Below are 71,687 nucleotides of genomic sequence, written 5' to 3' on the forward strand. Positions count from 1 at the left end.
GATTTCGGCCTACATTTTAAACATGTTGATTGAAATGGGTTGGGCTTTATGCTTTAGGTGATCTACAAAATCGAAACAAGTTGAAAAATATTAGAATCATTTTTACCTCAAAAAGCTTTCAATCTGCAGCAGCACATGGCGTTAGGTATTATATTGTTACTCTCATGACGAAATTCATCAAAAACTTGACCTCTTCCATTGCTTGACTGCGTCTTCCTTCACGTTTAAACCACCCCCTTTGCCTCAATTCATATATATATATATATGATCTTTAAGTTGCAGTTTGTAAGTAGTAAGAGCAGAAAGATGGCCAATTGTTTGGTTTTATTATGTTTATGTTTGGTAATGGTTTCCTTTAATGTTGCAAACACCATGAACGAAACATGCGTGGACGACATTAGTATAGTGTTGCAGATCGACTTATATAAAAATAGCTGCTCGGAGGCAGAGTCCATCATCTACTCTTGGGTTGAAAATGCAGTATCACAGGACTCTAGAATGGCAGCTTCGTTGCTTCGGCTTCATTTCCACGATTGCTTTGTTAATGCAAGTCACTCTTTTAATTTATGCTACTAATATTTATGTATTCGTGTACAAATAATTGATGTTGGATGTGAGTTTTCTTTTTGGCAGGGTTGTGATGGCTCAGTGTTGTTGGATGATACTGAGGATTTCACCGGTGAGAAAACCGCACTGCCGAACTTGAATTCTTTGAGAGGATTTGAAGTAATCGACGCTATTAAATCGGAGCTCGAATCTGTTTGCCCTCAAACTGTTTCTTGTGCTGATATTCTTGCAACAGCTGCTAGAGACTCTGTCGTTATAGTGAGTTATATATACATCCGTATCTAATACTTATATCCGAGTCTGAGTAATGAAAATATAAAATTTGGGAATGCAGTCAGGGGGTCCGAGTTGGGAAGTGGAGATGGGGAGAAAAGACAGCTTGGGTGCTAGCAAAGAAGCAGCAACAAACAATATTCCAGGTCCAAATTCAACGGCGCCATTACTTGTTGCCAAGTTCCAAAACGTTGGACTCTCATTCAATGACATGATTGCACTTTCTGGTGATGATTTTTTAAGACAATGCACCTTGTATTTTTAAATGTCTCAATTATATAACCATGAAACCAAGCATTGGCATTGTTTTTGCAGGTGCACACACGTTGGGAATGGCTCGATGTTCGACATTTAGTTCTCGGCTTCAAGGCTCAAATGGTCCAGATATTAACCTTGATTTCCTTCAAAACCTGCAGCAGCTGTGCTCACAAACGGATGGGAACTCAAGGCTTGCGCAACTTGATCTGGTCAGCCCTGCGACGTTTGACAACCAGTATTACATTAACCTTCTTTCCGGAGAGGGATTGCTGCCATCTGACCAGGCGCTTGTCACCGATGATTTTCAAACTAGACAGCTTGTACTATCCTATGCTGAGGACCCTTTGGCCTTCTTTGAGGACTTCAAGAATTCGATGCTGAAAATGGGAAGCTTAGGGGTGCTAACAGGGACCGATGGCCAGATTCGGGGGAATTGCCGGGTTGTTAATTAATCAACTTCATTGTTGCCATTGCATTTGCTTTGCTCGAGTTTGCATGGTTGTAACATTAAGAAGTTATTATGTAGTTATGGTTTAAGTGCATGTTTAGGAGTAACCTTATTTGGAATCTTAGTAGAATGAAATCTAATTATAATTGTCATTACAGAATGTCGATTTAGAGCAAAAACAAGGATCTATTTCGAACTCTTTTATTATTATACCAATTACGTTACACGTTTTTATGACCGAACTCCAAGAAAAACAATTCTCTTCTACATGAACTCCAAGAAAAAGAAAACGATTCGAAAACAGTAATATCTTTGGGGGCACATGAAGCAGAGATTTCACAAAATAAGATATGAATCAAGTAGTTGCTAAATGTCAAAGATCTCAAAAAGTAAAAGGATTCCACATTCAGTGAATAAGCATATCCCCACAAAAAATGTCTAAGGATTGCAATGGATCAAATTACAGAGGAGAGAGTACTATCATAGAAAAAAGCGAAGTTATACAAAAGACCACCACAAGTAGTATACATTAAGTTGAAAAAACACTTGTTAAAATATAGATATGGGTGATATACAAATTCTATCCATGAATTTAAAACAAGCAAAACTTGTAAGCATTTAATTAGGTAAAGCAAGAGCACCGTTGAAGAAGCTGTTTGAAAATGCTATAGCTACCCTATAACCTCTTATAGATACAAGTTTTTGAGAAACACAATTATGCATACACTCGGACTTGGGTAGGAGCATAGGGTATGGGATTGTTAAATATTTCAATGTATTGGAAAGGTCCGGATACTCGTGGCTAGATATACATTAGACACAAATACTTCAAAAAAATTAAGAGTCAAAGCAATATAATAAACAACTTTTTAGGCCCAAATCAAAAGAAGGTTGAACCACCAACGCCTGGCCCTAGAGACAGGTTGCCAGTCGGGTGATGACAGATCGGTGTAGTAACTCAAAACCATTTACCTGCCACACAACAACCATCCTCGGCAGCCTAGCGAAGGCCAAGCCTCCGACTAATCATAGACCTATAAGGTTGTGTTAGCTGACCCTCCTGAGGACAATTAACCTCCCCATGTCAAGATCCCCTAGTCCTCTCAAGACACATCAAGGAATACACGAGAAGACAACGAACCCTCACGCATGTCAAGGAATCCTCCCATGACAAGTATAGCTAATGCCCACCTATTGGCACGCTCGTAGCAAGGATCTTACAAAGAAGGGTATACATAAGTCACTCTTACCACCTTCATACTCAAGACTTACTCCACTGTTACCCCTACCAAACCAAAGTCTCAACCTCGCCCACCTCCAATCACCATGCCAACCTCGAATCACTCCTTAAGGCTCTTAGCCACCATGCAAACCTCCACCCCCCCTCAAAGGCCTCAACACAACTAATAAGGTCTATCATAATCAAAGAACTATTGACATATTATGTAAACAAGGATCTCTTACTATAGGATGCATGATATCACATTTCAAAGTCATTTATGGCACACAAGTTCAATCTACAAGTTAATAATTAGCATGAAAGATTTAAACCAAGCTGGTTCAAGGTCAAATCTAAGTTTTGTCAGTATCGTAGATGGAAATGTAGTTCAAGGAGGACATCTACTTAATGTTAATCTAACTCCTTGTTTCTTTCTAAACAAGATATCAATTTGGTGTCGGCTGAAACTTAAAAACCATGATAAAAAGCAACACCTAGCATCATACTAAGTTATAATTCAACAAGCAAGATTAATATTAACGTCAGAAAGAAGTATTGGTCTCCATGATTATAGTTTACTTGCATCACACAGAGGTGAACTTCTCTAGGATGAATGAAACAGAGACATTCTTAAAATGATCATCAGTCACAAACAACAAGAACTTAACAGAAATGCAAAACTATCAAATACAAAAGAAATAATATCATTTACCAGAAAATTTTCAAACTTCAATGGATCAACATAGTATGAAATCCATATCCATAAAGCAAAAGAAAGCGTGTTAAAGTTTTATAATCCAGACAAAAAGGAACCCTTCACTAGCCATTGAAGCAAGTACACTTAAAACCCTTAATTTTTCCAGTCTTCCAGCCTACCAATTCCAAACTTGCAATACCCTCCCCAATTCAAAACTAACATAAGCATCAACACAAGCATACTGGACTTGCTCTAAAGAAAGCCGATAATCATTCCAATTACTGACCCCAATACTTTGAGGCTTCTTAACATCAGGAGCACCCAAAAGTATCTCAGCCAACTTCTCCATAGACAACTGTGAACTCAACCCATTTCTCTCAGCAGCAACATGACGAGCATCAACCACCCTTGAAACCGAAAGCCTATGCTCAGACCTCAACAGCATAGCTATGTCACTATGGTTCCAAACTCCGACGAAAGTATTACGAGGATCATTCAAGAAGCGACGAAGAGATAAGGGCACGGTATCTGCATGTAGGAGTTGGAAGATGAGGCATTGATGTCCGATGCAAAGTTGAAGAGTGGCTGCTGGAGGGTGGGGGAGGGAAGAGTAAGGGCTCCATTGAACCCCAAGGCCGACGACGAGCCTGTTGCGACGGATACTGTGGAGACGAAGGACTCTGAAGAGCCAGTTGCGGACAACAGATGGGGTGGCGGTGACTGTGGTGATGATGGGAGTTGAGAAGAAAGTTACGGTGTAAGTTCGGAATCTGTATGGGTCTTGGTTGAAATGGGGTGAGATGGTAATGTAGTCATCATTCATGGCGGATTTGGGGACAATTTTTTAAGGCTATCTAAAATGGGATTTAGGTCAAACCTGTGGAAATGGATTGGTTAAAACAAGGCAGCGGTTAATAAGGACGGAAATTTGAGACGAAAGTTGCTATATTTCCTCCTTTTATTTTGTGAATTTGAGGAGAAAATATGAAAATAATGTAATCGCAAACTGCTGAATATCTGACTTCCTCTGCAAGTAACCTTTGCCTCAGGGATATTTAAGGGTAAATTTTTGTCCATGACCTTTAGTTTTTGTGTTTATTCCATTTCAATTCATAACTTTTGAATCATTTCATTCCAATCTTTTATTTATTAAAACGATCCCATTTCCCAATTATGTCACGATTTTAAGTTAATTGGCCTAAGATTGAATACCTGCAAATTCATTCTCCCTTCCCTATCTATAATCTAATTGCTTGCTTTAAGAATTGAGAAACATAACAGCGAAAAACACTCTTTGGACCCAAGTGAATTAAAAATATATATATAAAGATTAATGAGTTTGAATTTTATAACTTGAATGTTCTAAAATCTAAATAAAAAATTTATGTGGGTTGTGTTATGAAATAAAGATAAAAGAGTTTGGGAGAGCAAAAGGACTATAGATTTTATTGATAAATAGAGATGTTTACAATCTGTATTTATAGACATAAGAAGTATAAATAAAATAAAACTCTACTTCTAATGACTAATAGAGTCCTAAAGTACATCAAACTTATATTGATCTTGATGGACATCCACTTAATAATAAAATATTCATGACATGTCGTCTCATTAAAAGCCTTGCTAAGAAAATCCAGTGGAATGAAACCCCGGTTAAAGGAAAAAGAGTACAACTGTATCACCATTCTTTGCTACTCATTTATACCATCATGCTTTTCAAAGTCATGAGTGAAGAAAAATGTTGGGGAAATATATTTTAATCTCTTCAAGAGTTTCAACAATAAATATAATATACTTTGATCATGATCATTCTATAAAAATATAAATTTTGGATCATTTTATAATATTTTTTCAACTACTATTCACTGAGTAGAATTTACCACATATGTCCATATCATTTCAATTCATATAAATGTTTACGCAAACATATTGAACATGTAATACTTGTAACAATCTGATTTTCAATAGTACCGAAAATGATGGTTTCAAAACCCTGTTCTCCAATGACCGAGTTCTTAAATATTATTAACTAATATTTACGAGTTAATTATAGTATTATTTTAAATTTTGATTTGACAAATTTGTTAATTGGATGTTAGTTTAACGTACAAGTGTAGCGACCCTAAAGTTAGTGGTGTTGGAAAATGAGGTAATAAGACCAAGTTTCCATAAACCGAGCTCGTAAATATCTAAGAAGTTACTGTATAGGTGAATTGAATTTTGGATAGATAATTTTGTAGAATTAGTGATTACTTAAGGCATAAAGACTAAATCGTAAAAGGAGTAAAAGTTAATTGTTATGGAATTTTAATTAATTGAAGGTTCAATTAGGCAATTGGACTATTATATTGTGTCCAAACGGTGTTGATGGCCAACCAACATCCACCAAATGTGTTAATTTATGCTTAAGATTAGTTAATTAAAATTAAATAAGTTAATTGTAATTAATTAAAAGTTAACTAACATATAAAACACAAATTAAAAGAAAAATAAGTAACTTTTATATTCAACCATCTTCTTCACCTAAATCATAGAAGAAAAAAATAAGATTTTGACATTCCAAGCATTAATCCTTCATTTCGTAAGCCATTTTAAGCCATTTTTTTTGTAATTTTTATGTTTTTGATATCTCAAGAGCTTGATTTAGCTAACCCTTGTATCAATTTGTGAAACTGTTAAAGTTTCTAAAAGTTTCCATTATTGAATGCTTGATGGAATTGGTGCTAATTTGTTAGATTTTAAGTTTGGATATGAAAAATTACTAGTTTGTTGTTATAGATCGTGAATTGAATCAACCGGAGAATAATCGAGGAAAAAACAAATTTGTGGATTAGTCCCTGGCACCTTATCAGTTGTTGTTTTTGCTAGGTAAGTACATATGATACTTATTTAATTCATGATATGTTTGTATTATAGTGTTTATTTTTTAGTTTAAATTGTTATGTAATTTTGGTGAAATTGTCATCTAAAGGACTAAATAGTAAAGAATGAATAATATGATTACCACAAATAGATATGATGTATTGAATGGAATTGAAATGTATATATAGATAGATGATATGAATATGATGGCATTATAGGGTTAAGAATGTATATGGATTGTTATTCGAAATGTGAAAAGTGAGTTTACGGTTTCAAGGTTTGAATTTATATAGAAATGGTAATAATCCCCATGTAAACTTAGTAAAACGATTAGAATACGAAAGCCATGCAATTAAAGTTTAAAAAGAAATCGGGTGTTGGTCAAGGAGTTTTGTGGATTCTCAATAGCTTGAGTGAGCAACATCAAATAAAGTTGCAAAAGTAAACTTGACCTACAACTTGAGTGAGCAGCCCAAATATCACAGCTCGTGTGAGAAAATCAAATTACTCTTTATTGATGGCTGAGGTCCAACACCTTTTCCAAATTCTCAACAGCTTGAATGAGCAGCATCTATAGTTTGTGGAAGTAAGTCAGTTTTGTATATTTAAGTTCAATTTACTTGAGTTCTTCGAGCAAGCGACAAAAATGAAAGAGGTACTAAATAGAAATGGAATGTTCAGAATGAATATATATATGTTACCAGTTGGATTTGATTTAATGGTATATATTTTGTGATGGAATGCTATATCATTGTATGAATGTATTACAAGCTTATGCCATGTGCTTGAACTAACTTATTCGATATATTTGTTGAATGGACATATAAAGTGTAAGATTTCAAAGGATTTCTATGTCCGTACCAATATTTTCCATTGTTAAATTATTGTCATGTCAAGTTAAGTTAAGTAAATTTCATATGAACTTGCTAAGCATTTAAAATGCTTACCTGTGGTCTCATTTTTCCTTGTAGATCATTGATTTTACGAAGCGTGTTGGTTGGATCACCTCAAAGCTCACATTATCCAATCATCTATCGGTAGACTTTTGATCGTTTTAAATCTAGTTATGTGGCATGTACATAGAAGGTTATATATGAGACATTTTATGAGTGGATGGTTTTGGTTTAAACTTCGGTTAAAGTTGATTTGGAATGTTAATGTTTACTTTGCATAAATGTATGTTTTTGCTATATGAAAAGCCCTATATACCATTTTGAATATGGAAATTATTGTTGTGTATAAGTATGTAAAAATTCTATCATATCAACATACCATTTCCAAATCGAATCCATTAATTCGTCACATTATCATACCGGTCTTCCACTTGAATATAACTAGTTCGCATGATCTTTTACATGCTATCGATATCTATATATCGTAACTCATGTTTATGCACCAACTCACAATATCAATCCAATTCATATACAGTTTATCAATTTTACATTTTATACCTCTATTAACTTGACTCGAACTCAAACGGATACACGGATCCAACCAACACGCCAATTCGACACCCAATGTCTCATCAAAACGTCTAAAATAAGTAAATTGCACCCAAGGTTCATCGGTTTAACCGAAGTAATAACTGTGCCCAACACTTTTTGGAATGTCTACAAAAAAATGTGCCCAGTGCTCATCGACATATAGTCAAAGTAACCCGTATACAATCTATCCTATGGCATGCTATCTATATCCAACTCTGCTCGAACAGTTAATAAGGTAACCAATTATCCAATTCGTTAAATAGCTCAAATTACATTTCATCATTTTCAGTTCATCAATCAATTCATCAATTCATACTTAATATAACATGGTTCAGCCCAATTCAAATCAAATTTCATAACATCAAGTTTCACTATTTTCAATTCTATTCAATTTAATCCTCTATCTCGATAATCAATCGCAATCATACCAATACAATTCATTTAACCATTTTCAACTCACCTCAATATCATGTTGTGCAAAACAGTATAATTATGCAACAATTAAAGTGATTTGACTCATAGAAATACAAACCGAAAATCTGAATTACTTATTGCCAACTCTCTTCTTTTCTTTCCCTCTTGACACCCCCATGTCGTCTTTAGCTATAAATAATAATTTGACAATATAAAATATCAAATTCTTTGACAAATCACATTCAATTATAAAGTCACACTTATTTTGAAAACTATTAAATCTAGTCTCTAAAACCAAGACTAGCATAACTTTCAATTTAAATCCTCGAATTAAATTTGATTTCAAATTACTCATCAGGGATCTCCTATTTCGTATTCCTACTGTCAATTTTACATTTTACTCAATTTGGTCCCTAATATACAAAACTATCAATTAAGCTTTATAGTTTAATTATTTTCTTAAACTAAGCTTAATTTCTATCAATTAAACACCTAAAACTTTCAATTCCCAACAATGGAAACTTTTTAAAACTTTAACAATTTTACAAATTGGTACATGGGCTAGCTAAATCAAGCTTCCATGACCTAAAATCTATAAAATAAAAATACAAGAAAGGACTTAATTGAACTTACCAAAATGATGGGCAAAAACTTACAGTTTTGAAGCTCTTCTTTATGTTTTTCTTTTTAGTAATTTTGTTAGTTTTGGGGAGGAAGATGACAACCTCCACTACTGTTTTATTTATATACTAACACTAATTTTTAATTAAGTTTAATTAACCATAATTTATTCTTTTAATAAACCTAATTTAATTTATAAATTAATCTTAATAATTCACTATCACCCGTGTAACACCCCTTAACCCATATTCATCATCGGAACAGGGTTACGGAGCATTACCAAATATTTTGAATCAAATATGAACATTACATAATTATCTAACAAACATATAATTGCTCATATAATATCTCAATCAATTCAATACTTCATTAAAATTAAATTTAATTTTCATACCAAAACATACTTAATATAGTACATAAAATTATATATATATGTATTCAATAACATTTTCTAACATATTTTGCAACACTTTTCAAAATCAAAAATACAAATGTCCTTCACCACACCAAAAAGATATGTACTTCACCACAATGAGTTCGGGATTGACCTTGGATGCTGATTCAACAATTCAACTTTAATCTAACCTGGACACGGAAACAAATTGTACGCTGAGTATAAAACTCAGTGATATTTCTATAACCCGAATAATTATTAAATAAGAATTTATAATATTTATATATATTTAAACAAACATAACAAAAATCATTCAAACAATTAATCAGTTTCATAAACAATCATTCATAACATTTTCAATTCTCTTCTCTTACCATTTCAATTTCATAATTGCTATTCAATTAACTTTTCTCAATAAAATACATATATCATCTCACTATATCAATATCCATTTCATGAACCCGTTGGTTCATACATTTCAATTTCATAACTCAATTCAATATCCTAATCCATTTCATGTTCAAAATCATTCAATATCATTCATATTGTTAATTCATTTATTTACCCCTATTAATATGACTCGGACTTTAGCAGATACACGGATCCAACCAAAACGCACCAGTATGGCACCTAGTGCCTCATCGGATAATTCGAGGTAATAAGTTGACACCTAGTGCCTCATCGGCCATGCCGAAGTAAGTTGGTACCCAGTACCTTATCGAATTTATTCGAAGTAATAATATGACACCAGTGTCTCATCGACTCGTGGTCAAAGTATCTTTGAACTTTTCCAATTTATGACATGTCAACTATATCCGACTTAGCCCGATACAGTTAATAGGGTATTCAATTCACATTTTCAAATACAATCAATATTCAATATTCAATTATCACATTAATCACAAATTCACATAAATCTCAACTCAATATTTTTTTTTCATTTTAACAACAATCAATATCCAATATCAATTTTTTTTCATATAATCACATAATTACACATACAATCATTTCAATTCAAAAATCAATCCATTCAATATATATTCACTTTTCCAATACAACCAATATTCATTTCAATTCAAATAATCAATATATATATTCAATATATATACCAAGTCAATCAATATAAATTCAATAAATTCATCACATTCTAAATCAATCCATTTCAATTGCAAAACACAATAATTCTCACCTTAACACTTACCATATACATTAAATAAAAAATATAACAATTAATAACTAGTTTCGGATTATAGAAATACAAACTAGAAATTCCGAGCTATTCCACGTCGACTTTATCTTTCCTTTTTTTTTATCGAGGATTCCGGTACGAAGTTAGCTACGAAATTAAAACAATTAAAATTCATCAATACAACACAATTTAATTTCATATTGAAAATTTCAATTTTTACTCAATATTTGCCTAAATTTCAATTTAGTCCCTAAATCAGGACTAATTTTTATTCTTCACATTTAATTCTTTATTTTCATGCAAATTCTACTTTAGACTAAATTCAACTCCCTATTTTCACATAAAATCCTAATTTTTTTAAAATTTTTAATTTTTTTACAATTTAGTTCTTATTACACAAAATTTTCAACGTATTCTACAATTCAATCCTTTTTCATTTCTAACTTGAAAATCTATCAATTTAGTCCCTAATATTCTAATTAATCAACATAGACAACATTTAAAAATTCAATAATTTCTAAAATTTTGACATGAGTTGGGTAGTATTTAATACCGTGATTCTAAAAATATAAAAATTACAAGAAAATGAGACTAAATTAACTAACCAGTTAAGCTTGAAACCCTTGAAAATTCTAGCTTTTTCTCATTTCTTTCTCTTTCTCTTTTCTTTCTTTCCTTCTCTGTTTCGTTTCTGCTTTGACTTTCTTTTTCTATTTCTATTATTCTTTCTTTATTTATAAATGTAATATAATATAATATAATATAATATAATATAATATAATATAATATAATATATATTTATACTTATATGTTAAGTGAAAGATATTTTAATATAATATATATTAAATTCAAAAAAATTCTTTCTTATGCCGCCTCATTTATGAGCAATGGGATAATTTCTTATTTAACCCCTTTAATTTTTCTTCAATTTATAATTCAATTTTTACCCTATATACAATTTAGTCTTTATATTTAATTACTTTTAATTCAAGCAAATTCACTTAACTGAAACTTAATTAACTACACAACTAATTTCGTAACTATTTTTAATAAATATTTACTAATCCCATTTACGAGAACTGAGTCTCGAGAATGCATTTTTTTAATTTTATCCTTTTTAATTAATTAACTATAAAAACGTTAAAATTTCCTAACGAAACTTTAATACTAACTCAATGACACTCCGTAAATATTTATAAAAATATTTATGGCTCGATTTATGAAATCGATGTCTCGATACCTCGGTTTCAAAACTAATTAATTTGATAAATATTTCTAAAGCACAAACCACTAATTCATAAGCCTTCCTAAATTCAATAATAATTTATAAGCTCACTTGTCAGATTTTAGTGGTCTCAAACCACTTTTTCTGACATCATTGAAAATTGGGCTGTTACAACCCGTCCACTAAGTGATTGAAAATATTGGTTCAATAACCATTCTAGTCCTTGAGATAATTGCTATTTAAGTCCTCAAGCCATTTTCTAATAAAAAATCTATATCAATTGAACTTTTACGGTTTAATCCCTAAGCCATAATTAACTATAATTTTGACTAAATTACTTCACTAAATTTCAATTCATTTATATATTAGCTCTGTAAATATCCCCATTTAATTTTTACAGACTTGGTTTACAGAAAAGAAGTTCTGGAATCACATTTTTTGACACCACTTAAACCTAGGTCGTTACACAACATCAGAGTCATCAATCACTACAAGATAAACAATAATTTCATTCATAATATTAAATCCACCAAATCAAGATTCAAGATTCATTAATATCCCTAGACTTAGCATACAAATTATTCACAAGATTATATTCTTGCCATCATCTACACTTTCATGATTATTAAACATTAATATATTACAATATATGTAATTCAATAATAATAATAAATCAACTAAAAACAATATAAATTCTATATGAAAGTTTTAATAGGTTTTTTGTATATCTTAGCACACAAAAATATTCAAATGTGTTGGAGAAGCCTAAATCCACTTTAATCAACAAGTTTTTCCTTTCCCTTGTTGGCACTCTTCTTTCCTTCTTTAATATCTTTCACGAACTATCCTTATAATGACCCAAAATTCACGGGCACTGGAAAAGTGAGTTATAAGGCCTCCGTCTTAGTAAATCGAGTTCGTAAATAATTATTAGGAATATTTGTGAGTCTAGTAGTGTGTTTAATTAGGCTTTAATTAAGTGAAATTAGCTTAATTTAGAGTAATTAGTGAAAAGGGCTAAATTGAATAAGGGGTAAAAGTTAAATTATAGATTAAAAGAAAATATAAAGGATCGAAATAGAAATTATTCCATAAGTAAAAGGTCAGGTGGCAAAGATTAAACAAAAATCTAAGATTTTTTTTGTTGGAATATAATTATGTAAATAAATTATTTTAGTTATAAAATTATATTAATTAATTTAAGATAATTATATCATAAGATTTTTATATGTTGAATAGAGTATGATTATGACAAGTGTAAGGTGATAAAAATATACATATGTAATGATAATATTTATACAATTGTAATATTTTATTTAAATTAGTAGATATTTATTATTTATTATTATTAAAATTAAGAGATATTTATTAATTAAATAATTATAAAATAATATTTTTATGTGATAATTAAATAAAATTATGACAAATGTAGGGTGATGATATTGGACAAATGTAAAACATGTGTTTGTACAATTGTTATATATATATATTTGCTATTAAATAGATATTTATTAATTAAATATAATATAAATTAAATAAAGTAAAAAGAAATAAAGCATAAAATAAATAGAAACAAAACAAAAGAAAAAGGAAAGAAAGTAGAGAAGCATTCGAAAGCTACAGGAAGAAAGAAGAAAAGAAAAATTAAAGGAAAAATTAGGGTTTGAAAGCTTAAAATTTTAATTGGTAAGTCAATTTAGTCATTTTCTCTTAATTTTGATGTTTTAGAAGCTTTAGAACAAAGTTTTGTTGAAATTAAGTTGAAATTAAGTTGAAATTTTGAAATTTAATAGATTTTTGACTAGGGTTTATGTTGAACAAATGATGGAATTTGGGGTTTATTTGATAGAAATTTTGATTGGAATTGAATAAAGGATCGAAGTGTAAACTAAGCTATAATTTTTGAGTTTTAGGGATTAAATTGAAATAAATTCGAAATTATGAAAATATGATAAAAATTAGATGGTTAAATGTGAGTTTGGCAAGAAATTGAGTAGCAAAAAGGTATGAATTAAGAAAGAAAAATATATAGGTTTAGGTAGGATTAAATTGGAATTAAAGTAAAAGTTAGATAAAATTTTCGGCAATTAAATTGTGTTGTGTTAATGATTATGAAATTATTTTAATTGTTTATTGCTAATATCGAGCCTGAAGCATTGGCCTAAAAAGGAAAACAAAAGATCGTAGAGGATTAAATCCGAAGAGAATTCTGGTTTGTATCACTATAATTCAAACTTTATCATTATTATGTGTTTAACTTACTATGTATGTGTGGTAAGTATTTTAAGGTAAGTGTTTAGTAAAATGATAAATTTATGATTGGATACTGAAATTGAGACTGATACTGAACTGAATTATGGAATACTAAATATTGTTTTGAGAACTGAATTGAATTGTGAAGTTACTGAATATTGTTATATGTACTGCATTGAACTGTGAAATTACTGAAGTAATGAATTACTGCAATACTGTGAAATTGATTGAAATAAAGAATTATATTTGATATTGAACAGAGATGGAAATTGTATTGAAAAGTGAATTAAATACCCTATTAACTAGTCGGGCTAATCGGATATAGTTGGCATGCCATAGGATATGGAAGAGTACAGGTTTTTTCCGGCTTACTGACCAGACATTTATGTGCCGACTACTGTTACTGTTACCTATTCGACACTTTGTGTGTTGAATAATGTTACTATTACTGTTACAGATTCAACACTTTGTGTGTTGAATATTGTTACTGTTACTGTTACTGCTACCGTTTCTGATTACTGTTTAGGTACTGTGTACCATTAAGGCGCAATGTGCCGTATTGGTGTGTTGGTTGGAATCCGTGTATCCGTCGAGTCCGAGTCAAGTTAATAGGGAAAAATGAAATAAATTTACTGATAAAACTAAATTTGAATGATATGACATATGTGAAAGGTGAGAATTAAAATAAAGAAATAAGAATGGTATGTATATAATCAAATGATAACATAAAAAGATTGAATTGTTCATTAAGTGATGATAATTGTAATGTAAAAGTATGTGTGTGATTTAATGTATTTAATTATAAATTGAATTATAGTGATACCACTGAGTATATGCATACTCAGCGTACGATTGTTTCTATGCGCAGGTTGTAGAAGTCAAGTACTGAACCAGCATCCAAAGCCAGACCCGACTTCAGCAAACTCTTGGTGATGCATATTTTCTTTTGGTAATGTGGCATGTACATAGGATGTGTATAAATGTTATTATGTTTTGAATATAAATGGTTAAAAATGTTAGTATTACAAGTCTAAGAATTATAATGAAAGAAGTTTATCCATTTCAAATTAATTAGTATATTGATAAATTTAAATTGATATTATATTGATTGAGTTTGATTAGAAGGTATTTAGAATAGAAAACGAGTATGTGAAATGAGTTGGTTGAATTGGTTATGTTTGAAATGAATATGGTTTTAATTGCAGGGGGTTTTATTTAAAAATAAGTAGAAATCCTGTCGAAATTTATATAAAAAAAATTCTGGAGTACTTGAACGAGTCCCATTTCACTTTTAATACATGTTTTAGACTTCGAGAGTTCATTATAGGGACTTAGTTACTAAATTATACTATGAATGTTATTTTTATTTGTGAATTATTTGTAAGTTGTCTGATATGTCCGGTAATGCCTCATAACCCTATTCTGGCAACGGTTTAGGGTTAGGGGATGTTACAATCCTTTAATACATAGTTTATTGAATAGCCATTAATATGGCTCAACAACACCCAAAGCTTAAAATAAACATGGTTTCATGCATGAATAAGATGGAAATTATAAAATCCATACCTTGATAGCTTCCTTTCTTCTTCCTAACATATTTTCTTATATATGTTAAGGTTCAAACCCTAAGCACTTGGATGATGTAATGATGAAAGGAATAGACAAATAGAGGTTTAATGGTAAAATTGTTACAAAAATTTAATGAGAAATAGTGAGAAATTGGAAGAGAAACGGGAAAAAATTGAATACATAGAAAGAAAAATGGAGAAAGCTCTTATCCTTTAGTTGGATGGTTGAGATGAATGAAAAAGATAATATTTTCATCTTTTGTTTCTTATTTTATCAATATAATATTGAATAAGAATGGGAATTTGTTGTAATTTGATATGTCAAGTTAGGCTATTAATGTCACTTAACAAGCTTGTTTTTAAACAATTCAAGAATCTTTTATTAGTTCATCTTAATTTTAGTTCTTTCAATTAAATAAGAGTAGATGCCTCTTTTTACTCATTTTGAGACCCAAATTAGCCAATTGTGCCATTAGAGGCCCTAACAACTGATTAAGTTTTGTAGGTACTTGATGGTGGCCCAAACTTGTGCGAAAACATCACTAAAGAAAGGGGTATTACAATATCAAAACATGGGAATTGCGATACCTCTAACAGGCCCAAGATGAAGACCACCTACACTGGTATCACGATATCCACTTTAGGTATCGTGATATCCACCTTCTAAGGGGCACCTACCCAAGGTATCGCGATATCTATATCATGAAGTGGACAAAAAATGACGCTAGGGGTAATCTTTGTCCAACCGAAGCACCAATAAGATAAAGCTAGTTCAAGGGCATTTTGGTCTCAAAATGGGGCAAGATTTTACTACAAAAATAACCAACTTTGATTGAGGAGAGACATAACTTGTGGGCTTAGTTTTAATTTAGTTTTTCTTGGGTTTTCTTCTTCATTTCTAAGGTTTCTTGTTTTTCATCTTTCTTAGTTGTAGAGTTTATTTTTCTGCAAATTTTCTTTTGGTTCTTGTTGCTTGTTAAGTTAGTTAAGTTAGTTATTACTGTAGCTAAGGTTTATTTGCACTTTTAGTCAATTTCATTTACTTTTTAATGACATTTCAGCCTTTAGCTTAATGTATCTCAATTTCCTTTAGTTTAGTTGTTGAAAACTTTACATTTTATGTCTCTTGTTCTTCATTTTAGTGTTGGATGCTCATCTTTACTTTTCTTTTAAGCTTTCTAGATTAAAAATCCAAACTTTCATATCTTTCTTAAGCTTCATGTTAATGGCTACCATTTCCTTTTCTTTCATGTTTATAAACTTAGTTTTTTGTATGAATAACTAAATTCTAAAGGGGTTGGTTTTTGGAGATGTAGGTAAGCTGATTTTTGGATGAGGAATTAAGTTGAAATGAGTTGGACTAAATTGAATAAACCTAAAAACTTAAGATTGATGCCCTTAAGGGAATATCTAGGCAAGTGAGATCAAGAGGTAATCTTGTTGAGCACCAAATCGTTAGTCTCGAGTAAGCCAGTGAGATTGAGAGATAAACCAGATTAATTTGTCTAATTTGATAAAGTTAAGATCAAAGGTAAAACAGAACCACTTTAGAAGTTTTAGATCCCTAATTCGAATATTAGTGAACCACATTGAAATCAATCAATCATTATTTGTTATTCATTGGTTAATTTAGTAACTTTGCATATTTTTCAATTTAATCCTTGTGTTAATTAGTTGGTAAATTACTATAATTACTCTTAATTTTATGGCCTCTCGTACTATAGTGCTTAGCAATTAGTTAGTTAGACTCTTTATTCTGCATGCTGGTAGCTAGACTTTGCTCAATCTTCGACTCTCTTGAGTTTGATCCTCGGAGTACTCCGTACCCCGTTGTACAATTATATTACAATTGACTTTTCACACTTGCAGACACCACACTTAGCATTTTACTCAATTGATGTCTTTAATTATTGATTTTCTCCCATCATTTGCTACAGCGATGAGAGGGTGGTCAAGTTGTTGGCGCTGGTGCTACATTGAATTATTTTTAATTTTATTGTATGTTCTATAGAGAGATAGTTGAGGAAAACTAAACTTATAGATACAACTTTTCTTTGTGTCCATAGATTGTGGCCATCATAGATTGTTTCTATGATAAACATTTATATTTTTAATTCTTATTTGACCTTTGATACTTATTGTAGGTGCAAAATCATAGTAAAGAGGAAGTCTATATGATGAAGGTAAAATTACAAAAAATTTAAGATATTCAATGTAGCGTAAACTGTATAATGGCAAATACTTTTGCAGTATTTTGAAGAAAAAAAAATTACAAAGAGGAAAACAAATGAAAAATTGTGTAAAATTAATACACGGTACCTAGCATCTCTTTACTATCTCCAACATAATTTTCAATATCATTTTAATGCAACATATGCATTTTATAGCTTCCTAACATCACTAAATAGACTAGAAAACAATTCGAGTCTATTTAATATTTTTTATCAAATGTATTTATCATTTCACATATTAGTTTTGTTGTTTTATTATAATTTTGTATATATATATATATATATTGAATTATCATGTGTCTTTAATCATATGTTAAATTTTTATTGTATAGTTTTACAAGTGTGCGTGTTTATATCAAATTAATTTTCAATATATGCGTGTCATAAATTTTGATTCCCACATGCATAAGTATGTAATAAATATATTAATCTTAATTTATTAATTTTAACTACTCTAATTTTCAATTAATTAATTTAATTTAAATAATATATTTTTACTTATCCACAAAAAATTATAGTTTAAAGTTTAAAATTTAAAAAATAAGATAAGTAATATTAAATGTTAAATTAAATATTATTTAATTTTATCTTAATAATTAAATTTTGTATTAAACTTAAATTTAATATTTTTTATAAAGACAAATACTATTATCATAAAAATAAATGAACATATTGTGTCATGAATTTTAAGATTAATATTAATTTTAAACAATATTTTAATATTAATAAAATCCATAACACAAATTTAATTTTAATATTCTTATTTCAAAATTTTTTCAAAATCTCATATAAAATTTAATTTCAATAATAAATATTTTTTATTTATCCTTAAAAAGTATAGTTTAAAATCATTTCACAAAAATTCATAACACAATTTTATTTTTTTATTTTTATTTTAAACTCTTAATTTAAATTTATTAATTTTAATATTTATTTTAAAATTAAAAATTCCATTGAATATTTAACTTAAACAATATGCTTTTTTATTTATCCTTAAAAATATAATATAAAGTTTAAAATTAAAAATTAAAACATAATATACTATTTATGTAACATTTAATCAAAATAAATAATATTAAAGAATATATTTTATATATTAAAATTAGTTTTAATATTTATCATAAAAATAAATAATAATTTTTTCATATAGATAAATATTATTTATTTTAATATTTTTTAATAATCATATAGATAAATATTATCAACTGTATGTATATATTGATAATAATCTTATTGATTGAGTAGAAGCACAAATTATGTTGACATAAAAAGAAAATGATGATGAAGACGGTTTCAAGTAGCTTGAATCAAATCATGAGCTCTCCATATACCACCCAACGGAAGTTCAATCCAAGTCATTCTGGACATTGTTGCCTTACGGTTAAGTGGAGACTTTCTACGACGAGATATGCCACTGCCGCCATTTCACTTGTTTCTTCCACTGTTGGACGTGCCCCCAATAAACATCACATGCTCATTCAATACAACCCAAGGCATCTCTGAAAAATCAAACTTAAGGATTTCTACTCAACACTCCAACATCCGTACCAGATGCAATGAGCTTAGAACACCTGGAAATCGGTGATCAATTAGAATACTACTCCACTCTTTAAGTTCAACATTGACCTCCATTGAAAATACAATAGAAATCCCCTTTGGCATAAATAGCATCAACAGCAGAATTGGGCTCAGTGAAACCATTATTGAACTCAAAAATCTTCCATGCTGAACCACCAGGAGGACGTAACATTTGTTTCTATTTGTACCCAACACAAAGATGAGGCATTTTGGGGAGGTTGCATCAAAGGAAAATGTCGCCACTTCGAAGAAGAGAGGTTACCTGAAATGCGGCAGCTGAATTACTTCAGTTGAAAATGGAGAGTACAAAAAGAATGACGTTTTTTCTCGTTCTAAATAATCTAACACAGTGAAAAGAACCCACCCGTATTAGGGAAAACTCGACTCCCTTCCCCTCTCACCGATTCTTCCGCAACGTACTCTCCAGAAACAGGATCAAGCAGTCGACACTCACCGGATACTTGAAAATTCTGACCGTTGTTGGTTGGGCTCCAACTAAATTTTGTCAACATCCAGGGGATTTCTTTATGAATGGCGGAAATATGACGGTTAGGGACTGACCATGCCTTGCAAACGCCTCGTATACGGATCCGATCAACCCAACCCAAACGTCCAATTATACCTTCGAAGATGTTGCGAGGGAGATCCGACCAATTAACACTCATCCCTCCTTCCGTGTCGGTTGCTGAGATAGTAGAGGTTGGATTCGAGGAAGAGTAGACGGCGGCGCCGGAACGGAACTGGTTACAGGGGGTAAGACTTAAGAGGGAGTGTGTTTTTTTTTTTTTTTTGGTTCCCGTCTGGTGAATAAATCACAAAGTTGATTTTAAGAGGAATAAATTACACGTGTACTTTTAGAGGTACACTCTCAATAAACCCCAAACTTCCCTCCATCTCTCTTCCTTTTTATTTATTTTTTATTTCCTTCCCATCTCTTTGAAAAAAAATTTAAGCACAGCACAAAAACCAAACACACACAAAAAAAAGAAAAAAAAGAAGAAGAAGAAGAAGAAAATGGAAGAGGAAAGATCACTCTCACTTCTTCAGGTAAATAAAATGAACGTTACCCACATTTTCTTTTCTTATATTTCATTATTTTTGTTATTATCTTTATTCCTTTCTCCATTAAATTATTTTTTGTTGGTGGAATTTTTTAGTTAATGGTGAATGAAGGACTGGTGCCATCTACAGAAGAAGAAGAGAATAGGAAAATTGTCATTGAAAAACTTAAACAAGTATGCCCTTTGATCCTTTCATTTGATTGTTTTAATCATTTTTATTAATCTTTTATGGCTGAAAATCATGGTTTTTGCAGATTGTAGTGGCGTGGGTTAAGCGAGTAGCTTGGCAACGTCGGCTTCCTAAACAAGACATAGCTGCTAGCAGTGCTACCTTATTAACATATGGCTCTTATGGCCTTGGGGTTAGCTCCTTTAATTTCCTTTCCAAGTTAAGCTGTAGCTTTCCATATATGCATAGCTTGCCACCCACAGGATTTGTCTAGGAGTAAAACTGTAAATGAACCTGGTTTCTATACAGGCGGTTTAGGAGTGAAATGTTAAATGCGCCAGGTCGATACGAGAGATTACTTAGTTAAGATTATAGAGAAAAGGGTAAATAAATATAGCTTGCCAACTGAATTTATCAAATTGATGATCAGGTTCTTGGTTTAGAGTCCAACATTGATGCTTTACGTGTTGGTCCTTACTCATTTTGACAACTGCTATGTGTTGATACGAGAGTTCTTGCTCGAGACTATGTGGGAGGGAAATAGGTTCTGGCAAAACGGTACTCAAATTGTATTACCAGGGAAAACAAAAGAATAAATAAAAGTAGCTTGCCAACTGAATTTAACAATTTATTGATCAAGTTCATGGTTCAGAGTATGACATCGGTGCTTTATGCGTTGATCTTGGTCCTTACTGAGCAGTTATGTGTTGATACGAGAGAGAGCATTGTTGAGATTACCTGGGAGGCAATAAGGTTTAGGCAAAATGGTACTCGAATTGTATTAATAGGGAAAAGAGAAGAATAAATAAACATAGCTTGCCAACTGAATTTTACAATTTATTGATCAGGTTCATGGTTCAGAGTACTACATCGATGCTTTATCGGTTAGTCCTTACTGAATTTAACAGCTGTTATGTGTTGATGCGAGAGAATGCATCCTTAAGATTACCTGGCGGGGGAGAAAATTAAGTTTAAGCAAAATGATACCTGGATTATATTACCAGGAAAAGAAAAAAATAGAATAAATGAACATAGCTTGCCAACTGAATTTTAACATTTTATTGGCAGGTTCATGGTTCAGAGTCTGACATCTATGCTTTATGCATTGTTCCTTACTGAACTTGGCAGCTGTTATGTGTTGATACGAGAGAGTGAATCCTTAAGGTTACCTGGGAGGGAATTAAGTTTTAAGTTTAGGCAAAATGATACCCGGATTGTATTTCCAGGAAAAAAACAAGAATAAATAAGCATACTTACTGACTGAATTGTAACATTTTATTGATCAGGTTCATGGTTCAGAGTCAGACATCGATGCTTTATGTGTTGGTCCTTACTTTGCCACCATCGTAGTAAGTAGATTTAATTGCTTCATAAATTTTCTTTGTTGTTTTATTTGAAGTTTCGAATTAGTATGGTTTCAAATATTGGTAATTGTAACAATGCAGGATGATTTCTTTATTGTTCTATATAACATGCTTAAGAGCAGACCTGAGGTATCTGAGATTCATTGTGTGAAGGATGCAAAAGTCCCACTAATGCGTTCTGAGTTCGATGGAATCTCGATAGATCTTCCCTTTGTGCAGCTTAAAGTTTTAGCTGTTCCAGAGGTAAGCTTAAGCATTACTGTTTTGCATTTAAAATATTATGTCATGGAAAATTGATTAGCCTTAGCCTTTGGAGTGCAGAATTTAGACATTTTAAATCCTGTGTTTTTGAGAGATATCGATGAAACTGGTTGGAAAAGCTTGTCCGGGGTGCTAGCAAACACACGGATTTGTCGGCTTGTTCCAGACTTGGAGGTACTTACTACTTCAGTTTCCTTTTTTCTTTTTTGGTAATTTGATGGCATCTGGAAACACTGTTTTTTTCTTGGAATGTTGTGCATTTTCAGTGTATGTGAATCTAATGCTTAGTGTACTTTAGAAATTCCAGTCAATGTTACGATGTGTCAAATTTTGGGCAAAGAGACGAGGAGTGTATGGTAATGTAAGTGCTATGTGCTTGCTATTGCTCTTATGGTATACTTCTGCTTGATTTCATCTTTTCTTTAGCATAAGATTATTTTGCTGATTATACCAACTAATGATGTACTGGTTGCAGCTAAATGGGTTTCTTGGAGGAATTCATTTGGCAATTCTTGCTGCTTTTGTTTGTCAGTGTGATCCACATGCGGGTTTGAGTGCTCTAATTTTACATTTCTTCAAAACATTTGCTTTCTGGCCTTGGCCTAGACCGGTTGAACTGCAAGATGGAACGTTACATCCTACTCTAAACCCCACAGAGACGAGGTTATATATGCCCATTCGGTTGCCATTTAGTCCTTACGAATATTGCCATTCAAACATCACCAAAAGCACATTCTATAAAATCAGAACTGAGTTTCTTCGTGGCCATAACTTAACCAAGGTACAATTTGTTCTTTATTATTCCTGTTCTTTTCTCTTTTTTTTCCTTGAGCGCCAAAATCCGAATGAGAGGAGAGTGAAATGGAAGGAAACAGTTGAGATTGGTGGCATGAAGGCTGGACTATACGGAAAAGGACAGGCTCAGAAAGATAGACATGAAAAAAATGGAAGGAAAAGTATTATATTTAAGAGGATACAACAGTTGATTGGTAGCTTTTGCCTTCGATTTCTTTTCACCAACATTTGGCTGAAGCAGAAGGAAAAAGAATTCTTCTAAATCTTTCCCTTCTAAAGTGTGATCGTTTCACCCCTTTTCATTGCCTTCCAGTACGGAAACTTTTTACCTATTTGTGTTGTTTGTAGAATAGTAAGTCTAGTTCTTGAAGATGAATGTGAGAGCAAATAAATAGAGTTATTTGGATTTTCTAAAGTGTTTTTTTTTTTTTTGAAGTATATCAACTCATTTGCAACAGATTAAAAACATGTTTTGGTATTGCAGGATCTTCTGAAGTTTGATTTTGATTGGCACAATGTATTGGAGCCTTTTCCTTACACAAAGAAATATGCTCGGTTTCTCAAAATTTTTCTTTCGGCTTCCAAGCAGGATGAGCTTGGAGACTGGGTGGGTTGGATAAAGTCTCGCTTCCGCTGTCTTCTCTTCAAGGTACGTATCCTACAGTACCCTCTTTTTTATTAAAAGGTACAATAGAGAGGAAGGGGGATGTTGTTGGTAGGACTCGGTTATATATCCTTGATGCATCTAGGGTACAAATCAGTAAGTCAAATGCTAAACAACATAAACTCTCTGTTGTCATCATTCTCAAAGTTTATGGTGAATAATGGTTATCTATCACATTTTGGTACGTCAGTTTTCTTAAGTTTGAAAGGAACCCCTCTGACCATTTAGGTTCAGGGTTTCACAGGTCGCATTTGCAAGTCTTATTCTACATGTGCCAAATGCTTTCAGTACTTTCTTTGCTGCATAATGTTCCTCTTATTTAAAAAATCCTAGTTTGATTTTCCGTATATTCCATATTTTGGTATAGTCTCTACCATTTGATGAGGCTTTTACTTATTGCAGCTAGAGGAGGTACAGGGTCTTTGTGACCCTAATCCCGCAGAACACATCGATGTCAACATAGCAGACCCACATGTCATTTTCTACTGGGGCTTACAAGCAGGCAAAACTAATGCCATAGACATCAAATCCGTCAAGGATGTTTTCTGGAGGAATATCAGTACCGGGTATCAAGGCCCTTTCGGAAAAATGGAGTTATCTATTGTGCAAGCCTCTCAAGTTCCCAAGTCTGCTCAATTCGATACCTTGAGCCGGAAAAGAACAAAAGCTTGTTGGAAGATGATGGACTACCATCAACGAAGGATCCCTATATACTCGCAGCATGTTCCGCAGTATATTGTTGGGTATGTATCGACAAATGGGGACCCTGAGTACCCAAATGCTGGGGTATAGAATTTAGCTACCCTGGTTTTACAAATTGGCTTTTACATTTTCATGGTTGCCTAGTTCATATGAAATTTATAACAAGATAGGGAAGTGTGTGATTGCGTTTTACTGAAAATGAATGCTGAAGGCTAGAAACCCAAAGGGGTATTCTTTTGTATCTTTTGCACTTTTACACTTTCCAAAGTAAAAAGAATACCCCTTTGGGGTCTTCTCCAATATTTTCTTTATAATGTTTTATATGTTAAATATTGGGAAATTATATATTTTTAGATAAAAACACATTTCAATAACATTGATTGAAATAATTTTATATTTTTCTTAAATCATTAATTAATTTAAACAAAAATTAAAATTATAAAAATATTATAATATTGGTGCACAAACAATCCGTGCATCACCATACTTATAAAAACCAGAAATAAATGCACATGTTCACGTAATAATTTTCGATATACACTACTGGAAGCAATTATTTATAATTAAGGTAAATTGTTTTTTTTGCTTTTTAATCTTTTTATAGTTATTTTATGCTTTTTGTTTAAAATTTTTTATGTTAAATGTCAAGATGATTTTAACATTTCATAATTAAATTAGTTTTCAATGTTTAAAATTAATAAATATAAAATTGTTAAACTTAAAATATAATTTTAAAAAAAATACTCATATTCATGAATTTATAAAACTAAATTTATATTTTTCAAATATAATAAGAGTTAATTACATTCATTGATTAAAGTAGAGTAAAGTTAAATAAATATATCTATATATGTTATGAATATTTTATTAGGTGGATGTTCATCAAGATCTAGATAAGTTTCGATGCGCTTTTAAATTCTAATAGTTATTAGAAGTAAAATTCTATTTTATTCATACTCTTAATGTCTATAAATATAGACTTTAGAAAAATATTGTACATAATTCCATTTAATCAATAAAATACGCTTCTTTTTGCTCTCCCATTTTCTTTATTTTTTATTTTCTATCTTTTAGTTTATAACAATATTTATAGTTAACATTAAAATAAATTAATTTAACAATATATATAATAAATAACTTGTAAGAAATTATTAATAATATTATTTAAATTATAATATATTATGATGAATTTTTGTGTTATTTTAATATTAAATATTTTTAAAATTAAATAAAACTAATATAATTTATTCTAAATTAGTTAAAGAGTTTTAAAAATATGTCGTAATCATTATAATTTTAGACAAAAAAACTAATATTTATAAAATTATTATAAGTTTAATATACACAAGTGACCTGTGCATCGTATAAAAATATAAACTAGTAATTATGTAGCCATGTATCACATAAAAATACAAATTAGCAATTATATAACCCGTGCATCGTACAAAAATACAAACTAGTAACTATATATCTTTTCACTTTGTTGCACAAAAAAAAATTAAACTAGAAAATAGGCTTAAAATCTACATTTTTGTAATATTATATATAATTAATGAGTATTTTATATTAGAATTTATTTTACTGCAAATATTTTTCATATATATTAATTTTTTTTAAAATATTGATAATTCGAATTGAAATGCATTAGTAAAAAAGTTAAATTATACTTTTAGTTCATGTACCTCAATTTAGTCATTTTAGTCTATGTATTTTTAGAATTTTAAAATTTTGGTTATGGTCAAATAATAGTTATTAAATCAACTAAGATAAGTTTTGTTTTTAAAATTTGATGCGATAAATATATTATCATAAATATAATGTTATGTCAATTTATTATTTTTACTTATTTTTAGAAAATATAGTTAATAGATTTAACGATTATGATTTGTATTAAGATTGAAGTATTGAAATTCAAAAAAATTATAGTGACTTAAAACAATTCAAAGAGAAAATATGGATTGAATCTACCACTTTATGCATAATATAATATTACTAGTAGAATTTAATCAAACAAAGTTAATTGTTACGATTTAGTTAGGACTAAATATTTAGACTGCCATTTAAATTGTCATGTAGAACTGTCATTAGAAAATAATAGAGTTTAATGGTAGGGTGACCACTTTGTAATAAAATGATTACGTAAGTGACAAAAACATAACATTTCAAACATAAGTAACTAAAATATAATTTGAGGTAAAAAAAAGTGACTACTTTTGTAATTTAACAAAAAAAATTAAAGAATGGATTCTTGCATTATGTTTAGTCGTATTTTTCTCTGGATAATTAGGGTTTAAAAAGATTAGGATTCAGGATTTGTTCTTCCTCTTCATTTCCCTTCATCGCTGCTCTTTTCCTACTTCATAATTGCATTATCTTTATGCAATTGCAATAAAATTGTAAAAATTGTTCTGTTTTTTTTTTGGGACTTTTCTTTCCATTCATTTTAAGAGTTCTAACCTACCTGCTAAAGTTTGGGCCTTTTGCTTTCCCCCCATTCGTTTTAGTTGTCATTCTCATTCCCGGTTCGCATTCATTTTCTTACATTTCTTTCTTCACCTCATCTAATTTTATGGTTTTCTAATCAATTGATTCGCTTCCTTGAGAAGAAGGATTGCTCAACTGTTAATTCACAACTGTTTTCTCCTTTTTTTCATGTTTACACACACACACAAAAAGTTAGATTCAAGATTTGAAATGGAGAGGGTGAAAAATTCAAATTAGGGTTTGTAGATGCTTGTTTTTGGTTACTAATTGTTCTATCAACAAATGGAAGAAAACAAGGAAGGATCCACAAAATTGAAAGCCCAGGATGAGACTAGGAACCTACCCTCCATTTTTATCATTGGATGTCCCAACGTCGGCAAGCGCACCCTGATCTCCCGTAACTTTCATTTCCTCTTCTAATTCAATTCTTCTTTACTGTTCTTATTATTGTTTTTTTACTGGAAAAAAAAAGAAGAGAATCTACTTGTTGGGAAAACAGTCATGGTTGCTATGCTTTTATCAGAAATTCTGGTATATTTGATCAATTTATTATTAAAAAAAAAACTATGCAGGGCTTGCTTCTGTGGAGTTCGAAGAAGAAGATAGCTCCCAAGTGGTAGTCCATGGGTCTGAATGCCTTTTTTCTACTCACTTTTAACATGTTTGTTTGTATTAGTTAATTATACGGTAGTAAATAAAACCAAACTCTGTTGGCTGATAATTCTACCATCAACAGCTGGACTATCAATACGAAATACTACACTGCTGATGTTTCTCTGTGTATGGCTCATCTTCAAGATGGATTTTCAGCTCAAACGATCCCTATATTTAACCATTCAACCGCCTTGGTCATGGTTTTTGATATGTCTCATGTAATCATCTTACTTTTCCCACTTCTTGTTCTGTTCCTTCTATTTCTGTTGCAATAACTAGAGTAGTATTTCTATATATATTTGTTCTATGCCCTCACCTTCCTTTTCGACTTTTTTCTTTCTCTCTCTTGCAGCTATCAACTTTTTCTGCTCTTCAGGATTGGATATCTTACACTGATATCCAAAACTTGGAGATTTTAATCTGCATCGGAAACAAAGTTGATCGAGTTCCAGGTCATCCTGTCCATGCTGAGTACGCAAAACGCGTACACAAACTTGATGATTCCTCTACTCATCCTTCATCTGACTTCACTCGATATGGAATTTCTGAAGCTGAAGGAAGCAGTCTATTGGAAAATGAAGACCCATCTTCCGACATTCGAAGGAAATGCTTGGAGTGGTGCATTGACCACAACATTGAGTTCATCGAAGCTTGTGCTTTGAATGCTGATTTTGACAAATGTAAGCCCATGTTTAGTTTCTGCATCAGCCTATCCACTTCACTTTGTTGCTACACTGTCTATACACTGAATTACTGGTATGGAATAACATGCTTTGATGCGAAATTTCCAATATACAATCATGATAAATTGTATTAATCATCACATCCTGCTCAGCAAAATGTCTTTTGCCTAAAACAAGTAAAAAAGATGTGCACATGTATAATTGTGAGAAGTTTACTTGATGTTCCCACATGGCCTAGCAAATTTTTACTTTTCTCATGGAAAGGGTATTAATGTGACAATCAAAACACACAATAATGAACCTTAAATGATGGTCATGTGTAGGTTAGATATTCATATGCTTATTATTGCTAATGTGAACAAAGAAACTGGTCCTGGCAGGTTTGTCAGTTGATGGAGATTTACAAGGAGTTGAATGTCTTTATGGTGCTATTTCTGCTCATATGTGGCCTGGAATGGTTCTGAAATCTGGTGATATGATAACTGAACCTTCGCTTCCTGAGAAAGAAGGTTATGTGTGATATCTTGGTTGTTCTAATAAAAGTTCTTCCTGATTAATTACTTGCTAAAGATTATTGTTGTCCCTGTCCAGATTCATCAGAGGAAGAGCCTGGTTATCAGTTTGAATATGAAGTGTTATCTGCAGGTTCAGCTGAACCAGGGGATGACATTGTTGAAGAATGGATTTCTGCAAGTCCGGCTAACACATTCCTGGATAGAGGGAAATCAGTTGATGTGGGAAATTCTGGTTCAGATTGTGTTCAAGGAAACATAACCAGATGCGAAAAGGACGAGTCACATACCTTTCCCAGAGGTTCTGCTTTAGGGGAGAAAATTGACAGAATGGAACCCAATGCTGAAGAACCTGGTCGAGCTTCAGCTTCAGAAGTAGATGATGGCCCCCATTATGAATATGAGGATTTGGAACAGTTGATGTCTGAGATTGGGAACATTCGCAGCAACTTGAGGTTAATGCCTGACTTTCAAAGGAGGGAGATGGCTGCCAAGCTGGCTATTAAAATGGCTGCCATGTTTGGAGGTGACAGTGATGATGAAGAGGAGATATGAGTTACTACTGGGACATAAGAACTTTTATACTGTTCAGAATTTTGGAAGTTATTGGCATGTAGCTGGAATACAAAGTTAACTAAAAAGGGAGCTTCAATGAAAATGTATGCTTAATTGTAGGTAAATAGAGATTTTTAGTGCAGAGAATGAAGATCTGAGTTTTGGCAATTTTACTAGTTTAATCGGGGCGGGGCAGGGCATGATGTTGGGAATTCTTTTGAAGTTGAGGCATGACGGATACGGTTGGTGGGATAGGGTGGTTGTGTTGTGGCGTGATGTCCGAAAATTGACTGCCTCTTTCTATTTGCCTAGTTGATGACAATTACTTTTGGAAATTGTTGATGAGATAATTTCAAAGATGATCACTGCATTGTCCTAGTAATGTATTTATGAATAAATGTATGAATGTAAATCATTAGTTTAATCAATACTTTTTTCCTACTGTGTAGCCCTATTCCTGGTTAAGCCTTGAAATCCCCTCTTTCAGGCCAGCCGGCTGTCAACCTTAAACCCTTGGCTCCTCCCTTGAGAGAGGTTCTTTCGGTTGACGAGGGCTCGTGTTTTCTCGATCTCACTATAACTCAAATAAAAGTATATGGCCCCTGTTTTCTCCATCTCACTAAAATAAAAGTACAAGGATTACGGTTCAAATTTACTAGTATAGGAATGTATACTATAGGGCTTTTCTCCGTGACAAGTGCTTCTGTTTTTAGTCACTGTAAAATAAAGGTCAAATTACAATTTGGATCCCTCTACTATGCTCAGATTTAAGACTTAAAATTTATATTTTAATTTGACATAATTTGATCTAATTTACAATGACTAGTTAACACAATTATCCTAACTAAAATGAAGTGATTTTTTTTCTTAAACCACATTTCTAACACAATCTTTTTCAATATTATAAATTGAAATGAATATTTCTAAAAATAATTAGACATCAACATTTTAACCAACCAGAATAATAAAGAGCGTGACAATTTTGACTAACCAACCATGTCTTAGGTAAAGTAATAAAAGCACATTGCAGTTCTAAAAAGAACACAACTTCGAACATTAAAAATGATATTGTCAGGAGAAACAACCATAAACCCAGAAGGAAAGGGATTGCTCTTCACGGACTGTAAAACAAACATTAAAGAGACATTGATCATCATACCAAAAAACTATTTAGTCTAACTAATGATACTGTAAAACTACTGAACCCAAAATATATTAAATTAAAATGTAAATACTAAACATAGAGAAAGGAATCAAAAGGTAACCCCCCATAATAGTTTTACATATCAAAACAAAGCCCTAAAGAATCCAGTCTCCAGCAAATGGCAAGGGCAACGACTTGGCTTCTCTTTCCGGTGAGGTGTTGCAGATTCTTCTTCAGAATATATGCACAATGTCGTACGCAAATCTGTTGAAGTTAAAGAAAGTCCCAATAGGCAAAAACGATGTAGCAACAGATAAATCAGTGAAGCAGCAAAAACGACCTGGCTGCGTTTTAGCTATTTAAACAAAAAAGGGACGCGGACATTCATCTCAATAACAAAAAACAGGCAGATAATACAATTTAACAACTAGGGTTCGACAGCAAGTGCTATTGTGTGTCCGTGTAGCACTGCTAGAAAGAAAGGATACGTCCAAAATAGCACGAATGACTGCAAAAATATAAAAGTAAAAGAACATCATTAGCTTTAGATGAAAATTTTGGCTAGACTGTTCACAGAAGAACAAGGAATATGTACGTGCAACTCATAAACATAAAGAAGCTTACCATAAGCCCGCCCATGAAACCATCGAGTATAATCCGGTTCCAGCTATCAAAATATAAATGGACTGAGAACTTTGCCTTTGCTATGAGTCCAATTGAAGTAATTGCCATGACAAGAAAATAAAAGATAAACCCCATAAAGCCTGTGAACCCTAAAATTCCAGCAATAACTCCTCCAATGATAGACATAAACGTTCGGCTGCAAATGAAGACAAAGCTTAGATCCTGGCATTCAAGACACGATTTCACATTTCCGTAACCATGAAAAACAAACCTGTAATATATAACTTTCATGTTATTTTGCATATTCTCCGTGCTAAAGGTCGGTACGTCATTCATGGCTTCACTTGATTTCTTTTCAGACGAACTTGAATCACTATGTCCAGCCATAATGTATTCTTGCTCTGGTCTACAACTTTCTGGAAACAAAAACATAGATAAAACAATTAACCATGAATTTGATATAAACCACCAATAATCTTGATTCCATAATGTTAAATAAACAAATAAAAAAAGCACAGCCCATATATTGCAAGGCAAGGGTGAAACCAAAATTTTATGTTAGTTAAAAAAATTGGTTTAACTATGCCACAAACCCTCGTACTATAGTTAAGTTTGAGATTTAGTCTCTCTGCTTAAAACCTTAAAAATTAAAGCCTCCTACTTGTTTGATTTTAAAATGTTGGTCCAATCATTGACAGCATCATTAATTTCCTTTAAAAATTGCTGATACGGCGCATTGATTAACAGAAAAACATATGTCGTGATATATGTTGGTATGATGTAGTATACATTAATCCACATGCCACGTTTGCAATTTGTTAAGCAAATTAGTAATGTTGTTAATGATTCGACTAACATTTTAGCATTTTAAGTATAGGTTCTAGATTTCAAACATAACTAGAGAACAGGAACTTGTGTCATATTTAGACCAAAAATTGAAGGATCAAGGAGATTTGAGAAGCCAAAGAGGGCTAATGCTCTTTCCATTTGCCCCTTGGATCCACCTGTGTTGCAAGGTGAATTATCTAATGAAGCAGATGATAATTACTCGGTACAAAGCATAGGAACATGAAATCCAAGATTTCAAAATGGAACATTAACAAGGTTTTTCAAATAAACTCGAAGAAGCAATCGAAAATCCCTAACTGTGATAAACTAAAACGACCAATTAAGCATTGCCCACTGCACAAAACAGATATATAAAGCATTGATCTGAATCCTATTGACTATGATAGATAATCCCAATAACTGAGATTTGCTCAAGAAATAACCGCGGAAACGAAAAAAAAAAACAGCTAAACTTCACTATTCCAATGACCCCAAGAAAATGGAAGGCGGCAGCTTTTAGAGATTTGATTCCGAAAAAAGAACATATATTATCAAATAATTCCACTATTTCAACTAATTAAAACGAAAGAAAATAAGAAATTTAACATACTTTTTTCACATCCAAGATAATTTAAACGTAAGGATGGTATTAGATCTAAGCTTGGAGAAATCATTCAAAAACTAACAAGGAAATACAATTTAGATAAATTAAAAGTGGATTTTGATTATTAAAGCACTGTATTACAAACATAAACAAAAAAATTAAGAAAAAATGGAAAACAAAGACTTACCCAGAGGATCGAAGAATATGAGACGGAAGACTTCTTTTTTTCTGTTCTGCTACTGGGAATTCACTTCGAGATAGCAGACAACGTTTGTTTTGCAGTTTAATATTTTAACCTCAATAACTTCTAGTAAATTCCTCGATTTCCCCTCAACTTTTTTATAATTACAAAAACATCCCCGTATATTTATCTTTCTTTCTCTACTATATTCTAGTATTATTCAAATATTTGACTCTCTTCAATCCCTTCTTAATTCATTTGTGAAATCATTAAGATTCTATTATTATTATTTGGATAAAATAACATTTAGTTCCTGAATTTAACAAAATTTTCCAATTTAATCTTTAAATTTTTGGCTTAATGATAAATTTAGCCACTAACGTTTGTATGTTTTGTCAAAATGGCTCTAATTGTATTTTAAGCCTTTTTTGGCCATCAAACTTTGTTATTTTTTCAATCTACTTTTTCTAACAAATTTAATAAAAGTACCATTAAAAAAGTTAACGGAGATGATATGAGATTTCATATGTAGAATATTTTGAATGAGATGTGATTTATTACTAAGATAACCTAATAAGATAACTACATGTGAAAAATAAATAAATAAATAAATAATACCTTAAATTAAAAAATAACTCTTTATTTAAACTAAATAAACATAATTATCTAAAAAATTAACTCAATAGAAAATTTATTAGTAAACAAACATAGGAAAGATTAAAACTTTTTGAAATAAAAAAATTGAAACCTTGAATTTATTCATTAAATCTGTTAGAAAAAACAGATTGAAAAAAGAATAAAGATTGATAGACAAAAAAAACTCAAAAATACAATTAGGTTATTTTAACAAAACATACAAGCGCTAGTGGCCAAATTTGCAATTAAACCTAATTTTTTTAACCGGACTTGATTCTTTTATGACATGTTTTTCTTTTGAAAATAGAAGACCAATAGAAAATAGACATTTGTATATATTTGGTAAAATTTTAATTTAATTTGAAACTATAATAAAAATATTTTCAATTTGAGATATAAGAAAAAAAAATGTAAAATGGATCTACTCTCCTTTTGGGGAAAGGGATGGGTTTTGAGAATAAAATTAAAACCAAATTAAGTTTTTTTAAATTAAAATAATTTGTTTTTATTTTTATTAAAATATTCAAGTGTCTTTTCACTGACATGGAACGCGTTAGGCGAGACATTGGTTAGAAAACATCTTGCTCGATTTGTGGTAATGTTGAAGAAAGCACTTTTTATGTTTTCAAAGACTGTTCTGCGGTAAAAGAGGTGTGAAGACAAGTAATTCCTTCAAGCCATGATAGCAAGTTTTTCACTTCTTACATCTTGTATTAGTTAATTCTCATGAGATGTTGGGCTCCTTAGAAGTTAGTTGGGCAAGCATATTTTGTCTTATAGCGTAGAGAATTTGAAAGAATAGAAACATTTTTGTATTAAAATTTCTATTACTTGGGCAAGATAATTTTGGCTTACACATAACAAAAGACTTGAATTGAAGATACATTACTGTTCAAAGGAACTCTCTTTCAATAAATTGGATCTATTTGCATACTGATGGTGTAGTTAATTTGAGTACAAGTTATGCGTTTGCAGAGGGTGTGATATTGAATTATCAAGGGATCTGGATTATGGGTTTTAATCATTATTTAGAGATGTGTTTGGTTTTTGATGTTAAGTTGTGGGGTATATTGGATAGTTTGACTCTCTTACAAGATCGAGGTTTGAATAAGATTTTGATTCAAACGGACAGGCTTGAGGTAATTCATGCTTTGTAGATGGATGATTCAACTAGTTCGAGATCAGCATTGGTTAGGCAGATTCAATAATGACTACTATTTAGCATTGGGTGGTCAGACATGTTCCAGGGGAGGTCAATCTAGTCATAGATTGGATTGCTAAGATGGTATCTGTTGATTTGGAGGGAGTTAATATTTTGGCAACTACTCTTACAGATCTATTAGAAGCTCTTGAAAGTGATAGAGCTACTAGTGTTTTTTATTTTTTCAGTGTAGTTTAATTTTTTAAGTTTTGTTTTTTATCACAAAAAAAATGTGTTATCAAATCCAAGTTAAAGGACTAATGTGGAAAAAGAAAATTCAGGAATGAAGCCGAAAAGGTGAGCAAGTGCAAGGATTAAATATTATTTTTTATAAAGTAATAAATATTATTATGAGAATATTATGTCTCATTCTTTTTACAAAATAAAAATATTGTTATTATAAATTACTATGTGCTTATATTTATTTTATATTTCTATAAAAAATTTAGGTTTAATGGTATTTTTAGCTCTCAAACTTTTTCAAAAAAATCAATTAAACCCTTACGAATTTTTTGCACTCAATTGAGCCCTGAAGTAACAAAACTGGCAAAATAGGGAAATTGAACTGTAAAGATTTGATTTCTAGTGGTATCAAAAAATGCATTTTCAGGACCTCATTTTCGTTAACCGAGTCCATAAATATTAAATAATGATATTTTATGAAGTTAGTGTATAGATGAATTGAAATTTGGTTAAGCAGTTTAACCGAAATTGTGACTAATTATGACTCAGGAACTAAACTGTAAAAGTTTAATCGCTATAGATATTTAACTAGATTAAGACTAGCGACTTAACTAGCAATTATCCAAAGAATTAGATGACTAATAGCCCAATTTTAAATGGATGATAGTGGGATGTGATGTTAAGTGTCATTAAATTAATTAATTAAGGATTAAAGTTTAATTAAGCATGATTAAAATAATTAATTAGGTTTAATTAAATTTAATCTAAGTATATAAGTAAATTAAGTGGGAAAAAAGATGACAATGTTATCATCTTCTTCCCCAAAGCCATAGTCTCCATTTTGAGAAGAAAAGAGAAAGCTTTCAACCTAGTTTCATATTCGACCCTTAATTTCAAGTAAGTCTCTAGCCATTTTTCTTTTATTTTTATGGAAATTGAACCATGGGAGCTTTATTTAGCTAGCTTATGTACCAATTTGTATAATTGTTAAAGCTTATAAAAGTTGTCATTGTTGAGAACTAGATGAAATTGATGTGAAATTGTTAGAAATGAAGCTTAGTATATGAAAATGACTAAATTGTAAAACTTAATTGTTAGGGACTAAATTGAATAACATGAAAATTTGTCATGAAATGTTGGTAGGTATAGAAAATAAAAGGCCCCTAATAAGCCATGGTGAAATCAGATTCTAATCCGAGACCCTAAATTGAAAGTTATGTTGTCTCGATTTTATAGACTAAATTGAATAAATTACAGAATTTATGTAATTTGGTATTTGATTCTGAACTGGCTGAAAATTGATTGTATGGTATGTTTTGTGATTATTCAAAGCTAATGACAACACCAAACTTTTGAGAGGAAAAGGAAAACCGAAAATTATCGACAGGTGACGCACGAATCTCGGTTTGTACTTTTATGATTCAGAATAGAAATATTTGATTGTATATGCTTGCTTATTGAATTGATTGGTCATTAAGGTGAGTCTGTTGTGATATGTGGAATGGAAATTAAGTAGAAATATATATGTTATGATATGAAAACATGTATATAGATGATGATTTGAATTGTAATATGTATATGATTGAAAAATGGTATATGTATTGAATTGTATATGAAATTGAACATTAGTATTCTATTAACTAGTCGAGCTGAGTCAAATATAGTTGGTATGCCATAGGATAGATTGTGTACGGGTTTATGTGCTTACGTTCCAAGATGCACTTCGTGTGCAAGGATGCGCTTCATGCGCCAGTATGCACTTCACGTGCCAATCTCCCTTACTTCGATTTATTTGATAATGCATTTTGATGCCAGTCTGGTGTGTTGGTTGGACATGTGTATCTGTCCGAGTCCAAGTTAGGTTAATATGGGCCATTAATGATAAGCTTAGTAATTTGTACCAAAAGGAATTGGTATGATACTAGAGAATCAAATAAGTTTGTATATGAATTAAAATGAAGAAAGTATGTATCTTATTACGCAAAACAATTAAAAATAAGCCCTGGGGGCCGAAATGAATGTGAATGAGTTGGTAGACTCCAAAATCAAATTAAATGGTAAGTATAAGGTAAGTAAATGAATTGATCATGGAAATTTAATTGAAGTGATGCCTTTGACATGTATGTATTTTTGTTATATCTTGATTGAGTATAAGCTCTAAATGATAATTGAAATGTAGGTAGCAAAAGAATGGAATTGATAGAAAATGTTGTATTGTTAAATAATTTGGCTTTCCATTTGGTATATGCATATCTTTATATATATATCTGATTATACAAAGTTTACGTTTTGAGTTCATATGCGTTATGTCATGCTACTTATGCTATATTATGATATCTTGAATCATGAAAGTACCACTGAGCCCTATTGCTCAACATACAGTTTGTTTTCTTCGTGCGCAGGTTTAGGTACTCCTTAAAGTCCAGAGAATTGAAGTCAACATCCAAACCGTTGTTTTCGACTTAACAAAGTTTGTATAGCTCATTTCGTTTTGGTCTTGTGGCATGTACCTAGGGACACTTTACTAAATGTTTCAAATGATTAAGTTATACATGTTGTGATTTTATGAAAATATTTAGAAATTGTGTTTGAATATATTCGTATGATTGATTTGGAGTCTCAAGGTTCATGGTTATACAATTGTTAGAATTTTTGGTTGGCTTTTTTGGAGTATAAATGGTAAAAGTTAGAATTAGTAGTTAATGTTTTTGAAAACTATCATTTTGGCATATTTTGTCTTGCTTCCTCTTGGAAATTTGATGATTTGATGGTTTGGGAATATGTACACATGATTTTAGGTTGCTTAAGCTTGTAACAAGTTGATTTTGAAAGTAACAGTTTGTCACGTCGCAACAAAAACCCCCAACATCGCGACGAGAATTAGTTCAAGGCTCATGCTGCAACAATGTAGCCTAGAGGTCACAACAAACCCTAGTCAGCAAGTCACGTCATGATGAGGAAATCCCTGAAGTCACGACGTCAACTCAAAACTATGTAATTTTTACAATCTGGTCCTATTTCAATCCGGGGTTAGAAAAACAGCTTTTGTAAGCTTGTATAAGACCCAAAAATGATAATGCACTATATAATACGCATGATTTATTTATATTTAAATGTATAATGATGTTGAATTGAATATTATTGGTTGTGGTTGCTTTGGCAACGAATGTGGCACCTTATGGCTCAGACCCAATGTTCGGGTTAGGTATTAGAGTGTTACATGAACTGTGTAAACAAACTTTGTTGTCCTCTATAAAACACAAAGAATAAAAAAATGGGCAGCCAATGGACCAAATACATATTCACAGGTATTATCCCCTTAAGAGAGCTCTCTCTCCGTTATCTTCATTTTCTTTACTAGCTCAAGCTACTTACTTTCTCTACTATAAAACACTTATACTGACTTAAGTATTGAAGAGTGCCTTGAAGCACAAGCTCTGATGCCCCTCAAGCTCATATTTGTCTTGCAGGGACCCAAAAGTGTTTGAGCTTGTCTCACATTCCTAAAAGAACACCTCCCAACTTGATCTGTTAGCAAAAATAGGTAAACACCTTTGATAAGTTCAAAATTTAACGAGAGACAATTATTAGGAATCATTAATAGAAAGATGATGAATTTTAAAGGAAAGCTTCATCTTCTAAGGTGAATCCTAACAAAAAAAGAAAAAAAAAGAAATTAAGGGTTGTGGTTCTTAAGATGAGTTTGGATAAATAGCTTAATCTATGAAGAGTTCTAATAAACAAGGGATGTGATTTTCGAGTTGTTATGGATTGCAGGGTATTTGTACATTTGATAAATGGCTTGTTGATAGGTTTGAGAAAGCTTTGTTTCCATATTTAATTAATTTATTTTTATTATATAATTTTATTCTAATTTTAATCGGGAAATGTATTAAACAAAAAGAATATTATTGATTACAATATCACATATTCCTTTATAACCAAAATACCAGGCATTGACAAAAATGACCACGTGCCCCCCGACCCAATTTCAATATACAAAGAGTTTAATTTGAGACAAAACACCATAACCATACTCCACCTCCACCTCAATCCCCTCGAATCCTTTGTCCCCCAAAAATGTCGACTCAGCTTGTAACAATGGAAACGAAGGCCAAAGCAGAAGTTTATCATGGAAACCAAACATGCAGAGACAAATTTACATCGTTGTTAGCAGAAAAAGGGTTGCCTAATGGCTTACTAACTTTGCAAGACATACATGAATGTGGTTACGTTAAGGACACTGGCTTTGTCTGGCTCCGCCGCCGCCACTGCCGGCATAAAATGTTGTCGAAGAAAGACAGCTTTTACAGGTTCGAAAACGTTGTCATCAGTTACGACACCGAAATAACGGCGTATTTCGAGACAAACAAGATCAAGAACCTGACTGGTGTTAAAGCTAAGGAGTTCATGATTTGGGTCAACTTAACTGAAATCTACGTCCAACAATCTCCTTCTTCGACGTCGATGATTACGTTCAAAACTCTTGTCGGCTTGTCGAGGTCGTTTCCAGTATCGGTGTTTGAAGCTCGAGCGGTTGCCGTGAAGGAATTAACTGAGGAAGGCAAGGAAGGAAAGTAGTGCAAGAAAGAAAGGTGGTACGTATATTACAGTTGTTATTTTACAATCTCCATTGCCATTTTACTTGTACGTATTAAATTTCTTAACATATGTGTAAAATGTATAAATTATTCATTCTCTTTTTCTTCTTTCGGATAAATTTAACTTGGTTTATGCAAAATAAGGTAAAAGGAAAGAAGAATATACTGAAATATATGCTTAATGGATATGAGAATATGCTTAAAATGGAACTTCCCAATTAGCTTCGGCTCAATGAACCCCGTAATTAAAGCAGCTTCTCTTACTTAAAGTTAAAGAAAAAAAAAGTGTATGCAATATTTTAATTTATTTAATTTTGACAAATCACCTAACATCATTTTACATTTGCATATTACATATACAATAATCATATTTACCCAACATGAAAAACAAACTGATGTGCTTATTTGGACTAATATACTAAAAATGTTTTATTAAACAAGCTTTTACTTGTTTTTATAGTTAAATAAGCTATAACCTAGATCTCTTCATGAGTCGGGCTACCTATCCAAGCCTAAAGGCCTGTCCGAATTTTGGGAGGATTTAGGTAAAAATATTAGGCATGAAAAATAGACTTAGGCAAAAAAATTAAACCCGTTTAAAATATGAGCCATGCTAGGGGTTGAACATTTAAGGTCTAAGCCTAGCTTGACCCGACCTGTTTTTAAGTTTATAATACTTTATATTATGTAATTTAGAACATAGTAAAAAATAAACCTATACTAAATATATAATACTACTCTAATGTAAGCATTAAAATAATATTAAGATGCTATATAAAAATTTTCAATAAACAAAAAAAATAATACTATTAATATTAAAATAATATAATATAAATATTTTTAAAATATATTTAAAATATAATATGGGCGAGCCTAATGGGCTTGAGTTAGTTTTTTTGCAAACAAGAGTGGATTTTGGCAAAATTTTAGACCCATATTCCAGGCCGAGCTTGGGCTTGGGTAAACATAAAGTATGTTAATATCATCTTAAGCCCAACCTGACCCGACCCATGAGTACCTTTACTATAACCTATGATTTTTAAAAATTTTGAAACTGCTTATATATATAACACAATCACTCTTTTAAATTCTTTTGCATCAATATAAAGATAAGAGTTTGCAATTCAAAATAATTTTACTTTAACATTTAAAGCAAGGGGTTTTATTGGTAAAAATCATAGGTTAAGGGCTTATTTAACTACAAAATTAGTATAAGGGATTCTTTAAACAAAGTGTAGTAGTTTAAGGGATTTTTTAGCATATTTTCTTTTATTTTTTAATATAAAATGCACGCAATTGAATCAAAGTTAAAATTTCATGTGTACAATTGAATCAAAATAAAAGTTTCATATGTATAGTTACACCATATCAAAGCCTATGTACCACGTTGCACATTAAGGTAGTATTTGGAAAGTTACTTAATAATTGGATTTGAGTGTAATTAATTATAATTACACAAGAGTGGTATGTTTGGGTAACTAATATATTTGGTGTGTCTCATTGAAGTGGGTGTAATTAAAGCACTCCAATTACACTTTCCAATTTTTAGGGGAATGGTGAGAGTTGGAATAATTATGCGAGTAATTACATCCAAATCTAATTTTTAAAAATTATTGTTTATATAAATTATAAAAAATTATGTTATAAGCATAAATATATATTAGTGTTTGGGATGGTTCTGATAAAATAATTATATTATAGAAATAATTTGTGTGTTTTATAATTTTATAAAAAATATTATTTAAATCATAAAAAATTTCTAAAGTTTTGGTCAAAAAATTTATTATAATTACATGCTATAGAAATATTATAATATATTTATTTATAAAAAGTTAACCAAAAAGTATGGACATAATTTATTTATGTATTCATGCTATATACTATAAAAATAATATAAAAAATATATATATTATTTATAAGAAGGGTTATAAATGTTTTGGACAATTTATAAATCATAAATTTTTATTTACTTAATTTATACATTATAAAATGGAATATATCCTAGTATAAGTCATTTTTCAAATTAAAATTATATATATTTTTATAATTAAAGTTATAGACTATTTGGACTATAAACCCAAATATTATAAGGTTGATGCTAACTTTACGAATAAGAAATATTTTTTTTGGTACCATATTATGGGTATGATACCATTTGAGAGAATGACGCCTGACGCAAACACCGTGAACTCTTTAATTTGAAACATTCAAAGCTTTGAAATGTGGTTGGAAAAATCTTTATTGTTCTAAAAAATATTTCCCATATTAACAATGTCACCTTAATACAACATAAAAAAAATAAGGTTGGATCGTACTAGGATATTGCATATTTCATAACTTCAATCATTTATGAAATTGAAAAGATCCATACTTCGAAGAGTACATAAAAGAAGGAAATCTTAATAATTTTAATAATGCAGGTTCAAAATTAGATGATGATGAACTTGGTCAAAGACTAACAGATAATTATAAAGAATATAGGTTAAATATTAAAAAAATGCACTAAAACAGTTAAATAAAATTATATATGTTATTTATGTTTCTCGTCATAGGAAGCTAAGAAGACATGAAAATCTTATCTTTTACAGTATTAGCCTTCAAAAGGTAAAGATTATGGGCCTACTTATATTCAACTTAATCCACCAAACTCTTGGACTGGACATCTGCAAATATGAGCACAGCTATAGCCAAATGATATGTATGGAAGCCACCCATTATTATAATATAAAAAATAAAAACTCTAACACACTGCCATAATATTTTATATGATCAATATTCTAATAGGACTCTTTTATAATAAAAAATAATTTTAATAAAACTTCTCTAATTTTTTTGGTAAATAATAATAATAGGGTAAAACCCAAACAATTAACGCGACTTGAGCCCAAGCCACACTTAAGGTTGTAAATACACTTAATCATCAAGCCATTTCATGATATTCAATGTTCTAACATATTCAACATACAATAAAGCTTTACTGTATACCATTAATGCAAAGTAACATTAACTAATTACCATAATTAACTCTGATATTAATTAATATGCTTAAAATTCTATTCAAGTAACGACTCTTTTTTTACATTAATAAATTAATACAATTTTAAAAAAATAAAATAAACACAACTTCTTTTTTACTTTAAAATTATTTTAACTAATAATTATAATTATCACCATTTTTTCTTTATTTTATGCTTAGAGTTATATTCAAGTAATAAATTTATTTTAAAATTAGCACAATATTTTTTCAACTAATATCACAACTTCTATTTTGACTTCAATTTTTTTAATGTAAATTTAGTAATACAATGAAAAAAAAGTATTCTCGAATAGATTTATTTTTTTGAACAATCTCGTTATAAATTCTCCCGCATTGATAATAATATTCATGCTAATTAAATTAAGACTCGTCAATTTAAATAAATATATTAAATATAAACTTTATATTAATATTTACTATATACGAAAAAGACCCAATTTTGGTTTCCTTAACGTTAAACCCATAAACACATGGAAATGAAAATAGTTAGGTGAAAAGCTAAAAACCTAATGTAATGATGAAGATGAAGATGAAGATGAAGATGAAGTATATTAGGTTTAGTTTTAGGCTTGGGTGAGTCAAACTTTTCACGTTGAACATGCTTTACAAATGCCTTTATATTATTAAACTATATGAATAAATTCGTCCACCTTAATTTCCCTAAAATTACATCAAAATTTTCACTTGTTTGACCCATCTTTTTCTTACCCTTTAATTATTTAGTCTCATATAAATATCAAACACACTTTCAAGTCAAAATCAACTAGGCTGCTATATCTTATACTAACAATCAATCACATACTCAGAACAAGGTTTTATGATTTAATGCTTTTCACCCTCCTCAACTCTACATTACACAAATTGCAACTACACTTTTTTGGGTTAATATATAATTTAATATTTGAATTTGGTTTTAATGTTTAATTTAGTACTCAATGTAGATGACATCGATTTTAGTAAAAAAAACATAAGTACATTACTGAGAAAAAAAAGAAAAACTCAATACCAAAATGAACATGAAAGTCAAACTCATATACTTGACTGGAAAAAAAAGTAAATATCAAAATATACATTGAAATTAAACTTATGTACTAAATATTGCATTAATTATGTCTTATATCCTCACTCAAGTTTTATAGACCATTGAAATATATTTATTGTAATCCGAATCGGATAATACCGAACCGAACTAATAATCCGACCCTTGGAGGAGTATTGTTTAGTTTTCACAGCAATTTTAGTTCTTTCATTTTGGTATTTCTACAAATAACACTATGTGTACATAGAATTTGATTAAGTCATATTTCAACAAATATATGATTGTTTTCCCATTGATAAGTTTAGATTAGATAATTTTCGTATAAAAAAAATTGATTGATTTTAGGTTTATTCAATTTGAATTTAAATTATTAAATTTAATATCAAATACTTCAAACGTTTATTTGTAAGATGAATTGGATGCGTAATTCGAATACGGAATAGTTTTGTCAACTTTACGAATTAGACAAGTTCCTTTCGTATTAATTTTGTTTTCTCAATTTTTTTCTTTGAAAAAAAAACAAAAAATTAAAGCTCCATTTTCCATTAAAGGTAATGAAAGTTGCAGAAACATAGGAATAAAGGATTGGATTTTGGTGTTATTTTAAAAGGAAGAATGAAAATGAGGACAGCAATTACCTTAAACACTATTAAACAATGGCGTAATTAAGGACAAAAGTGGTTATTGTTGTTGGTTTAATTTAAAGATGCTCTTAGCTCTTATCCTAAAATGTTTAAGGATTATAATCAACACAACATGTTAACATATGCTGTGTCATTTTCCCATTTATTTTATTAACTAAATTTATCACGCAACTAATTATAACCTTATCTCTATTTCTCACATTAATTCCTTCTGTTTTTATTACACTTAAATCAGTTTCTATACTTTGATTTGTATTTCATTTAGTCCTTATTTCAAACGAAATATTGATTTATATTCAGAGTTTATTTGAATATAAAATCAAAGGCTAAGGGTTTAATTGAATAAACTTTAAAAATTAAGGACTTATTTAAGTTAAAAGTATAGCTAAACAACTTTAAACCAACACTAATTATTCTTTTTTATTGTTTAGAATGTTTAAAGGACAAATCTTAAAACAATACATGAGCTTTAATTTAATCTGCAATGTCATACATAAAATTTAATTTTATACACGAAATTTTAATTTGATTATTATATGTTTATATATTGCATAAATATATAATTATATTTTTCCGATATGAAAATAAATTAATATATTTATTTCTTTAACAATTGGAACTAAAATTTAATTTCTATATATTAAATTGTACATTAAATCAAAATTCATCTGTAGATTTGATATTTATTCTAATTTGCAATAGGATTTGAGTCATGTATGTAACTTTGATTAAATAACAAAATTAGGTTTTTGACAAATGGTAGGGAAAGAGGATAAGCATATATTCAATAAATTTAAAATATCTAATATTATTAAATATTAAATTAAAAATATAAATATTTAAAAAAATTAAAAAATAATATGAATTTGAGTTAATCTTTTACAAATATAAATATATTTGCATATGTATAAAATATGTTAATATCATACTTAAACCCGACTTCTAATTCAACACAATATTTTGAACAAAAATAAAATTTAATGCATATAATTATATTAACAATTAGACGTTTTTTTAATAATTATCTGGGAAAAAAACGATACGAAAACGAAAAGCCCGACGTGGAATGCTTGCACTGGGGTGTTTCAAGAGTTGCGGCTGGAAGTGCTATGCAGTTGGGAGTCCCAAAAAAATGAATTTTATAAATTGCTTAATATGACACGTGTAAAAAAATCAACAGTTTCCACTCATGGGACCATATCGATAGCTTCTTCCTTAGGCACGCGGCCTACAAAGATTCCCCAGCCGTCATCCTCTCTCTACACTATTCCATCACGTGCTTTACCTTCTCTTCTCCCTCACACGTGTCATTCCTTTTCTCTTTTTTTTTGCTTTTCAAAAAAAGAAAAAGAAAATTGTGCGGAGATGGTTGCTATCACACCGGCTATAATTTTGGCATCTAAATTAGAAAATAAATAAATAAATAGAAATAATTTTAATTTATTAAAATTAAAAAAACGGTATTGATCATTCAAAATAATTAAAAAATTTCAACCGAGTCAGTCAAACGCGAACCACATAAACCATAATAAAAAGAACATGTGAAAGGAATTTTAATTAGTTTAAACAGCACTAATAATTAATTAAATTAAATTAAATTAAATTAAAAAAGAAGAGGCTGTCTGGTTAAACGGGAAAACGGGATGAAACAGAACACGTTGTCCGTACGAGGAAAACAACAAAAAAACAAAACAAAACAAAACAAGAAAACGAAGTTAATGGACTTCGGAAATCTACTTTAATTATTTCACTTTCTAACATTGGTTTTTTTTGATAAGATAAGATGACACATCTCTTAATGGCCAACTTAAACAAGCAATTGGATGAATCAGATGCTGCCACGTCTTCCTTATTATTTTTTAAATTTTTTCATCTTATAATAATTAAGCTTAAGCTTTGCCCTTTCTTTTTCATCTAGAAGCTCTCAAAAGTAGAAGTAGAAAGAATGTTAATTTTATAATCTCAATTTTAATCATCATATTTAATTATTCACCTTAATCCCTTTGCTTAATTCTTTTTTATAACTTAAAATATGATTTTCAGAATCTCAAAATTAGTTATATAAAATTTATAAAATAAGGAAAAAAACCAATTAATTAAATAAACATTATATCAATTTTTATATTTTAACTAAATTTTAATTTAAAAATTCGAGTATAATTATTCATACTTCATCAAATTTTCTATCCAATAACATATTTTGATTTGATATGTAACATATGACATACTAATAAATATAGAATGTTGGAAAATTTTGACTGAAAACATTACCAACCCCAAGATTACATAAAGTAGTAAAGGGAATAAATCTTAAATTTTGTTAAAATATAAGGATTAATATCATAATTTGACTAAATATCAATGAATGAGATTAAACAAAACTCTTCAAATTACAAGATTTTTTTTCTAATAAAAGAAAACAAAGATAAAAATAATCAAAATACAAACTAAAGTGATCCACAACAATTAATCTAAGGATGAGCTTGGATGAACGATTAGATGCAGTATATTTCGCTCACTTTGTATCTCATGTTACAATATCTAATTTCATTGTCACTGCTATTTTTATACTAACTACAGATAATTGCACCGCCATCTAAACCCACCCTAATTCTACAATAATCTACATCAAGAGTTCTAAGAAATTATTATTATTTTTACTCCCAATTTTCTCTATCTCACTCACTCTCTTTTCTTGCCATTTTTGTTATGTTTTTTTTTCTTCTATACAATTGAATCTCACCCCCAAATCCATGAAACATATATATTTCACATGTTGAAGTTGAACTGTTGCTGTAAGAACAAAAAATCCTCAGCATTCAACAAATTGTCTGATAAATCAGCACCATCTAACATGGGATAATTGTTGGTCTGAAGATCCAAGCAGCCGCCATCGCCATGGTTATAATAATTAGCAGATGAGAGACTGTGCTCATAGTAATCAACTTGGCTGCTACAGGCTTGGAAATTATAATCAGGATTAGGGTTATTGTTATTAGTAACCTGGAACCCATTATTGTAACAATTAGTCAAATCCGAAACCGGCGAAACTTGGGCCTCGAATGACTCCGACGAAGCCGCGGTGGCCGTGCTCGAATTCTCCGAAGTATAACTCGGGGTTACTTGTGTCGAAAAGTCTTTGCCCATAACAGAGGCGGAGGGGACGACCGCGGTGGTAGTAGTGGTTGTGGTGGTCGAACCGGCGGCAGCTTGGATTCTTTCGACTAACCTAGGCATCCATAAATAACGCATGGTGTCCTTGAATTGCTTGCTGTTGACATCACATTTAAGCTGTTTCGCATGTTTCTGGACACGAGTTCTCCAATAGTTCTTGATCTCATTGTCGGTTCTTCCAGGCAAATGTTGAGCAATTTTCGACCATCTGTAACAATTTAAAAAAAAAAATCTGTCAAAAAAAAACATTATGAACCAATAATCATTCAAAGGAATTAAGGTTAAAAGATTTACCGATTTCCCCAACGAGAGTGAAGTTCGAGAATCAAAAGCTGTTCTTCAAGAGTGATGTTCCCACGTCTAATATCTGGGCGTAGATAATTCAACCATCGCAGCCTGCAACTTTTCCCAGTTCGCTTCAGACCTGTAAATTTTTTTGGTAAAGTTGTGAGCTTTTTTATTCTTTTTATATGTAAATATGTACGAAACATCATCAAATCCTCACATTTTATAAGCCACAAAAATTTCTCTAAATTATATGCGTTTGCTTTTTCCATGAAAACGTACAGCTTTTGCTTTTTAATTAACAAGTTGTGGTGTTGTTTTTCTTATATGCACATCAAAACCTCAGCATCAATCAATCAAACCCTTAAGGTTTCTTCTTCTTCTTTTTCCATTTTTCTTGCTTTGCATTTTTGTTGGAAAATACAGAAGAAAAACAAAAGGTCTAATTTCAGTTTTAGTCCCTGTACTATACTACAAATTTGGATTTAATCCGATCCTCTATTGATAAATTCTTTAGTTGCTACATATTTTTAAAAATGGCCTTAATTATAAAACTACAGGGACTAAAACTAAAATTAGACCGAAATGAAAACAAGAACTTTGCACCATTTTTCTATGGCCATGAAAAAGCCTCTCTCATGTCATTAATTAATCAGAAAAAAAAAAAGGACATGAAGAAGAAAACATGACACACAAAACAAAAGCTTGAACCAACTTGTTACATACATATATATAGAAAATTAAATACAAAAAAGAAAAAGAAATTAAATTAAATTAAATTACCTGCACAACGAGCAAGGGAATTCCAACGACCTTCGCCATGGATGGCAATGTAATTGATGAGCTTAAAATCTTCTTCAACAGTCCAAGGACCGCGTATCAAATCCATCTCATGATCTTCTTCACTTTGAACGATCCCTATACAACCCCTTTTCTTACCATCCATTTCCAAACACCAATATAAAAACCAAACTGTGTTTTTTTTTTTCCTTTTTGCTTTATTGATGTAAGAGATATGTATTGAGACAGAGAGAGAGAGAGAGAGAGAGAGAGAACAAAAGAGAGCTTTGATTTTTATTATAGGGAAGAAAGACAAGTACTTGGGTGGCTTTTATAGATGGAGTTTGGTTTTTGCTAACTGGTGGAAAATAATGGTAACCCTTTTGTGAGAGCCGCAATGGGGAGCTTTGTGGTTTTTTTTTTTAAACAATTAAATTAATACACTAAAGGGAGCTTTGATAGTAATTATATAATATAGTTAGCAAATGGCAGCAAGGCTTTCAATGTTTGACACTTTTGACCTTTTTTTTAGAACTAAAGTTTTAAATTTATTTAGTTCCATTGGAAAGTCTACAATTGTGTCTATCTTGGTTTTGTGATTGTAAGAAAACTAATGTGAGTATTTTGCTGTTCAAACACTCCATTCCATTTTAGGGTTAGTTCATAAACAGTGGGAATATATTTATTAGGCAATTTTAAAATAATTTATGAATTAGGCTTAGTTATATTTAAGGTCTAATTCTGTTCTTGATCCCTATACTTTTGTCACGTTTTAAATTTTATCTCTATACTCTTTTGTTTTAATAATTGAGGGATCCAATTGATAATATCGTCGAAAGATTTCCATTAAATTAGATTAAATTGTAGGTTTAAAATAAAAAAAATTGCTTACAAGAAGCATATAAAAAATATTGAATTTGAAATTATAAGATGTCGGATTTTGAATATGGATTTATAAGATTTTTTATTATCATTTTTTAAATTAGTCGCATGAATATTTAAAAAAAATAAAAACAAGTACCATATAATTTAATTTATAGGAAGCTAAATAAAAAATATCTATGAAGCTTAACATAATTATTGTTAAAAAAATATTATAAATTGGCATGAGTATTATTGTTAATATAAAAAATATAAGTTTGAATGTATTATTTTTTTTATTTATGAATTGTGAAAAAATTATGAGTAATTTTTAATCGTTTTGTCAAAAATATTATTATATACATAAATATGATATGTTGGGTTGATAATTGATTGTTATTATTAGTGTTGCCAATTTGCATATAGCTTAGGCGGCTGTAGGCTATGAGTGGGAAATGTGGGCATAAGTCTATTGTTGAATGGCTCAGCCGAAGAGCCTTTAACGTAAATTGCTGCTATTTCCATGCAATCAAAACCCTGAAAAAGAATTTCATCCAGCGGCTAATTAGCTCTCAATCTCCCACGTAATATATATATATATAATTTAGTCATCACGTCAGACCAGAATGATCAGACCTTTAAATACAGAATAAACTCTTTCCATATTATTTTTTTATTCATAAACTGGAACTTTGAAATTTTATATGAATGACATCCAATTTTTTACCATTTAATCTGATAAGTGCGTTGATGTATGGTATACTCTTGTTTGTTTGATTTGCAAGACTAAAGTCTTGTTTCAAACAAACTCTCAAATTTTGTTTAGTTTTAATTTCTACATTTGTTTATTTAAACCTACAATTAGGACAATGTTGTATCATCAGTACAAGCTGCCAACAAATTAGTTACATCATTTTTTTTATATGACATGATGAGGTCGTGATGCATAATATAAAATTTTAAAAGATTGAAAAAGTTTTGTTAAAAAAATTTAAATTAAGTTAGTAATTTTTAAGAGAGTTTAAAGATGTAATTTTACCATTTAATCAATAGAGGTTGAGCTTTATTTGTCCCCCACTTCATTTCTATATCGAATAAAAAAATTTCGAGTTAATCAAGTGGCGAGTTTTATTTTATTATCCTAATTTAATTTAAAATTTATTTTTCAAATAGGTCGAGTGAAATTCAATACAATTTGAATCGAATCGAGTTACATTTAAAAAATTAAACATATTAAATTAAAATTTTGTTACAATATAACTAATTTCATATTAAAGCATATAAATTTGAAACCATATATATTTGAAAACTTTTTCAAAGCAAAATAATAAGAAGAAAAGAAAATATATTTTAGTATAATAAACTTGAATTATTAATTAATTTAATTATGTTTCAAAATTATTATTTTTACAGAATTTTTAAATTTTTAACTTATATATTCTTCAGAATTTTTTTTATAACTTTTTAACAATATAAATATTTGGAATTTTAAAAATTATTTTGTTTTATTTTTTCTTTTTGTATTTTTTGTTGAGAGAGAGAGAGACTAATTTGCTTATTTTCAAAATTGACAGAGACTAAACAGTATTTACACCAATCTGTTACTCGAATTGTAAAATTCAACTCGATACGAACTCAAAACTCAAATCATTTATACGAGTCGATTCGAAAAAATTAAATAACGCAATTCAATTAATTCAAAATTTAATTTTTTTTACATTTTTTCGAAACATATCGAATTTTATTTACCCTACTTTTATTTTAGATTATGTATCAGGACACGGGAAAAATAAATAAAAAATAAAAAAATCGTATCTTAAATTGAATAATCATACTGAATCAAATGGATTAAATGAGTAATTGTTTATTAAAGTGAGTGCTTGATTTGCAGTGAGGTGGTGGACCATATGGGTGTGATATACATACATATATGGATATAAAATATGCTACAAAAAGAAAATTCCACACGTTTTCTTTTATTATTTTATATAAAAATAGATAAAGTTTCTTTCTAGGCTGATCTGCTTGTGGGGTTGCAATTCAGCTGCTTAGTGGTTCTAATTAGACAGCGACTTACCATTCTTCTTACTACCCAATCAACTATCACTAACATTTAAAAATGTATGTTCTTACACTCATCAAATTATCAATCAAGGATATCCATAATCTATAATCTCTATGTAGTATGTGATTATAATTTTTTTTTATATATTTTTCTAATTAAATTTCAATTCAAGTAATTTATATATATATGAAATATTATTTCTTCTTTTACTCACATATAAAATGTGACAAATTATAGTACATGTAACTTCTTTATATATATATATATATGCAGGTGTTTAGATCCTCCAATATTATGGAAAGATCGAGTATCTAAGTCGAACTCTGTGTTTTTTGTCTCTTTATTATCTCTTTATTTGTTTTTTTCTTTGGTCGGAGGAATTTTGTTTTTCTTTGGACGGTGTTATATCCTCATCCTCCAATGGAGCTCATCAAATCCTACCATAATATACCCTTTTTTTTTATATTATGATTTAAGGTATACATGAGTTATAAATGAATCATAAATTATTGAGGTTAAAGTGTGATTTTATCAAATTTAAAAGGCTAAATGATAAATTTATTATTTTTGAAGTTAAAATAATTTATACTCTCAACAAAATAATACCGGACATGTTAAAAAATTCAAAAATTGGATATTAACCATTAATTCACACCAGAGCTCAAAGCTTATATATAGGACCCACTCAATAATTGCAATCTTTAAATTCCATAATAATGGCAAACTTTAATTCATTTTATTAATAATAATTAGTGATACTAATCACTAAATGATCTTATTAATAATCAATCGTACAAACTATATCCAATATTCCAATACCTTCCTAGCAAGTTCTTTGGCAATCCAGCTCAAAAGCCGAGGATGAAAAATTCCAGCTCAAAAGCTTTAAAAATAAACCCCACATGCTTTTCTACCTCAAAAAATTTTATTTTGTACTTCAACACATTTGAACCTATATATTTCTACATTAATATTAATATCCATATCAATCAAGCTCAGACCCAATCAACATTATTTGGTGATTTTGGTTATCTCTATGACATAAATTAAAAAAAAAAACCATTTGTTCAACAAGTTAAAGTTTTAATAACTTAAAAATTCGAAGTTCGAGATATACTCTATGTAAATATATGGGTTCTCTTTAAGTTTATTCTAGTTAGTTTGAATTGAATTAGTCAATCATATTGAAACTATTGTAGGTTAAAAGAAAATTGGCATTCAAAGCCATTTCCTTCTTTTGTTGTTGTTGTTGTTAATTCACTATCTTTTGAAGTTTACCGACACATATTCTAAAACCCAAAATTCAAGAGTATATATAGGGAGGGAACTACTTACGTTAATGTAAAACCTATAATAGTTTTACACACATTCATAACTCTTTTTACAATCAATATTTTAATAATTCATACATTCAATTCATCAACATACTTGTATTTGTTATGAGTGTAAATTATAGAAATGATCTCATATCTATATCATATTCACATCAATCCAAAATAGTGTCATTTTAATATATATCCAACAGTCAATTTATTTTTTTCCATCAAACAAATAGTTGGACGTTTTTAATTTACTAAAAACTTATGTACATGTGAATGCCAAAACCACTAAACTCTTAAACTTGAAGGTCCACTTGATATTTTGAAAGGTTTGAATAAAAATATCAAGTATTTTCCAAATCCATGGATATGATTTATATTTAGGCTTCGACGCTACCCTTCCAACAATGTTATATCTAGAGGTGTTCATGGGTTGGGCCTAAAAATAATATTAACTTACTTTATACTTGCTTAAGCTCAACTTGGCTCAGAATATGAACTAAAATTTTACCAAGCTAGCTCACATTTGCAAAATACTAACCCAAGCCTATCTTAAGCTCGTCCATATTATTTTTTTTAAAATTTTTAAAAAATATATTTTATATTATTTAAATTTAATATTTTTTTATTTATTGAAATCTTTTGTATAATCATCTTAACATTATTTTAAAATTTACATTAAAGTAATATTATTTATTTTGTCACATCCCAAAAATCAAGTTAATAGACACTGGGTTAGTGAAACCAAGAATGGTCACGTCCTATTTTTGAGTTAAGGTTGTGAAAATTTTGTTAACTGAGTTAATCTGGTTTATTGGTTATGTGTATTGCTTGTGTGGGAGAGATTCTGGGTTCGAATTCTTTTCTATTTTGTGCGTAAAGATTCAAACACAAAATTAAAGAGTAAGCTGAAGCCTTGCATATAGTAGTTCAAAAATAGGGGTTAGGACAAAAAAAACAAAAATTCAAGGTTTTAAGCGGGTCTAATTTTTTTGCCCAAACTCATTTTTTGGGCTTAATATTTACTTAAATTTCAAACAAGTCTTCGAGTCTGGATGGGTAACCCAATTCATGAACATGTCTAATTATATCCAAGATTTAAAACTTATATTCGCATTTGAAAGTGTAATACATCTTACAATTGAGCCCAACCTGAATCAAATTATTTTTATTTAAATTTAATAATAAATACATAAATATTAAATAATAGAAGCATCATTCATCTCTCAACAAAAAAAAATATTGGCTTTTTAAAGAATCAAAGCAAACATATATAGTTTAGAACATAGAATATATTTTCTTAAAACTTTATGATAATCCATTTAAATAAATAAATAAATAAAAATGGATACATTATATGTTAAAAGCTTGGCCCATGTTTATACAATCCATGGTTTCCAAGTTGTTATCACTTAAAAGGATTATGTGGAAATATAAAGTGAAATTAAGATTGGATAGAGCATGTCCCAAGTGTGAAAAGGGCTGTTTTATACAATTTCTTGAAAAGAAAAAGTAGAGAGGTTCTAGAGAGATTCCAAGAGCTCAAAGGTTGAATTAAATTATATTAAATTTGATGGATTTTTTTTCTTTAGGGAGATTAAATTAATGGGATATTATTAATACTTTTAATTGCTTAATCCCCCATTAGGGAGCTTGATGGGGAAAAGCATAGCAAAAGATGACAAAGGGGCATAAGTTCATTGCCCTTGGACACATTACCCTCAAATTCCACCTAATACACCCTTTCTTATGGGATTGAAACACCACTTTTTTTTTCTTTTTTAATTGTCACTTCTTTTTCAAAATTATGGCACCAACCCCATACCATATCTTCTCTCTAATTTTGGCATTTACACCAACATTCTTATCATACCATTTAAAAATTTCATGGTAACAGTATTGTGATATGTTGGTAAAGTATTCCATTTAAAAATATTCATCATCATGCTTAATTGTTACAAAGAAAACAAATAGGTTTATTGATTCTATTGGTAAACGTTAGATATAATAATAAAGTACATTGTATTTTTAAGGAGAAAATTTAGTTTCGAATTTTAAAAATGACATTGTCGAGAAAAGTAATTACGAATTCTGAAAAATCTTCATAAACTATAAAATAAATATGAAATATAACTTAGTTAGACTAAAAAAAATTCATTAATTTTAATTTAGACGAAGATATGTTTCTCTCTCATGCAAGAAAGAGAGTGTGGGTATTAGTATATAGAAACTCATGTGGCTAAAATTAAAGCAATTTGAGTAATTATAGACAAAAATTCACATAATTGAAAATGCTCATTCATTAACAAATAACAGGTAGCAACAAGTCAAACCTTAAGTCAATAACTCTTGGCATAGAAATCATGTAGTAAGCAATGACTGATATTCTTGAAGTGCTACAAAACTTTGTGCCTTGCACTTAGTAAGGTTGCAGGTCAATAGCAATTAGTATCAACTGATCCTCCTGCAGTAGTGGGCTCCAAGCCAGCTCTTGAATTTTATTTAGGGAATTGAAATTTATTTATAATTTTTTTATGATTATATTACTCTTTATTTTTAGAGAGTTAAAAAGTATAATTTAATATTTGTATTTTATAATTTAAATTTTTTTTTGAAGATTGCAAAGATTTTTTTTTTTTATTTTGGGGGCAAAATCCTGTCTCCCCTTAAATTTGCCCTTGGGTATAAATCTAGGTATTTCTTACTATTTTATTTTCTCATCTGTTATCCATCTTTATTATTATTTTGCTTTTCTTATACTTTAAGTTCTATCCTTTTTCTTTAAACTTCAACTGACTTAAGTATTAAGAAGTAATACAACTAGTTGGAGCTTTACAATGGATGGACAAATCCAATAGAAGCTACAAAGTTTATCACCAAAAAAAAGAAAAAGGGATTGAGGTAGCAACTTCAAGGCTCCACAACAAACATGCCTCTTGCAACACTTAAAAGAAAACCCAACCCAACTTAAAATCAATTATTCACCTCTTACAATCTAACCCAGTCATAGGGAGGCTCAAACATTTTGTTTGTTTGTTTTATTTAATCATTCCATTCAAAGGTATTGAAGAATTAAATTATGACCCAAAAAATTTAAAGTTAATTAAGATTAAATTCAAATTTTTTTTAGTAAATTATAACTTTCTTTTATTTATCAAAGGGTAAAAAAACACACATAAATATCCTAAATTAACTTGGGATGGAAAAATGTTGAGTCATAACAGGTAGCCTATATATTGACAAATCATTAATTAAATTGGTGGCTGAAATTGTTCTACCAACTCTTTTTTTTTTCACTTTCAACGACTTTGACTCTAAGTCGGTCATATGTAAGCTTAACAGATTTTATATTTTCAAGTTTAAAAATGGGCTAAATCTTATTTCGTCAACTTGGGGAATTTAATTATTTTTTAATATGTTGCATATATATTTTAAACATTAATTTCATTATAGATTCTTATTGTATTTGTTCTTTATTGATATAATATTTAGATTTACTCAAAGTCTTTTCACAATATTTAAATAAGAGGACAATATTTATATTAATCCAGCTAAGACTCAATTAGTTTACATCTGTATATATATATATTAAACATTAATATCATTATAAATTCTCATCATATCTGTTCTTTATTGATACATAGTCTCTCCCAAATCCTTAAATAGGAGGACAATACCTATACCAATTGAGCTAAGGCTCAATCAGTTTACACACATATATATTTATATTAAACATGAATCTTATTATAAGTTATCATCATATCTACTCTTTGTTGATATAATATATAGAATTATTTATAATCTCTATCCAATCCTTAAATAAAAAGATAATACCCATACTAATTAAACCAAAAGTGATTGAAGAATTAGTTATAAATTTTCATTGAGTATCACCATTAATTACTTGTGTCGGATAGCAATTGTGACCGAATTCACATGTATATACATATATATATATATATTCCTAAATTCATTAGATCCCAATTTTCACGAATTGATAGACCTAAACCTAAATTTTAGAATTTAATTACAAGAACCTAAGCAACTATCAGTTTACTTAATGGTTGCAAGACTGAGAAAGATTAACCGAACCAAAGTCAAACTTCTTTTTCTCAAAATTTCAAACAATCTTCTAATTTAATAATTAAATAATCAATCTCATTGAATGCTGGGGTAACTGAAATAGAACAATATTATATTAAAAGTAAGAGAAGTAAAAATTGAGTTCCTTATAGTTTGGTTTGATTTTCTTTTTTAAATATTACTAAGTTTTAATATTAGGTAAATTACTTGATTAAATTATTAGTAAATTTATATTTTAATCACTTAATTTAAAAGAAAATAAAAATTATCATTAAATTATTTAAATATTTTCATTTAAATAACTGAAAAATGTTTTGGGCTTTTTTTATCCTTCAATAAATTAATGCAACCTAAATTACCTTGTTTAGGTTTTTTTAGAGAGTTCTTGGTCAAGTAGTAACAACTGTTTTGTTGTAAACCCTAGCCTCTCTTTCCAATCGTTGATCATCATCGTATAGGCTTCTCTGTTTACACCATCGATATCAATCGAAAGTTTTTAACCACCTTTTCTCTTCTATGGTTTAGTTTTTACATGAAACAATTTCGAATGTCACAAATATACAAACCAAAATTTGAATGAGTTTCTTCATCTTTGGTCTGATCCCGCCATCAGATCAACTTGGATTTGAGGTATGTCCTTCTACTAGTCGGTGTCGGTGGGTACTGTTCCACCGTACCAGTCATCAAATTATCACTTGGAGCTTACCAACCAGGCTTTAAAAAATTACTTAACAATCTAATGACTTAAACGAAAACTTTCGAATAGTTTAATGATCATTTTATACCCTTTAAAAATTGAGTAAATAAAGTGTAAACTTATTACTAGCTCAATGATATTAGGTTTAGTTGACCCTTTAACTTTTTTAACAGAATTAATAATGGAATCTACTTGAACTAAATTCTATTAGTTTGGATAAATTCGATTCCATTGCTTTTTTTTCTTTCTAATTTTAAATATATAATTTATTCTATAGAATTTAAAATTTTCACTAAGTAAAAAAATTAAAAAGGTAAACTATATAAATAGTCACCCAATTATAAAAAATTCTCATTTTAGGCACTCAAAATAAAAAAAATTACAATTTAGACATCCACATTATACAATTTATTCATTTTGATCACTCTCGTTACAAACTCTAACAAGAATCTTATATAGCATTTTTTAACACATGGACTAATCATTAAATGCCACATGACATAATTTATCATATCGTAAGTATTGCATACCACTTCAAAGGACAAAACTATAATTGGCCCAATACTAATTACTAATCAAAATAAAAGAAAAAATAATAGTTAAATACATAAAAAAAACCCCGAAATCCAAACCACATCTTCTTCCTCAAAATTGAACTTAGGATTTGATTTTCGAACTTATGATTATCGGATCATTTGAGGTTCTGTTGCTACGATTACTTCAGTAACGAGTTTGCCTACTGTTGGATTAGACCATTTCCCATTTTGTAATTTGCTAATTCCCATTTTGATGAAAATTTCACATTGTCAATAATGGAGAGATTAAGTATAATTAGTTAGTGAAATAGTAATCAACATCAGGTGCAGTATTTTTTTTTCAAATTCTAAATTAAAATTTGAGGAAGAAGATGAGGTTTGAATTTCTGGGTTTTTTCAATTATTTAATTATTGTTTATTCTTTTATTTTGGCTAATAATTAGTATTGAGAAATTTATATTTTAGTCCTTTAAAATGCTATGCAATACTTATAACGTGATAAATTATACCACGTGTCTAAATGTTGTATAAGATTTTCGTTAGAGTTTGTAACCAGAGTGACCAAAATGAACGGAGTATATAATATGGGTGAATCTTTTTATTTTGGGTGCCTAAAATAAGAATTTTTGATATATAGTTGGGTGATTATTTGTGTAGTTTATTCAGAAAATATTTTTTTAATTTTTAAAAATTAAAAATTAATTAAAAATTGGTTTCAATTTTAATATTTTACAAAAATTTAATCTTATAAGTAAAAAAAAATAAAAATTTTCAAGATATAATAATTTATTTGACCTTCTAACTTGATTAAAAAAAAATCATTTTAGTCATTCATTTAAAATTTCACCTCTTTTAGCCATTGAACTTGATTTGTTTGTCAAATCATTTCAAAATAGATGAAAAAGTTGACGTTTGTTAACATTGCTGATGTGGTAGTCTACGTTAATAATTAATTTTTTAAAAATTAAAAACATTAAAAACATTATATATATTTTTATTTTTTAGTAGTTTTAATAATTTTTATTTTAAATATATATATATTTGAATTTTTAAATTAAAAATTAATTAATTGATCATTTGGCATTCTCATGGTAAAATTAACTTTTTCATCTATTTTAGGGTGATTCAACAAATAATGTAAATTTAAAAATTAAATAAAAAATTAAAATAATTTTCTTAAAAAATTGGAGAGTGAAATAAATTATGATGCCTAATTTTAATTATTAACCAACTAATTTTAAGGTTTTGAGCATGATTGACAAATGGAAAATGAATAGCATTCCATTAAATTTATTTTATTTTAAATTGCACAAAATTTGTCAAAAAGCTGGCCAAGGCTTTCTGGTTTATGGGGTTGACGATTCCAACGGGATGACGGTGCGTTCATGTCCTTACACACTTTTCTATTTTCATTTTTATAAATAATTTAAAGCAAATGGATTTTTTGAGGATTTAAGTTCAAGTTTTATCTATTTAAAGCATTCCAATAAATATGCTTGAAAGTAATACAAAATAAAATTCGAAGTTAAGCTTTTATAATTTTGTTTTTCATTTACATTACGAGTGTTCATAATTCAAGAATAAACTGAATTAAAAGGAATGGCTTGTTCGGGAGTATCAGTTTATATAAATATATATAAAATGCCTGATTTGATAGTTAATTACAATAAGGTTAACTCTATAATATGTCTTGGTTCAAATTTTAAATTGGTCCTCGAATTTTAGAACTTTTTAATTGCATCTTCAAAGTATTAAAATTGTATCAGTTAAGTCATTTCGTCAACTTAATTATTAGCTTAGGTGTTAAATACTGGTTCAAACTGATTGTTATACACATGGATAAAATGGTAAGCATGTGCATATCAAGTACATGGACACGTGGATTAAACTGTAAAGAATGTGTATACTAAAATCTATTTTTTAAAAATAAGTTAGATCTAAGCTATCCATACTGTAAGTGTACACATATTTACAATTTGATTCATTTGTTTTAAAATATACTACACATCAATTTCAAACCAACATTTAACACTTAAATCTATCTACATTTGAAACAGTTAACCCAATACAATATTTAATAGTAATTTTAGAATTTAACATAAACTAATGGGTAAACTTTTTGTTTACCTCATATTACATTTTAGTAACTTATATTTGAAATATTACGTTTTAGTCACTTACATTATTGTTTTGTTACGAAGTGGTCACTCTATCGTTAAACTTAGTTACCTCCCTAACAACAATGTGGCAGTCCAAATGAGTTTTAAATGCCAACTTGATGTCCAGTTGCTGGGATGAAAATATGTTTCAGATGCCAAATTGGATGTCCAGTTGCAATTAAGGAGATAACGAAACTTAATAGTAGAGTGACCACTTCGTAACAAAACAATAACATAAAATGACTAAAACGTAATATTTCAAACATAAATAACTAAAATATAATATAGGGCAAACAAAACTACCTAAACTAATTAATAAATTGTCAAAAAAAAACAATTAATACAATCTACATATGCTTTGATATTTGTTTCTAATGATTCTTCTCAATGTGAAGCGTCTTTGACCCAAACTTATGTTTTATAAACAACAATTTGTTTGACTATTTAGGCACGCGAACATATATTTTTCCCAAAAGAAGTATATGTTAGGTATTAAAATTTTATGAATGTTTGACCACTGGAAAAAATAAATAATAATTATAGTTAGACAGTTGGATGATATAAAGAGGAAGAGATGAAAAGGCAGGTCCAAATTGAAAATAAATATCAATCCAATCCATTGTATCTTTTAGAATAATGTATTAATCATCAGGAAATTCAGAAGCTGCTGGTCCTCGTAAAATATCTTACCGACCGTATCGGTAGATATAATGCCATGATAAAAGAATTTAAAACATTTACTCCTAATTTCTAGCTTTAAACCCTAAACCCTATTCTTTTTTATATATTATTATCATATATTATTCTCACCGATTTAAATTAATGTGATTGAATGTTCTCGTAATCGTAAATGTAATAAATGTTTTATGTTTTTTTTTTATTGTGAATATCGGTTATTAAAGGAGTTATATTAAACTTTTAAGTAATGTGGTTGGATCAGATAAGTTAGGTTTTTTTAGATAAAGAATTGGTTGATATTTTAGTTTGGATAAAATGATTAAATCAGTTTTTGAGTGAATAGTTTGGAATTGGTAAAAAAAAATTGAAATTCAAACAAAAAGTAGTTGGTTGAACTAATTTATAAATTTTGAAAATATTTTTTAATTATTTTTATAAGTTTTTAACTATTTATTTCGAGTTAGACTTTATTTATAAACTTTAAAAAGAAATTACAATTTTATTTATAAACTTTAAAAAGAAGTTACAATTTTTGGATTTCTTGATTACAAAGAAAACTCTATTGATTTTCCTTGCCGCTAGTTGACCTCAATTAGCTTAGGCCGGGGCCCTTTTGTTGTTGTCATTGGGATCGGCAAGTGCCGATCGACTGGGGTATGAGACCTCAGCCCCTATCTCGCATTCTCCCGATCAGTTGTTGTGTAAGGCAACTGGCCTGGGGCACAATGCCCTTGGCTTATGTTTCTAGTTGCACCGATCGGCTGGGGCAACAATGCCTCGACCTCCCTCAGTGTAGCCCCTCCTGCCAGGGCGGACATCTCTGCTAGCTCGCATGAGTGTCATGCGACGTGTAACGCTTCGAGCAACTTCGCGCGGACATCTCTGCTAGCTCGCATGAGTGTCATGCGACGTGTGACGCTTCGAGCAACTTCGCCCATGCCACCTAGTGCCAACTGTCGCTCATGTTGGTTTGTTGTCCTTTGTTCATTGTTTTGATTTCAGTTGGATTATTGGTCCACCTTACTTTTTTGGGTTTCATCAAAAAATTTTAATGTTAAAAAAATTAATTAGTTTGTTTTAGGCTCACATAAATTATTTTTAGTTTTATAAAAATAAAATTAAAAATTAAAAATTAAAAATTAAAAATTATTACATGGAGATGATAGTCTACAATCTAATTACAAACTCAAAAATATGAAAAGCCTAAATACAACCAAATTAATTTCTCTCTATGGGAAACTAAAAAGCTTAAGCACGCAAGAAAATAGAATTTATTCTCTAAATAAATTGCCACTATTTTCTAACAAAGTAATGATGCTCAAAATATGAATAATTGGTGTGTCATTAGCTCATACCATTGTTCCTATTTATAGGTGATCATTGATATGTCAAATTAAGCTTCCCTGTTATTCTTAAGAAGTTTGTTTTCAGGAAAATTAGCGTTTTTTTTTAGTGTAGATTTTAGATTTTCAATTTAATAAGTGTAAATACTTTCTTTTAATCATTTTGAAATCCAAATTGGCCAATTGTTTCATTGGTGGCCTTAACATTTGATGGAGTGTTGTAGGTACTCGACGGTGGCTCGAAATTGTACGAAAAGATCACCGAAGCAAAAGGTATCACGACATCAGAGCATGGGAATCACAATACCCTAAACAGGCTCAAGATGAAGACCACCTACAGTGGTACCGCGATATCCACCTTGGGTATCGTGATATCCACCTTCCAAGAGGGACCCTATTTCGATACTGATCTTGGTATTGTGATACCCTACCTTGGGTATCACGATATCTACATCGTGAAGGGGACAAAAAAATGATGCCAAAGGTAGTGTTCATCCAATCGAAGCACTAATCAGATGAGGCTCGTTCAAAGGCATTTTGGTGACAAAATAGGATTAGAAAATTGCTACTAAATCAGTCAATTTTGGCTGAGGAGAGAGGATACACACATTAGCTTTAGTTTTAGCTTAGTTTTATTTTTAGTTCTTTTAGGTTTTCTTCTTCATTTTTAAGGTTTCTTAGTTTTCATTTTCCTTAGCTATAGAAGTTATTTTTCTGAAAATTTCCTCATTGTTCTTGTTGTTCTTGTTGTTAGTTATTATTGTACCTAAGGTTTATTTGCACTTTTAGTCCATTTTATTTGCTTGTAATGACGTTTCAACATTTAGCTTTATGTATTTTAGTTTCTTTTAGTTTAATCTATTAAAGACTTTACCTTTTATGTTTCTTAGTCTTCATTTTACCGTTGAATGCTCATATTTACTTTTCTTTCAAGTTTTATAGAATAGAAAATCCAATCTTTCATTTTTTTCTCAAGCTTTATGTTCATGGTTGTTATATTCTTTTCTTCATGATTTTTACCTTATTTTTTAGCATGGGTAACTAAACTTTAAGGGGGGTTGGTTGATGGAGATGTAGGTAAGCTGATTTTTGGATGAGGGACTAAGTTGCAAATAAATTAGCCTAAATCGAATAGAGTTTAAAACTTAAGATTGATGCCCATAAGGAAAAATCAAGATGAGTGAGATAGAGAGGAGATCTTATTGGGAACCAATTTGATAAATCATGGGTTAGCCGGTGAGGTCGAGAGATAAACCAGACTAATTTGCCTAATTTGGTAAAATTGAGGCCGAGAGGTAAAACGAAACCATTTTAGAAGTTTAACCAATTTAGATCCCTAATTCAGAGATTAGTGAACCATATCGAAATCAATCAACCGTCATTTGTTATTCATTGGTTAATTTCATAATTTTACATATTTTACAATTTAATCCTTGTGTTAATTAGTGGTAAATTAATGTAATTGTTCCCAATTTCATGGATTGTCATACTATAGGGTTTAGCAATTAGTTAATTAGACTCTTTATTTTGCATGCTTGTCACTAGAAGTTGCTCAATCGCCGACTTTGTTGGGTTCGATCCTCGGAATATTCTGTACCTTGTTGTACAAATATATTACAACTGACCTGTCATGCTTCCAGACATCACATGATAATATAATTTTCGATCTCTTGTTGTCTTTAACTGTTAATATCTCTCTCGGGTTTGATGTTTGTACGTCGCACACCGAGGGAGATGGTCAATAAGAAAGTTATAAGAGTTTTACTTGAACAAGGGTAGATTAAATAATAAAACTTTAATAGAAAAAAATACAATTCTCTTACTTGGAATACTAGGGATGGTGGCATACCCCTAAAAGGAGCTAGGGTTATTGCCCCCTTCCAAGCTTGATGGGCTCTCGGGCTCATCTCATGTATTTAGTATAATTAAAAGTGTCATCTAGACTTTTAACCAACTTATATAATTTAACTAACCCAATAATGATTTTTTCTATTTCACAAAGTATTATTTATTTAATTGAATTAATTTACTCAATTAAACTATTTTCTCAATCCAATTCTGATTCCAATAGGTACTAGAATCTATGAGGAAATATATTTAATTGCCTTATTTAATAAAATTGTGATGACTAATTAATTTAATTTTCTTTTTAAACTTAAATTATTTAATTGCAATTAATTTAATAATAATTCGAAGAAATTAATTTAATTTCTAATTCATCTCATGTACATAGAGAGAAAACGCATTCACTTCGAATAATGGTATATGCTATATATTTCTCTTAATTATCATTTTCATTCATTCCGTAGTATCAGTTCTACATGCATTCTGTTTTAGGCTATGTCGACCTAGCGAAGGGACCAATTGGACATATATGATTAGGCTCAAATAATTTGTAATTAAGTTCCAACTCTTAATCTATTAATTGCAACATTATTTAGCCATAAAGTCATTCCATTGAAGTACCATGATTGAACTCTCATTTATTGTATACCATTATGAAAGCAACTTGTGACAGCCCTAATTTGACCCTAGTTGGAAAGTGGTTTTGGGACCACAAAACCGAGTCAAAAAAATAATTAACCTTTATATTCTATGTTTATTATATGTGTAAATACATGTGTGAAAGTTTCATGCTTCGGTTTTGTCATTTGTATGTGAAATTTATTAAATAGGACTTATGTGAGACATTTTGAAATGTGATAAGTTAAATTATAATGGTCTATTAATGCATGTTATAAAAAGAATGGACTTGCATGTCAAATTATCCATTTGTAGATAGTGGCCGACCATGTTGTTATTTAATATATAATCTATGTATTTTCTATTAGCATTATTTCAATTAAATGGCTTTATATTATAGAATAATGATTATTAAAAATAGAAAATGGGTGAAGAAAACAAGGTGTTCATCTTTGTTTTCTTCTAAGCCGAATGTAAAGAGAAAAAAAGGGGAGAAAACACCATTTGGTCATCTTAGGCTTGAATTAAGGTAAGAAATTCATGTTAGTTCTTGAAATTTTAGTTAATTTTAAGTTTTACCAAGTTCTTTATTTAACCCATGTTAAAATTTTGATTTTTTTGGGGATGATTTGAGCTTTCGGTCATGGTAAATAATGAAGGGGATAGATGGTTGTCTTCAAGTTTTAATGAATAATTACAAATGAATGATGGTTGTGATAGTTTAATGTTCATGTAAATAGTTTAGATGATAAAAAAATTATAAGTTGGATTAAAGGTGTGTTATATTGCCTTTGTCATTGCCGAAAATGTGCTTGGTTAAAGAAATTGGGTGTTGGCTGTTTAAATGATATTATTTTTGTATTAAGTTGAATTGGAAGATTTATAAATGTGTTAAAGATGACTCAAGACTTATATAAGCATTTGACAATAGCTAAGGAGTGGAAATTTTTGATAGTTGATGTATATGTGTAATGAGTAGTGTTATATATATGTGATTTTTATTTTTTTTGGTAATAGAAAATTTGGCTAAAATGATTTGGGTGTTTCTTGATAAAATATTTGTGGTGGTTAAATTTGTGTATAAGAAAGCAAGATAAGCTATGTGAGTTTTGCTTGTGTATGCGAACTAGGTATAAGTTGAATAATCGGTCATTAGGGTTATATGATCATTTTGTGCATGAGCTATAGGTGATTTTCATGGCTTGATAAGTTCTTGCCGTCTTCGGTTATAAATAAATATGAAATTTGAATCATGGCATATTTATATAAATTATAAAACATATTGAATTTGATATGTGATTGGCGAATGTGATTAATAAGTAAATAATATTGGTTAAGTAATTAAACAAATCTATTTGTTTTAATTAAGCTCAAGAGCAAGGAGGATCAAAGTTGGATAGAGGAAGAGAGAAAGTAATAAAGTAGCCAATCCGCGACCGTTCGAATATACCGAAGTAAGTTTTGAGTAATCACATTTATTATATAATTGATGATGTCATGAGATAAGTATGATAGATGAATTGCGACCTATTGTCTCTACTTGAATGAGGTTGTTTGATAAATAAATTGAGTATATGACATGTAACCGAATGGTTATTAGGAGTTAAGCTGAGATAGTGAAATGGTTATGTGTTCTTGTGTATGAATATTAAACCGAAAGTTATGTTGAAGGTGTATTTTTTTTTGTGCTTATATTCGAGTGAAGAAATTGAATTAGTAATGTGATATGTTATGTGAATTGAGTTATCATGTGAGTAAATATGCTTAGCACTTGATATATATATCTGGGTTAAGTCCCGCAGGCTTCGTGCTGGTAACATATCCGGGTTAAGTCCCGCAGGCTTCGTGCTGGTAATATATCCGGGTTAAATCCCGCAGGCTTCGTACTAGTAATATATTCAGGTTAAATCCCGTAGGCTTAGTGCTGGTATTTGATCTGAGCTTAAAGTCCCGCAGGCTTTGTGCTGGTGACTGGATTCAGGTTTTAAACCTAGCAGGCTTAACGCTGGTGATTCGAGTAAGATTATGAATTCGAAAGTTCGAGGTAAACTACTATTGATTATGTATGATACATTATGATGGTTAGGTACGTATTATGTACTCATATGTGAATTGATTTTTAAAGTGAATTATTGTTATCAAAGAACGATATATGTGTGTGGATGATTACTATATCAACGAATAAGAGAATGACTTATTCGGTCGATGTCTGTCATTATATGAAAGTATGTGACTTAAATTAATTGTATGAGCTATTAAGTAAAGTGAAGTATGTGTTGAAATTTCTTTGTGTATTCATATATATATACATATATATTCGGCCAATAGGCTTTATAATTGGTGTACTTGTGTATATTCGGCCAAGTGATTTGTAATTAGAATACTAGTTTTGTGATACTAAATGCTCGATTTAAATGACAAGTTTTAATTGTTTGTATTGCTTAAAACTTACTAAGCTTTGAAAGCTTACTCTGTTCTTTATTTCCCTATTTTATAGATTGTTGATTTTGGCCACCACTCGGGAATCATCAGCAGTTCATCACACTATCGATCTTTTTGGGTTCAGGTATATTTTGGACTTGATATGGCACATATAGGTCAGGCTGATGATAACAATGTTTTGAAATTGTAAATATTTTGGCCATACGAAAATGGCGTATAACTTAAATATCAGTATGTATTTCAGCTTGATCTCTGTTTATGTTTATTTACAATGTGAATGAGATTATTAAATGTTTAGTTTGGTAATATCTCTTAGCCTTAATCCGGTGATCTGATTCAGGTTAAGGGTGTTACATTTTATTGGTATCAGAGCTACGGTTTAGTCGATTCTAGGACTAACGTAGCGTATATGAGTCTAGCCATACATGCCATTATGTGATAATATGATAGTGTGATGATTTCTGACAGTTAAAAATGTGTTTTCGTATAGTAATAGATTCTGATCCCGATCGAGCGGTAGCTGATGATATCGAGAGTGTAGTGCCTGCTCCCGCTCACGGGACAGCGCCGGTGGACTCTCAACCTATTGCGAGCAATCAAAATGACAAGGCTAGACAAGCCTTTTATAATGTGATGAATGATTGGTTCAACCAATATATTCGAACTAATACGGCTGCTCCACAACCCCCACTCCCGAATAATACACCCCCTGCACCTACGATACCTCCGGAAATTGATTATATGAAGTTGAATAAGCCCCCGGTTGACAGAATTCGAAAGCACGGGGCTACTGAATTTAAAGCTACAGACAGTGATGATGCTGAGCAAGCTGAATTTTGGTTGGACAATACTATCCGAGTGTTCGATGAACTGTCTTGCACACCCGATGAATGCCTAAAATGTGCTATATCTTTGCTACGTGATTCTGCCTACTATTGGTAGAATACATTGGTTTCTGTTGTGCCCAGAAAGCGAGTGACTTAGGAGTTCTTCCAAACCGAGTTTCGGAAAAAATATATCAGCCAGAGATTCATTGATCAGAAACAGAAGGAATTTCTTGAACTTAAACAGGGTTCCATGTCAGTTACTAATTATGAACGAAAATTTGTGAGACTTAGCCGGTATGCTCGATAATGTGTTTCTTCAGAAGCTATTATGTGTAAACATTTCGAAGATGGATTGAACGAAGATATAAAATTGTTTGTTGGCATTCTTGAAATCAGAGAGTTTGTAGTACTTGTCGAGCGAGCTTGCAAAGCCGAATAGCTCAGTAAAGAGAAAAGAAAAGCTGAAGATGGAGCTAGAGAGTTCCGTAAAAGATCTTCGGGAAAGCTCTTTCAGCAGTCACAGAAGAAATTCCAAGATGATTCGGGCCGATCTAAGAACACTACGGGCTGTTCCAGACGAGACTGTGATAGACCCTCTGTGAGTACGCGAGCCACTTCGGTTGCCAGCTTTAGAAATGATCGTCGGGATAGGACCGAGTGCAAGTTTTGTGGAAAATGGCATTCGGGGAGTTGTAGATTTCATGACCGCTCCTGTTATAAGTGTGGATCAGCTGACCGCTTTATCAAGGACTGCCCGAGATTGTCTGAGCAGGATGTGAATCAGAGTGGGAAACCGAGTACTACTACAACACGAGGTAGACCACCTAGAAATACGGGAAATGCTAGCGGCGGTCAGAGAGGATCTAGAGATGCTACGACCAGATCCGAGGCTCGTACTCCTGCTAGAGCTTACGCTATACGCGCACGCGAGGATGCTTCTTCGCCTGATGTTATTATCGGTACTTTCATTCTCTTTGATACTGATGTGATTGCATTGATTGACCCTGGTTCTACTCATTCATATGTATGTGAGACTTTAGCATCCAGTAAGACTCTACCTGTTGAGTCTACTGAGTTCGTGATTCGAGTGTCGAATCCTTTGGGTTGATATGTGCTAGTCGACAAAGTGTGCAAGAAATGCCCCCTGATAATCCGAGGGGTTCCTGTTTTCCGGTCGATTTGATGCTTTTACCGTTTGATGAATTTGATGTTATTCTTGGTATGGATTGGTTGACCGTACATGATGTAGTTGTGAATTGCAAAAGAAAGACTATTGATTTGAGATGTGCAAATGATGAGATAATTCGAGTTGAGTCTACTGATTTGAACAGGTTACCAGCGGTAATATCCTCGATGTTGGCTCAGAAATATGTAAAAAAGGGGTGTGAAGCATATCTTGCGTACGTACTTGATAGTAAAGAGTCAGAAAAGAAACTTGAATCAGTGCCAGTGGTTTGTGAGTATTCGGATGTTTTTCCTGAGGAGTTACCGAGATTACCACCTGCTTGAGAGGTAGAGTTTGGCATTGAACTTGTACCTAGGACTACACCAATTTCGATAGCTCTGTATCGTATGGCACCAACAGAATTGAAAGAATTAAAAGCTCAGTTGCAAGAGTTAACGGATAGAGGTTTCGCTCGACTGAGTTTCTCACCTTGGGGTGCACCAGTATTGTTTGTGAAAAAGAAAGACGGAACCATGAGAATGTGCATCGATTATTGTCAATTAAATAAGGTGACAATAAAGAACAAATATCCGTTACCGCGTATTGATGATTTGTTTGATCAACTGAAGGGAGCCTCAGTGTTTTCAAAGGTAGATTTGAGATCGGGTTATTATCAGTTGAGAGTTCAAGACTCAGATGTGCCTAAAACTGCTTTCAGAATGAGATACGGTCACTACGAGTTTTTAGTGATGCTGTTTGGGCTCACTAATGCCCCTGCGGTATTTATGGACTTGATGAATTGGATCTTCAGACAGTTTTTGTATCGGTTTGAAGTTGTGTTTATAGACGACATTTTGATCTATTCGCGAGATGAAACCGAACATGCCGAACACCTGAGATTAGTTTTGTAGATTTTACGAGACAAGCAGTTTTATGCTAAGTTTAGTAAATGTGAGTTCTGGTTGAGAGAGGTTAGCTTTTTGGGGCATGTGGTATCCGCATTTAGTGTTCGTGTTGATCCGAGTAAAATATCAGCCATACTTGATTGGAAGCCTCCTAGAAATGTTACTGAAGTTCGGAGCTTTTTGGGACTTGCCGGTTACTACAGACGGTTTGTAAAGGGTTTCTCGATGATAGCCACACCAATGACGAAGCTACTTCAGAAAGATGTTAAGTTTGAATGGTCAGAAAAGTGCCAGAAAAGTTTCGACCAACTGAAAACCTATTTGACTGAAGCTCTAGTGGTAGTACAGCCCGAATCCGGTAAAGAATTTGTCATTTACAGTGATGCATCCTTAAATGGGCTGGGTTGTGTATTGATGCAAGAAGGTCGAGTTGTAGCTTACGCTTCGAGGCAATTGAAGCCACATGAGAAAAACTATCTGACCCATGATCTCGAATTAGCTGCCATCGTATTTGCTTTGAAAATATGGCGACACTACTTGTTTGGAGAGAGGTGTCATGTATATTCGGATCACAAAAGCCTCAAATATTTGATGACTCAAAGAGATTTGAATATGAGACAAAGACGTTGGCTTGAATTGTTGAAAGATTACGAGCTTGTCATTGACTATCACCCGGGAAAGGCTAATGTGGTTGTCGATGCTTTAAGTCGCAAGTCACTATTTGCTTTGCGAACAATGAATGTACACTTGTCCGTTTCATCCGATAATGTGTTAGTAGCAGAATTAAAAGCCAAACCGTTATTGATTCATCAAATATGTGAAACTCAGAAAGTCGATGATGAATTGGTTGCTAAACGAGCTGAATGTGTTTCGAATGTGGATTCAGAGTTTCAAATTGACAACAATGATTGTTTGAAGGTCAGAAGTCGATTGTGTGTTCCAAGAAATTCGGAACTTATTTCGATGATTTTGATCGAGGCTCATAGCAGCCGAATGTCAGTTCACCCGGGCAGTACGAAAATGTACAACGATCTGAAACGTCAGTATTGGTGGCATGGTATGAAACGAGACATTTCTGATTTTGTCTCGAAGTGTTTGATATGTCAACAAGTGAGAGCGGAACATCAAGTTCCTTCGGGATTACTTCAGTCGATCATGATACCCGAATGGAAATGGGATCGAGTCACGATGAATTTTGTTTCAAGGTTGCCATTGTCACCAAGCAAGAAAGATGCGATCTGGGTTGTTATTGATAGATTGACAAAGTCGGCTCATTTTATTCTCGTACATACGGATTATTCACTTGACAAGTTAGCCGAACTGTATGTTTCTTAGATTGTAAGGTTACACGGGGTACCTACTTCTATTATGTCGGATAGAGATCCGAGATTCACATCGCGATTTTGGAAGAAATTGCGAGAAGCATTGGGTACCAAGTTGTATTTTAGCACCGCTTTTCATCCCCAGACCAATGGTCAATCCGAGTGGATAATTCAGATACTCGAGGATATGTTGAGATGTTGCATCCTTGAGTTTAGTGGTTCATGGGAACAGTATTTGCCTTTGATTGAATTCGCTTACAATAATAGTTTTCAATCAAGCATTAAGATGGCACCTTACGAGGCTTTGTACGGTCGTAAATGCCGTACACCGTTGTTTTGGACCCAGCTCAGTAAAAGTAAAATATTCGGGGTTGATTTGTTTAAAGATGCTGAACAGAAAGTTAAAGTGATCCGTGAAAGTTTAAAAGCAGGTTCAGATCGTCAGAAGTCGTATGCGGATTTAAAACAAAAAGACATTGAGTATCAGGTCAGAGACAAAGTTTTTCTTAACGTTTCACCTTGGAAAAAGATGCTCAGATTTGGCCGTAAGGGCAAATTGAGTCCGAGGTTCATCGGGCCGTATGAAATATTCGAACAAGTTGGGCCGGTAGCATACAGATTGATTTTGCGCCCTGAACTTGAAAAGATTCACAATGTTTTTCATGTTTCGATGCTT

General features: G+C 30.6%; 8 protein-coding genes across 10 annotated transcripts; 4 read left to right on the forward strand and 4 right to left on the reverse strand.

Annotated features, from left to right (window-relative positions):
- Positions 1-276: 276 nt before the first annotated feature.
- LOC121215488 (peroxidase 40) lies at positions 277-1,698 on the forward strand. Its single transcript, XM_041090122.1, has 4 exons — positions 277-546; positions 634-825; positions 902-1,067; positions 1,156-1,698. Exons 1-4 carry the CDS (start codon positions 307-309, stop codon positions 1,548-1,550), a joined length of 993 nt encoding a protein of 330 aa, XP_040946056.1. The 5' UTR covers positions 277-306; the 3' UTR covers positions 1,551-1,698.
- Positions 1,699-3,472: 1,774 nt separating this feature from the next.
- On the reverse strand, positions 3,473-4,871 carry LOC121215491 (Werner Syndrome-like exonuclease). Its single transcript, XM_041090124.1, has one exon. The coding sequence runs from the start codon at positions 4,283-4,285 to the stop codon at positions 3,638-3,640; it is 648 nt and encodes a 215-aa protein (XP_040946058.1). The 5' UTR covers positions 4,286-4,871; the 3' UTR covers positions 3,473-3,637.
- Positions 4,872-18,915: 14,044 nt separating this feature from the next.
- LOC121215493 (uncharacterized) lies at positions 18,916-19,946 on the reverse strand. The gene is made up of 2 exons (XM_041090133.1): positions 19,646-19,946; positions 18,916-19,543 (listed from the first exon to the last, which is right to left on the reverse strand). The coding sequence occupies exons 1-2, from the start codon at positions 19,944-19,946 to the stop codon at positions 19,413-19,415; spliced, it is 432 nt and encodes a 143-aa protein (XP_040946067.1). The 3' UTR covers positions 18,916-19,412.
- Positions 19,947-20,197: 251 nt separating this feature from the next.
- LOC121215492 (nuclear poly(A) polymerase 3) lies at positions 20,198-24,597 on the forward strand. Of its 2 annotated transcripts, none has more exons than XM_041090127.1 (10): positions 20,198-20,328; positions 20,439-20,516; positions 20,597-20,704; positions 21,798-21,860; positions 21,957-22,118; positions 22,197-22,310; positions 22,435-22,497; positions 22,612-22,917; positions 23,416-23,580; positions 23,998-24,597. In XM_041090127.1, the coding sequence occupies exons 1-10, from the start codon at positions 20,296-20,298 to the stop codon at positions 24,385-24,387; spliced, it is 1,482 nt and encodes a 493-aa protein (XP_040946061.1). In that variant the 5' UTR covers positions 20,198-20,295; the 3' UTR covers positions 24,388-24,597. The 2 variants fall into 2 exon arrangements, with proteins under 2 accessions (XP_040946061.1, XP_040946064.1); XM_041090130.1 differs by having other exon boundaries at positions 22,444-22,497.
- Positions 24,598-26,537: 1,940 nt separating this feature from the next.
- On the forward strand, positions 26,538-29,613 carry LOC121215494 (uncharacterized). 2 transcript variants are annotated; one of them, XM_041090143.1, is made up of 6 exons: positions 26,538-27,178; positions 27,354-27,408; positions 27,518-27,653; positions 27,788-28,115; positions 28,499-28,627; positions 28,710-29,613. In XM_041090143.1, exons 1-6 carry the CDS (start codon positions 27,064-27,066, stop codon positions 29,183-29,185), a joined length of 1,239 nt encoding a protein of 412 aa, XP_040946077.1. In that variant the 5' UTR covers positions 26,538-27,063; the 3' UTR covers positions 29,186-29,613. The 2 variants fall into 2 exon arrangements, with proteins under 2 accessions (XP_040946077.1, XP_040946079.1); XM_041090145.1 differs by having other exon boundaries at positions 27,036-27,178; positions 27,354-27,397.
- A 602-nt stretch (positions 29,614-30,215) lies between these two features.
- On the reverse strand, positions 30,216-32,722 carry LOC121215495 (ER membrane protein complex subunit 6). Its single transcript, XM_041090146.1, has 5 exons — positions 32,573-32,722; positions 31,225-31,369; positions 30,954-31,149; positions 30,818-30,837; positions 30,216-30,593 (listed from the first exon to the last, which is right to left on the reverse strand). Exons 2-5 carry the CDS (start codon positions 31,338-31,340, stop codon positions 30,563-30,565), a joined length of 363 nt encoding a protein of 120 aa, XP_040946080.1. The 5' UTR covers positions 31,341-31,369; positions 32,573-32,722; the 3' UTR covers positions 30,216-30,562.
- Positions 32,723-38,620: 5,898 nt separating this feature from the next.
- On the forward strand, positions 38,621-39,281 carry LOC121215498 (uncharacterized). The gene has a single exon (XM_041090147.1). It carries the CDS (start codon positions 38,667-38,669, stop codon positions 39,165-39,167), a length of 501 nt encoding a protein of 166 aa, XP_040946081.1. The 5' UTR covers positions 38,621-38,666; the 3' UTR covers positions 39,168-39,281.
- Positions 39,282-46,390: 7,109 nt separating this feature from the next.
- LOC107910561 (transcription factor MYB108) lies at positions 46,391-48,537 on the reverse strand. The gene is made up of 3 exons (XM_016838430.2): positions 48,150-48,537; positions 47,376-47,505; positions 46,391-47,289 (listed from the first exon to the last, which is right to left on the reverse strand). Exons 1-3 carry the CDS (start codon positions 48,310-48,312, stop codon positions 46,677-46,679), a joined length of 906 nt encoding a protein of 301 aa, XP_016693919.2. The 5' UTR covers positions 48,313-48,537; the 3' UTR covers positions 46,391-46,676.
- Positions 48,538-71,687: the final 23,150 nt, after the last annotated feature.

The sequence above is a fragment of the Gossypium hirsutum genome, chromosome A02 (genome assembly GCF_007990345.1).
Source record: "Gossypium hirsutum isolate 1008001.06 chromosome A02, Gossypium_hirsutum_v2.1, whole genome shotgun sequence".
NCBI classification, from domain to species: domain Eukaryota; kingdom Viridiplantae; phylum Streptophyta; class Magnoliopsida; order Malvales; family Malvaceae; genus Gossypium; species Gossypium hirsutum.

Bases quoted from the DNA above. Each gene is read 5' to 3' on its own strand.
- LOC121215488 (XM_041090122.1), top strand. From the start codon at position 307: ATGGCCAATTGTTTGGTTTTATTATGTTTATGTTTGGTAATGGTTTCC. The intron at 547-633 runs GCAAGTCACTCT...TCTTTTTGGCAG, and splicing joins TCCACGATTGCTTTGTTAAT to GGTTGTGATGGCTCAGTGTT. The intron at 826-901 runs GTGAGTTATATA...TTGGGAATGCAG, and splicing joins CTAGAGACTCTGTCGTTATA to TCAGGGGGTCCGAGTTGGGA.
- LOC121215491 (XM_041090124.1), bottom strand. From the start codon at position 4,285: ATGAATGATGACTACATTACCATCTCACCCCATTTCAACCAAGACCCA.
- LOC121215493 (XM_041090133.1), bottom strand. From the start codon at position 19,946: ATGAGTGTTAATTGGTCGGATCTCCCTCGCAACATCTTCGAAGGTATA. The intron at 19,544-19,645 runs GTGGGTTCTTTT...GCCGCATTTCAG, and splicing joins TCGAGTTTTCCCTAATACGG to GTAACCTCTCTTCTTCGAAG.
- LOC121215492 (XM_041090127.1), top strand. From the start codon at position 20,296: ATGGAAGAGGAAAGATCACTCTCACTTCTTCAG. The intron at 20,517-20,596 runs GTATGCCCTTTG...TGGTTTTTGCAG, and splicing joins TCATTGAAAAACTTAAACAA to ATTGTAGTGGCGTGGGTTAA. The intron at 23,581-23,997 runs GTACGTATCCTA...TACTTATTGCAG, and splicing joins TCCGCTGTCTTCTCTTCAAG to CTAGAGGAGGTACAGGGTCT.
- LOC121215494 (XM_041090143.1), top strand. From the start codon at position 27,064: ATGGAAGAAAACAAGGAAGGATCCACAAAATTGAAAGCCCAGGATGAG. The intron at 27,409-27,517 runs GTCTGAATGCCT...TACCATCAACAG, and splicing joins TCCCAAGTGGTAGTCCATGG to CTGGACTATCAATACGAAAT. The intron at 28,116-28,498 runs GTAAGCCCATGT...TGGTCCTGGCAG, and splicing joins GAATGCTGATTTTGACAAAT to GTTTGTCAGTTGATGGAGAT.
- LOC121215495 (XM_041090146.1), bottom strand. From the start codon at position 31,340: ATGGCTGGACATAGTGATTCAAGTTCGTCTGAAAAGAAATCAAGTGAA. The intron at 31,150-31,224 runs GTTTGTTTTTCA...CTTCATTTGCAG, and splicing joins ATGAAAGTTATATATTACAG to CCGAACGTTTATGTCTATCA. The intron at 30,594-30,817 runs GTATCCTTTCTT...TAACTTCAACAG, and splicing joins TCATTCGTGCTATTTTGGAC to ATTTGCGTACGACATTGTGC.
- LOC121215498 (XM_041090147.1), top strand. From the start codon at position 38,667: ATGTCGACTCAGCTTGTAACAATGGAAACGAAGGCCAAAGCAGAAGTT.
- LOC107910561 (XM_016838430.2), bottom strand. From the start codon at position 48,312: ATGGATGGTAAGAAAAGGGGTTGTATAGGGATCGTTCAAAGTGAAGAA. The intron at 47,506-48,149 runs GTAATTTAATTT...AAAAATTTACAG, and splicing joins TTCCCTTGCTCGTTGTGCAG to GTCTGAAGCGAACTGGGAAA. The intron at 47,290-47,375 runs GTAAATCTTTTA...AAATTGTTACAG, and splicing joins CACTCTCGTTGGGGAAATCG to ATGGTCGAAAATTGCTCAAC.